Below are 72,089 nucleotides of genomic sequence, written 5' to 3'. Positions count from 1 at the left end.
CTTTGTGCCAAATTTCACTATAATATCTTTATTTATGGCTTAGTTATGACAATAATGGCCATGGGGGTTGCAGTGGGCCGATTTTGCCCATCTTCGAACTTAACCTTAGCCAAGGAATACGTGTACCAAGTTTCATCATGATACTCAAGTTACAGCCAGGTACGGACAGAAGACATCCGGATTTCGACTGATATCCCATAACTTTGGTATATTTGTTTTATTTAAAACTTTTGTACAAACAACCGTTATGTGAACTTATGAAAACTCCTTAACACTTTAAGAAAATAAATTTATAAAAAATCTAATTTTTTTATGTAACCCTTTAAAACCAATCGAAATAATTAATTTCAAAAAAATATTGATTACTCTCACTTTTCAATTTTGAGTATTTTTGATGGTATTTCATACAGCTTTGGCAATTATTGTGCTATTCTGAGTTCTCAGCTCTTCAATTGCGGTAATTATGCTTTTTCTTTAGTCTTACTTCGCACTGCCCACAAAAAGTACAATTATTATGATGAAAACGTGTAAGTTTCAACAAAATCAATAAATATAGTAGTAACTAAGTGTCTGTAAGGACATAGTATTATAAATATGTAAAAAAAATAACAAAAATATTTATTTTAATATCACAACCTAGCTAAACCTACTAACATGTATAAATTTAGCTCAGTTTTTCTGTGAAAAACAAAAAATTCAGTGTAACTCCCCTTAAGCGCTCTTAATTCAATTCGTTCAATGGAAAATATTTATTCCACACAATTTTCTAATTTAACGAAGTGCAAATTAATATTAGAACATTGCATGGCATTCTCTTCATAATTCCATTATCTAAAAATGAAAAATAATTTAAAAAAATTTAAAAACTTCAACCCTCAAGAGCATTTCAAAAATACATAGTTTATTTTTCTACCTGATACTCACATACAAAAAAATGTGGTAAAATATTCATCTCTCACTTTGAAGGGAGTAGACTTGGCGTATACGCAACATTTTCACTAAGCAACACTTACAATGGTTATATGTACTATATATCATCACCTAAAATGCAAAATAAAGTAACATTACTTTTCAGAAGGAAGGTGAAGGAAAAATCATGCAATATAAACCACTTAAATTTAAATAAAATTTGAGTTTTGGTTAGAAAATGGTTATATATTGGTTAATATACATATGTATATATATCTGACAGCGATTTTCGATTTACGCTGCTTTGAATTTTAGGTGACGATATGCTTACATGCTTGTAGCGTTGTTCGTTTAAAACTTTATATCAGCAAATATACCTTCCATAACGGTAAGCACATATATATACTAAAGCAACTACAATTTCAGCAGCTTACTTGTATCAACACCGCAGCGATGTCTTTAAGTGCATTCACAACAACATATTAGTTTGTTTGTCAGTAGGGTAGAGCAACGTGCATCAGATTTTCCCCTATGCTATTTACGTACTTCCCCTTGAGTCATTTTTCGTCGTGATTAGCAAATGAAACTTGTTGGTTTCTATGCTTTTAAGAAACTTTGTTCAGAAACTAAAGCTATTTTTGGTCATTTCCGAAATTATTCAAGTAAAATGCAACACAAAATTTTGCTTTCTACCACTTCTAATTTATTTGACGCAGCAGCAAGTTTTTCCAGCAAGAAAAGTTCACATGTCCACGGTATAATGGCAAAATAAAAACATTGCAGACGATGGTTTTGGCATTACCAACTAATTCATTTTAATTATTAATATAAATTTTAAAAAATTTAAAATTACTACGACAGCTGTCAGCACACAATGTAGAGCAGGTAGAGTTTTCTCAAACTAACAAGTCAATTGAAAAGTCCCCAACCTACCATAGTAAAACATATTTTTTTGGTAAAATTCGTTTTTTTTATTCAATATAAATCTCTTCAAGGCTGATACACGGATTGTAGCGACCCTCTAACTTATCGATGCCACTTTTGTAGTATGATTTGTCCTTTGCTTCAGTTTCGGCGATCACCTTTTCATTGGACGAAAATTTCTTCCCAGCGAGCATACTTTTGAGATCTGAGAACATTAAATAGTTACTGAAGATCAGGTCTGGAGAATACGTTGGAGGTGAAAGCAATTCGAAGCCAAGTTTATCGATTTTTTCATAGATTTCACTGACTTTTCACAAGGTGCAGTGCCTTGGTGAAACAGGACTTTCTCTTTCTTCAAAAGCAGTAATTTTTCGGCGATTTCGTCTTTCAAACGATCCATTAGCCGTTTGTTTTCAATTTATTTAATAAAAATTATTTCATGCGCATCCCAAAATACATACGCCATAATCTTGCCAGCCGACTATTGCGTTTTTTCACGCTTTGGAGCGGAATCATCGAGTACAGTCCACTCGAATGACTGTCGACTAGTCTTCGGAGCCAAATGTTAGAGCCACCATTGTCAAATGTCAATGCAAAAACTTGCGTTTACGCTCGAACATCTCTAAGCATTGCTACAATGCACCTCATCACATCGTCATTATTTTTGCCAAAAGTGAGCTCGCATGGCACTCACTTTACACAGAGTTGCTTCACTCTAAATGATATCATCCACCATCTAATATTCCCACAGATATCAACTTTAGTTCTAGTAGCGCCATCTATGCGTCAGATCGTGTCAATACCCTGGGATCAATGGACTTGTTAGATATGCTCCGCTGCTGAGAGTTGGAATGCTTAGACTGTGAAGACACCTCGGTGATATTTATAGTATTCTTAGTTTTACCTACAATACCGGAACTATAACATTAGATCAAATCTTACAGTACATTTCGTATGCGCATTTATTGCAAATATTGGAAAAGGCTTACGGTGACTCATTTTATAAAACACACACGCACGCCTCGTTCTGGACGATTTTCGACCTCTTTAACTAATGAAAATATTAAAAGAGTTAAGGATATGGTCCTTGAAAATCGTCAGGCAAATGTTAAAGAGATGGAAAGAGGGCTCGACATCTCTCACGAGTCCATTCGAGAGATTGTGGTCGATATTTTGGGTATAAAATGTGTTCTGGTCGACTCGTAGCGATAAAGCTGAGTTTTTTTCAAAAAAGGTACCGCAAAAAGGTCTCTTTGGAAATGCTTTATCTTGCGAATTCCAATTCCACATTCATGGAGAGAATTTAATTGTCGATAAGACATGGGTTTATGAGTTTGACACGCAAACAAGTCAACAATCATTGAAATGGAGGAAAAATCGAGACGAAACCAAAAAAACGACGCCAAACCCGCTCAAACATCAAGGTGATGTTCATTGTTTTATTCGATACTCGGGTTTGATGTATCATGAATTTGTTCCGGAAAGATAGATGGTCAATAAAGAGTTCTATATGGCCGTATTGAGGCGTTTGAGTGAAAACGTCAGTCAAAAATGGCCGGAATTGTGGAAGAACAATTCATGCATTTTTCACGATGTTAATGCACCATCGCATCAAGCCGCGATTGTGACCGAATTTAAAGTCAAAAACGCAATGAATACCATCGATCAACCAGCGTATTCACGACATTTGGCTCGATTTGATTTTTTTTGTTCACCAAACTGAAATTGCCGCTCCGTGGAACCAGTTTTCAGTCGATCAGAGAGATAAAACAAAATGTGCTTATGGAAAGTATTTCGAAGAATGGAAAAATCGTTGGCATTTTACATCTGGTGGAGATTACTTTGAAGGCGACTAAATAAATATTGATGATTAATTTGGATGATAAATATTTTGCGTTTTACTTACAATTTCCGTATACTTCTTTTATCAAAATTGAAATCATAAAAGGAGGCACTGAAGAAAAGGCGCAGTGAGTCAGACTTAATCGTGATAAAATTTTCGATTTTTTTATTTCAACGTGAAGCTAAAAATATTCTTTTCGAAGTATGAAACTTCTCCAGAAAGCGAAAACTTTTTTCTACCAAAGCCAACAAGTAATGACTTGGCAACGTTAGTGATGATTAGGAAAATATTTTCTGATTCAGCATAATTTCTTGAAGCCATTTTTAAATTTTTTTTCACAAAGAATTTCATACATATATTTACATAATTAATAGGTGGATTTTTGTCCAGAAAAATTTGAAATTAAAATCTTTTTGAAATCCGAGGTTTGAACATCAATACTGCCACTTTTTTTTGTAAAAGTAATCAGTTTTGTAAGGCAAAAATATCAAAAGCAAGCAAAACAATTATGCCACAAACCCCCAGAAGCCCATAAAAAATTCTTATAAATGTCAAAAATTTTAAGTGCAATTTAGAAAAAGTCCAAATTTCGCAAAATACTGATAACACATAGTAATATGTAGTAATAAGTGTAAGTGTGTGTTACAAGCATTAAGCAACTACACGTGCATAGCTTACATTTGCACATATTACAAGAAAAAAAGCAATTTTCGCCCACGCTTTATTCTTAAACTTATTTTTATCAGTACAACAATCAGATATATTTACATATACACACACACATATTTTAGCAACATGACTTTATGCAAAATTCAAGCATCCGATATACGCTCGTGTGTATACATAACTAAGTATGCAGATGAGATGACACCATCTTCTTTAACAAATGATGGAAATTTTTCGTTCTGAAAAAAGAGACGAATTATTTACTCCTAATTTGCAACTCATACGTTGAGAGGAGCGTGTAGAACAAGAGATAAGTAAGCTGTATACATTGCAGTAAACCAACCAAAAAACTGTTTTCAAGTGTACCTACTAAAATAACAAAAGCAACAATAAATTAGCTGGCGCTTGAAAGCTGCAAACATTCCCACTAGGAAATAATGAAGTAAAAATTAGCATTCTTTGACACTGTGTTAAGAAGTAAACTTTCCAAGAAATTCCACAAGACATAATAGATAGATAGTGAAGAGTAAGAAAAGTGACCAAAATATAGTATCTAATTGAGTACGGAAAACCGGTTGGATAAATTTCTGGCATACACCATACATATTAGTCACTTAACCTTAAGGGAGGGGGAAACTCTAACCCCCCCACAACACTGAGGCCTTCAGAAACACGCATTTAATAGAGTTCAGTAATCTTGAGTATCTTTTCAAAATTTTAAGTAAACCTTATCTTCACTTTAACGGTACATTTTCAAATATTTTTTTAAAATTCTGCATAAAAAAAGTACCCGGATTATAAATAAAACGCAAAATATTTAATTATTCATAAAAATTTATTTTGTCGTCTTCAAAGTAATCCACACCTCATTATACACTTATGCCAACCTCAAAACACTTCATAAGCAGTTTTGGGATGACTCCTTCAGCGAATTTTGTTTTATCTCTTCGATCGACTGAAAATCTGTATCATCATGTAAAATCCACGAATTGTTCTTCGACAATTCCGTCCGTTTTCAACGGATGTTCTCACGCAAACGCCTCAATACGGGCAAATAGAATCCCTTATTGGCCGTGTGTCCTTCCGGAACAAATTCATGTTGCACCAAACCACTAATATCAGAATCACCTTGATTTTTGAGCCGCCTTGGCGTTGTTTTTTTGGATTCAGCTTTTTTTCCTGCATTCCGATGACTGTTTACTTGTTTGCATCTCAAACTTATAAGCCCATGTCTCGTCGGCAGTTATAGTGCTCTTCATGAATGTGAGATCGGAATTCACACTACCAAAAACGTCCAAAGAGACCTGTTTACGATACGCTTTTTGAAAAAAATTCAAATTTTTCGGTACGAGACGCGCAAGAAAGCGTTCCATACCCAAAACATACTCCGAAGTCGTTCGAACGAACTCGCCGGAGATGTCAAAGTCTCTTCTCATCTCTCTTACACTTGCCGATTTTTAAGCTCCATATCCTTCACTTTATAAAATTTTCATCAGTTGAAGAAGTAGAAGATTGAGGCATGTCCTTACCGATCTTTGAAGGCTTCGTACTACTCATAGGCTTGTGTTTAATGATTTCGAGCACGAAATTTTGTTAGATATACAAAGAAGACAAATTTTGTGTTCGATATTTTTATCCATTGTAAAAATCGCAACGCACTGCTGAGTTGTACCGACTTAAGCAGCTGCTATAAACAATCTGGTTGACAAATCGCGTTCATATTTGCCATAGTAATTAAGAAGGGTCTCACCAACTTAGCAAAATAATTTTTTTATACTCTCGCAACAAAGTTGCTAAGGAGAGTATTATAGTTTTGTTCACATAACGGTTGTTTGTAAGTCCTAAAACTAAAAGAGTCAGATATAGGGTTATATATACCAAAGTGATCAGGGTGACGAGTAGAGTTGAAATCCGGATGTCTGTCTGTCCGTCCGTCCGTCTGTCCGTCCGTCCGTGCAAGCTGTAACTTGAGTAAAAATTGAGATATCATGATGAAACTTGGTACACGTATGCCACGCCCACAAAATGGCGAAAACCGAAAAGCTATAAAGTGTCATAACTAAGCCATAAATAAAGATATTAAAGTGAAATTTGGCACAAAGGATCGCATTAGGGAGGGGCATATTTGGACGTAATTTTTTTTGGAAAAGTGGGCGTGGCCCCGCCACCTACTAAGTTTTATGTACATATCTCGGAAACTACTATAGCTATGTCAACCAAACTCTATAGAGTCGTTTCCTTCAGGTATTTCCATATACAGTTCAAAAATGGAAGAAATCGGATAATAATCACGCCCACCTCCCATACAAAGGTTATGTTGAAAATCACTAAAAGTGCGTTAACCGATTAGCAAAAAACGTCAGAAACACTAAATTTTACGGAAGAAATAGCAGAAGGAAGCTGCACCCAGGCTTTTTTTAAAAATTGAAAATGGGCGTGGCCTCGCCCACTTATGGACCAAAAACCATATCTCAGGAACTACTCCACCGATTTCAATGAAATTCGGTATATAATATTTTCTTAACACCCTGATGACATGTACGAAATATGGCTGAAATCGGTTCACAACCACGCCTTCTTCCAATATAACGCTATTTTGAATTCCATCTGATGCCTTCTCTGTATAATATATATATACATTAGGAACCAATGATGATAGCGGAATAAAACTTTACACAAATACGGTATTTGAAAAATGTGTAAATGACGGATAATGAAATCTCGATTATCACTTTATCATGCGAGAGTATAAAATGTTCGGTGACCCCCGAACTTAGCCATTCCTTATTTGTTTTTAAATATCTTTCAGCCGAAAAATTTAATTACAGTTTCCGTGTTTTCAGCAGAAAAAGTTCATACAGCAAACGAAAACCCATAGCTTTTTTATATTTTCGGCTTTCTGGGATCTCGAAGGACTTTGCCTTTGCAACAAATAACGATGAGCGGTTCTTTAAAGAAATTACAATTTATTTCCTGACAATACAAACTGCCGTTGTTGTTGTACTGACAGACGATGTGGGTCCAAAGTAAATTGAACTTATCGAATAAAAACCGAATTCCGTTTCGCTTATGTGGGAACAGAAAATTAAAGCCATTTTCAACGCGGTAAAGACCTTATTACAAGACCTACATTAAAGGTCATTTAAGTACTTAAGGAAGTAAAGTCCAAGGAACTCTTTCGCTGAAAATCTTAACAGTTCCTTCTCAGGTATTATACTTTAATATGTCTGAATTAGTAGTTATCTACAAAGCACCTAGAGCCAGTCAAAAATTCACTGAGCTGGCTAATGTCTACCCCGGCCAACTCTCAGCGTTCGTAGAGAGTATGACAACCAAGACGCTTCAACCTTAGTTTGGCGAGAATTGAACAGTGAATCGGAAAATGTAGCGTCCTACACCAGACAAATTGAACATAGAAAAGTATTGACTTAACTACGGTTTCGGAAAGACAAATAAATGCTTTTGGTAAGAGTCCCCAGCGCTTCCCAATAGCTTCAATAGCAAGTACATCACCTTTTCGTCAGGGTGATGCCGAGAGCTTCAAAATGAGGGAATGGCTACATCCGGGATTTTATACCTTCTGTTAAATAATAACAGTTCACTTTTGTTTGGATTGACAGCTCGGTCGCTTCTTTCCTTGCGGCGTGCCTCTATTGACCTTTCGTGGCGCACACGCACTGTTCCACTCTGCCATGTTCTGTCGTACAGAAGAGAATATATGAGATGCTTGAGGTTCGATTCGACCTCAGACGCCTCCAGAGCACTAATGACCGCTTCCGGTCGCACAATAATTAGAAGTATTCCCACCGCATATTCTTATGCAAATGAAGGCTTCCGTCCGTGACACGTTACAACGGCGTGATGAGCAGTGTCCACCGGCCTTGCTTTACTCTATTCGTACCAAGCCTTTAATATCATGTCTCTGAGTGTACTGTCCCTGATGTGCATCTCCATAAGCCTCTTCAGCGTTTTTAATGAAAGCGAGCAGAGGCTGATAGACCTGATTTACTTAATATTAACATGAGAGCTATTTTCGGCCTTCGGGATAAACGCCAACCTTACCTAAACCTAATAAGAATTGGGAATGTGGCTTTATCTAACGTAGTTCACGTAGTTCGGGGCCGGTGTTCACACTGAAAATTTTCCATTAGCTAATTTTTCCCACCGAGTATTTCAGACTTGACTAAATACATCACAGCACACTGTTAAATGCAATCAACGCAAGTCAAGCCAAATGAACGCAACCGAACTTAACTCAACTCAACTTCACGCAACTCAGCGCCAACTAGTGAAACTTTTCTCATTTCCTTGCGGGTGCCATACGCAAAAGAAGCAGAGATGCGGAGAAGCATAAATGAATCTACCACGAAGTCATAAACGCACACACACACACACGCAGCAGCACATTAAATACTTGCAAGCAAACAATTTCGACTGTATGCCGACAATCATATCGTCGCTTTCTTTGCACACTTTGTTGTTGTTGTTTTTTCTGTCTTTACTTACTTGCTTGCTGCCTTGCTGCGTCTGACAAAAGAGGAGTTCGCCCGCAGACGGAAGCCGGCAATGGACACATTGGGAATTATTAATCACTTTGAATTTTGCAGAAGTTTTGCATTGTTGTTGCACTTGGGTTGAGGCATCAAAGCCATTCGAAATCTTTACTTAACATTTTACCTTGACAACAATAACAACAACACAAGCATAATGATAAAATTTGGAGCTACGCAATTAAAGTGCAGATTATTAGAGCTTGTTTTCCCAGTGGTTAACTGTCTGTTGCGGTGCGGTCCTCTCAGGTCCCTGCACACACATACACACAACTATAAGAATATTCATGTGTATGTGTGTAAGCTTACTAAGTTATTTATTTATGCGATAGTTTTGCGCTTCCTGCTTTGCATATATATTTTTTTATATAAGTATATCTATTTTACATTTTCCTGCCTTTTGTTGTTGCTTTTGTTTTTGTTTTTTATTGCGTAGAATTGTGCCAAGCAATCACGCCAAAACTTTTGTCATTTACTTTGTTGCGTTGCAAAATTTAAATTTTAATTGAGTTTTCGTTGTGCTCCCAACGCACACCGACACACTGAGCATGCAGCAAGCATACAACAACAACAAAAACACTTACACGTGTCGCTAAAAGTGTGTAACTGCGCACTATGTCAGCCTGCAAGTCATTACACATTTGCCTTTTTCGGTTTTTCCCCCAGAGTTTGCCACGCGCTCCCTCTTCTCCTTTACGCCTATGCCTCAACATTCATCTTGTTAATTTGTTGTTTTTTTGTAGGCGCTTACGCATTATTAACGCACTATTCGTTGCATACTTTTCAGCGCGCAGCTTAACTACCGTGCTGCCCATGACACCCACTCAGCACTAGCGTCGGCAATCTACATACAAGCAAATACACAGCGTAGTTACCACAATCGCTGCTTCTTCTTCACTTTTTCCTCGTCTACCACTCCGCCACTTCGTCTGCCTCTTCGGCATCTTCCACTCATCCGTTGCTTTCGCCTCTCCTAACGCTTCCGCATCGGCTACCTTTTAACCTTCATTTGTTGGCCTTTTCGTCGGCAAGTGTCGACTTTTACGCAGTTACCGTTATAACAACTTAGCTACAACGGTATCGGCTGTCACTTTTATGACACACCTTGTCAATTAGTGTTCAACGAATGGCACTTGTTTGTTTTATTGTTGTTGTTGTTCACGTGTAAATATTGTTATTTAGTTGTATTATTGTTTGTCGCGCTGATAACGGCATTTCAAGTGCCTTTGCGCCTTATGTAATTTGTAGTTTCGCCATGTAATTAATTGCAGTTCACGAGCAAAAGTTTCGAAAACATAAAGGACAAACGTAAAATTATCACAAAGCATAGATCTTTATGGACTCAGGCATGGTATTTATGTTTGCAACTTTGCGCATAAGTTCATCAGCTAGTACTCGTATGCGGGCGCAGTGTTGCTGAGATCAAGAAGCAAGTGGATGGGTGTGTGGTGACTAAGAAAAGTTCGTTTAATTGCGGATGGAATCTTAAACTCAAAAACAAAAAGATTAAATTTAAATATAAAGATATAAAATATCGAATAAAATTATTCGTGAAAGGCTACTGGGATATTTCCAAGCCCCGAACTCGAAGAAAGGAAAGTTCTAAGTATATGTTTTAAAAATAAATGTCGACACAATACAATTTGTTAGCCGATTCCCAGTGCAATGGTAGTATTTTAGCTGAAATCTATTATTAAAGAATCTTAATCTTATTAGAAACGTAAATATTTGTGTGCCTCGTTTTATCGGCTGTTGCTTTAGTAAGGTGAAATGCGGAAACCCAACTTATTACAGTATGTGCTGAATATTTGAGGATAGATAATTAAATCGGTAGGTTTATAATACCCTAGTGCAGAAGCCTTTGAAAATAGTAAAAAATTAAAGATATTTATAGTAATGAAATATCCAAGTTTACAACAAAAATATAAAAATTCAACCACTACCCTCGACTTCCTCTTCACACCCTCAGATTAATTTTATACTCTTGCAACCAGTTGCTACAGAGTACGAGTATTATAGTTTGCTTCACATAACGGTTGTTTGGTATGTATTACCTAAAACTAAGCGAGATAGATATAAAGTGAGATATAAAAAAGTTGAAATCTGGGTGAATGTCTGTGTGTCTGTCCATGCAAGCTGTAATTGCAGTAAAATTAAGATATCTTAATAAAACTTGGTATATGTACATGTTTCTTGACAAAAAAGTAAGACGAAGTTCTTAGATGGGCGCAATCGAACCAATGCCACGTCCCCAAAAATTGGACATGGGCGTAGCACCGCCCACTTTTAGGTAAAATCACATATCTCAAAACCTGCTCGAACGATTTCAACCAAATTCGGAACGTAACATTATTCTAACTTTCTTATCGCACAGTGAAATGAAATATGAGCGAAATCGGACTGAAAGAACACCTCGTTCCAATCTAAGACAATTTTAAAAGCCATCTGACTCTTTCATTTCCAGTGTACAAATCGAGAAGCAACTAATATAACAGGATAAAACTTTGCACGAATAGTGGGCTTAGCCCTTGCAACCTTATGACCATAAAATGTCCAAGTACAACAAAAACTGTTCAACCGAATATTTGGATCCCAGTACTTGTGATTGACTTTTTACGACAAATATTGGTCAATGTGTGAAATATACATTAAGATAAATAAGCACCCGGAAATTGTAATTATTTTCCACTGCTCAATAATATTTCAAAAAAAGTATTTTGCCAAGTTGGTAGCCAAATATGAGTGCGATCTGTGAACCAGTTTGCTTACAGCAGCTGCTTATGTTAATACACCTCAGTAGTGCGTTGCGATTTTTAGAATGAATAAAAACATCAAACAAATTATTTTATTTGTATTTCTAACCATCTTTCGTGATCGGAATCGTTGCGAATGTTGGAAAAGACCTACAGTGATTCAGTTTTATCAAAAACACAAGCCAAACGAGTGGTGCAAAGCCTGGAAAGACGGTCGAGAGATCGTTGAATACATGCCTCTGCCAGAAAGACCTCTTTATCTAATGAAAAAGTGAAGGATATGGTAGTTGAAAATCGTCAGGTAAGGGCTATATCTCTCACGAATCCGCTCGAAAGATTTTGGTGGATGTTTTGAGTATGAAACGTGTTCTTGCTTCACTCACTTCAATTCTTTTTCAAAAAGAGTACTGCAAACAGGTTTCTTGAGACGTGTTTGATCGTGCGAATTCTGATCCCACATTCATGGAGAGCATTGTAACTGCAAACAAATCAACAATCATCTTAATGGAAGCCGTTTTCAGTCGATCGAAGAGATAAAACAAAATTCGCTGAAAGAGCTGAAAGCCTTCTCAAAAAGTGCTTTTGAAAAGTGTCTCGAGAGCTGCAAAAAAAGGGCGTGGTTTTCTGATAACAGTGTATCTTTGTGCCTAAGATGAATAAAATTGGGCAAAATTTTGAATTAGCGTCTATGTAACAAATAGGTAACACTGGTGAGGTCACCACGATATTTCCCTGGCTTTGATTCATGCAAGTTGCAAGAGAATAAAATGTTCGGTTGTTTGTTATTTTATTTCTCGTTTTCATTGAATTTCCACCTTCTACAGGTATGATTGTTTTATTTTCAAAAATTATCTACACTGGTATATAGACTATTAACTTACCTCCAAAGTAACGTCAACAATTAATTCATAATATATATAATAATTACCTCTGATAACGTCAAAAACCCTTTAACCTAATAGGAGAATAGCGCTTCGATCTTAAACAACAATTCATTTCAATTCACTTTAATTGGAAAATATCTGGTGACTATACCAATATTGTCTGCATATTTTTGATTAAAAAAAAGTACAGAAAGGCTGAGTTCGGATATAACATTTTACTAGTGCGAGTTTTCACACGATTTCATCTTTTTAGGGAAAAAGATACACTGTTATTAGGAAAAACCGCTTACTCTCTTATATTAAAACAACTCACATATTAGCCCGCATATATTGGAAGTCTCCCAGAAGTTCGAAAATACAAGTATGTCTATTACGTATATGGGGCTAGGGAAAATATGGTATCATTTCAACTCATCTTCGACACCCAGACATACTTTTTCAGGAAAGGTTTCTCACCAAAATTCAATTAAATATCTTACGTATTGACCAATATTTTTGGAAAAAAGTCAGCCAAAGGCACTGGAGTATAGGGCATATCTCCATTAGGTTTTTTGGCGAAGATCAGAGTACACCTAACTCATCTAAGATTTCGAGATCTCCTCAACTACCAATGGGTTGTTAGCAATCACTAATCTTCTGTAGACAACCAAAAATTAAAGTCTTTTATGCTAGATGACTGAACGTTAAAATTTATGAAATTTTTCTTAAAGTACTGCTCACTCAATATTTGTGAAGTTGAGATTGATATAAATACTTTTATTAGCTAATAAAATGTATATATATAATACATATAATACATAATATATGTAATATAAAAGGTATTGTTAAGAGCATTGATACATTAGCAAGCACTTTAATCGGCTACCATCTACTACAACAGTCACGTTAGCTGGTTTCGCTAACACTGCAAGGTTGGCGCTCGTAGACAGTCACTCATATGTATATAAATAAATGAGGAATGCACCGCGACCTAAGGCCTATTGTGCCCATTACACATTAATGTTTATCGAAGAGGCCGACTCCGAGGGCTAAACGTTTTTTATTGTATCGCCCGTAAGAATATACGTAGGTACGTATGTAGTTATATTATAGTATATTTTAATTCCTAAAAAGTACGCTCTGGATCTGGAGTACATATCTTGATTTCAGAGTATACATATTATCGCATTGTGACTTAATATTTCAAAATCTTTCGAATGCTCCATGCTGAAAAAAATAGTATTTTCAAAGTCGCTCCTCTCAAACTTCATACCAAAGCCATATCTAGACGTAAAAATATATACAAAAACCTTAATACTAATAACAGTAGGTCTGAGTTTGCAAAAATATCATAAAACGTGCTGTTAAAAACTGTATAAAGATTATTTTGGAGACTTCTTCATAGGACTAACATTTTGTCAACAGAAAAGAGAATTGCGCTTCATATGTAAGAGTAATGTAGGCACAACAGCCAACAGATACAATTATAAAATCAGGAGAGAGTTTAGAAACAAATATCAAAATATGTAAACGTAGAACAAACCGTTATATTGAAATATACGAGTGAGAAAGAAATGCTATACTTGGAAATATTATTTTGAAATAGAACTCTAAGTCATTACCAGCTAAATTTATAACAATCAGATATTGATACTTTGAGGAATAATTTGTTATTATAAGAAGAGAGTAGCTAAAATTAATTATTAAAATTATTTTGAAGTAAATTTAATAGAATAACGGCGCACCTTGATATATTCCAATCAATGTCATCTACCTTAAAACAATAAGCTTACTTGGTGTACTACTTGAAGACCAGGAGAAATTCTGAACTGATTTTGTTCACTTTTTATTAGACTAGTTCATTGTCAGAAAAAGAATGTCCATTATTATACCCTGCACAGGGCATATTAAGTTTCTCACGAAGTTTGTAACACCCAGAAAGAAACGTCGGGGTCCCTTTAAATTATCTATATAAATGGTCAGTATATTCAGCTAAGTCGATTTAGCCAAGTCCGTCTGTCTGTCCGTCTGTATATATACGAACTAGTACAGTCTCAGTTTTTAAGATATCGTTTTGAAATTTTGTAAAAGTCATTTTCTCATCAAGAAGCTGCTCATTTGTCGGAACTGACGATATCGGACCACTATAACATATAGCTGCCATACAAACTGAACGCTCGGAAAAAAGTTCTTGTATGGAAAACTTTTGCATTTGACAATGTATCTTCACAAAAGTTGGTGATTTTTTAGGGCAGCAATGTAATCTCCGCAGAAATTGTTCAGATCGGCTCACTATAGCATATGTGTAGCTACCATACAAGCCGAACGATCGGAATCAAAGGCTCGTATGGAAAACTTTCGCATTTGACGTGATATCTTCACGAAATTTGACATGGATTACTGCTTTCCGAAAAAATTGTTCAGATTGGGTTACTTTAGCATATAGCTTCCATACAAACTGGACACATAGTTACTGAAATGCACCTGTGAAGGGTATATTAGCTTGGGTGCAGCCGAACTTAACGTTTTTTCTTGTTTTTGGTTTTCTAAATTTCGTCAAAAGTTAACGACATTTATGGATTAAAATCAACCACCAACAAAATGAGGAGTGAAGGTCCTTCTTCCGGTATCTGGAGTTCTACAAAAATTTAGTCCAATTTCGACAACTTGAAGATGAGAGTTCAAATATAATAGAAAGCTTTTCAAATACTCGAATTCTATGAAGTAAATGAATCTGAGAAAGGGAGAGAATCTGAGAAATAAGACCTAATATCAAGAGACCATTTTATCAAAACATTTGAATTTTTACTCAGATTATTGCTTACTTGGATAGACGGACGATTGGACGAGTGGTCACATGAACAGCTGGACAACAATTTAGCTCAAAACATTGCTAAAATGACTAATTCATTAAAAGATAATATTCGACCGAATGGACCACGTCCAGCCCGCAGTGAAGAAAATATAGCAGCCGTAGCCTTGGAGAGTCGTTCGGCGCTGTTCACAGCAACTCGGACTGACGTATAGAACGACTTAGCGCATTTTCCGGCGATATCTTAAATTGAAAGCGTAAAAATTACAGCTTGTGCAAGAACTGAAGTCGTGGCATCAATTCGCTCTATGGGCTCTTGAAAACTTCCAAGAAAATCCGAAGTTTTCGAGCCAAATCTTGTTTAGCCATTTTCTTTCTCAATAGGAATGCAAACAAGCAAAATTGCTGCATTTGGGACCCAGAGCAACCTGAAGAGATTATGACTATGTTTTTTCTTTAATCACCACAATTATTTAATCAAACCTCATATCACAAAGCTTAAAAAATCTTCACTCCAATCTTCCTCGAATTGCGCAGGCAAGCTCCGATTTCATTCAAAGCGCGCATGCACCAATACACCCGCAGCCACGAATGTTTGTCAACATAGCACACGATAGCAGCAGTTAGTAAACATTAGATACAGGAGACAATGTAAAGCGAAGCACGCCCTTAAAATATAATAAATTAACTACAACAAATTTGAAACTTAATACGTTGAGTATGAATAAGACTGGCTGTGATATTACTATGTGAAATCTACGCGCTCTCACGCTCTCAAGCGGTAAGAAGTTCCGCTCAGAGGAGAGCAAGATGGCTACGCGACGCCTTTGCAGCCTCCAACAGCTTCCACGCGTTTCTGAGCTGAGAATTTTGTTTTCGGTAAGCGAAGCGACAAATCACATCCCGCATTGTGGCACACAATATTCTAGCGGCAATGCCAGCGACGCTACAAAAACAATACTCAGCGCTTCAGTATGGTTTTTGATATTTTTGCGCAAGGAACTGTGATGACACGGCGCGCCTCAAGTGCACGAAAGTAGTTTAGATAGCCAGTGCAACGAGTAATGTTACAAAATGTGTTGAATGTAAATATAATTTTATTTCTAACGGTGTTAGACAAACAAAGTCGTATAATTCAAGAATAAGTTTAAGTTCCCGAAATAAAATAAAGTTCTTCAGAGTAACATATTTACCAAGAAAACATTTTTCCATAACTTATTGTCAAAAGCACTGAAATTGAGAACAAAAACATTCTAAAAAACACACAAAGCATATTTTTAGGCGCGTTGCCGCCGTCATCACCAACATTCAAGTCAATGACACAGGGTAAAATCGTAAAAAAATATAGAAAATAACATAATGACACACAAAAGCGCCGCAGCAAGCGCTCAGCAAAGCAACAACAAATTCAGCAACAAAACGTGCGCATCACAACAATAGCAACAACACTGCATACCGCTCACGCCGAGCACGCCCAATCGTGCGCTGCACACTAGACACGAGCACACGCTCTCAGCGCGACAAACTCTCAGCAACAGTTAAGCGCTGTCATTTCACGAGCCGCTTGTATTCATCCAGCTGTTCGATTTGCTGACGTTTCTACACCCAGCTTGTGTCAAAAGCGACTTTTAGTACTTGTCTGTTTGGACGTCACAGCAAAGTGTACTAAAAGCACACACAAAAACCAAAGTAGCAAAATAAATAAAAAGTAACGAAAGCAGAAATCGTAAAAAACAAAAAACACGAAGAAAAGCATAAGGCGGGTGTAGTAAAAAAAACGGTAACCGCCAACACAACCGGCTGCATAGCAAATCTAATATGCCTGTGCACTCAGCAATATCCGATAAGCGCCCGTAAATATGCACTGAATTTCGTTTTGTGTAACAATCAATCGTTGCCTACATTTAAGCGCGCAAAAGTTTTTTTTAATCTTTCAAGATATGCAAATAAACGAGTATAGGCATAAACTAAGCAAATTGTAAAAATGTCCTCATTACGCAATTTAGCCACTTTTTGGCTAAATTGCAAATTTATTTGCCTTTTAATTGTGTTGCTATTGCTCTGCGAAAGCGTTGTCCAAGTGCACGCGAATCCAGATGCCAAACGGCTCTACGATGACTTGCTCAGCAACTATAATCGGCTCATACGACCTGTTAGCAATAATACGGACACGGTATTGGTAAAACTTGGTCTACGCTTATCACAGCTGATCGATTTGGTAAGTATGACTAGAATGTGGGAGGCGCAAGTTTGTTACATTGATGTATATAAATAATTTTAAAATCGGCAGGAGATGTATTTTCATATGTATTTAAGACAGTTTCGTTAATCAGAAAAGCAAGCAAGTTTCATTTTTAATCGTTTAGACAATTCGGTAAATAATAAAGATGCCTTAAATATGTATATATATCCCTACCTAAGAAAGTAAGCAATCGTTCTAGAAGTAAAACCTCATTTAATTAGTATACATCGTGTGCCGAAGCCAGGTTTATAAGTTTCCTCTCGAGTAATTCTAAATATCATAATATTTAGTTGGAGCACCACCGATAAAGAGATACATTCTCTCATAGACAAGAATTCCTGCAAGATATTTAAACTACCTGTTGTCTAGTCTAGGAATAATAGATGATGAGTAGGTATTGGACAGAAGAACCATTGCATGATAAAGTGCTATTTTGTTAAGCGCTGGATATAAACAATAAAAATTTTATACATAAGAAAATAAAACTGAACCATAAGTCTAAGTTCCAAGTTCTCAATTGTAACACTCACATAACGTTCTAACTATATACAAACTATTTTTAAAACTCATTTTATCTCTATGGTTTGTAGACTTTCGTCCAACCCAAAAATTATTGGTTCATAACAATTTGAGAACAGTGTTGGTAGAGTCAGAATTTTGCTACTGTTAATCGAATATATTCGATATCCTACACTAATTTTCTTCAATATAGATGTATATACTTGTATATGTAGTCCGAATTGTTTCCAATTCCAAAATATTGATCTGAAAGCTATAGAAATCGATTCTACTTGTATAATGTATCCATTTTACAGGACAATGGATGGTGCTTTCCAAGTCTATCTCTCTTTCATCCGTTAATGCGGTTACTACATAGATTTCATTAGTAGTTGAGAGAGAAGTAAATCATACCGCTTCGTCCTTCTCCACAATTTCAAAAATTATTTGATAAAATTTTATAAAAATATAAAGGATTTAAAAATATTTAACGCGAAATTTCCGACGGCTAACATACGAATGTCTACTTTATTAAGCAATTGAATGAATGTTACTCGCATTAAGTTATTTGCTCTGAGCTAATCCTAATGGAAACCCTTTCTCATGATGTTAAAACCTCCCTTTATTTTTCTTCACACTTATTTGATTGATACTCGAGTCAGCTTACTTAATTTTAGCAATGCTTTGGCCTATCCACCATCAAGACACCTTTTTTAATCCGATGTTTCTTAATCCTTTATTTTTTTCTGGTGTTCTTGTACATATTGTGTACATTTAGAGAAGCTAGGGTAGCTGTGCAGAGCCGGTATATTATTTTATATAATACTATTGTGAGCAAAAAATAGTAAGACCTTTTAATTTCGCGCGAAAACCCATTCGTCTGAATATTTTTCTTCTAGGTTTGTATGACTGTCAGTGACATCTGTACGTCCAAATAATCATAAGGGTTTACTTGTAGTATACGCTTGTTTTTCTGAAGCACATAAAGTGCATTCGGCAATCTTTACGCTAAATGAAATTATTCAACAAAGAAGTTCCATTAAATTTGATGTGAGGAATACAATTTTTGGTGCGGAAATCTTCGCTGTGCTGGAAAAGGCCTTCGGTGATAATTGTTTGTCGCGAGCAGGTGTTTTTGATTGGGGCACGTCAATGCAATAAAGACAGAGATCATACTGACATCGTTAGAGTATCGGAAGGATTACCAAAAATCATTTTGAGAGATTATTTCCAGAATCAATTTTTTGAAAAAAGTACGATGTTGGTGAAAAATCCTCTGACTTTTTCGAAAAAATTAGCGTGCGTTAATGTTTGAGAGACGATCAATGCCTTCTGGTCTGAGCCGAAAACGAAAAACCTTGTCAAGGCAGGCCAGAAATCAAGATTATGTTGACAGTTTTCTTCGATTTTTCTTCCATGACACGGGCTGGCGGACCACTAATCTGCTCTAGATATCTTAGTTTGTCATGATTGAATCTGGAATCTCTACTGGTAGCTTCTAAAGCACCCATGTCCAACACCATCCAGGTCCCAATGTCGTCCTTTGAGTGAGGTTTGCCACCGCTGCTGCCATATTGTTAAGCATTTGACTCTGTCTTCTCTTTTGGCTGCTATGGACGGCTCTAATAACTTGAATGCCCGCTCGTATTCACCACCCGGGATGTCAATAGACATTGTTCTGACTATTATTTCAGCAGCGTTGCTTGATCTTGTTCGGGAAAGCACTGATAATTCTTAATGCCGACAGCCTGTGCACTGTGCTTATTTGTCTGGCATATGATTTAATGCCTATATAACATAACCGATCTCATTATCTTTGCGAGGTAAAATCGCCGTCTAGAACACACGCAGCTTTTAGTTCAGATCAGACAGTTCTAAAGTCATGTAGGAGAATCATTGGCGCAAAACGTTTATGTACTCATTGCATTTGCTCCGGAGGTTAATTAGGTTTTTAGCTACTACCACAATAGGGTCGTCTGCGTATGTAATTAAGTTAACGGCTTTTGGTTGTTGTCTCCTTAGCATCCCATCATATCAGATTTAGAAAGGACCTAGAACCGAGCCTTCTTCACTCCAGATAATTCATCTTCTTCTTTATGGCGAACTTAGCTAGTTTCGCCCCAGTCGTTCTTCCTTTTTGATAAATGGGCAATGGAACATCTGCTTCCATCATCTATTCCCGGGGATACTGCGTGTTTCGTCCATTAACCTGCCGCTGTCTTTATTCGCTGAACTATGTTAATGTCGTCGTTCATTCGAATGCGATAGCCGTGGCCAATGTGCAAAGGATGTAAATCTGCCGCAGAATTTTCCAAAACTGGTAATCGACTCATCAGATCTGGGCATCTTTGCACCATATTCACTGGATGTTGAGTGATCACCTCGTTTTCGAGAAGGATTTACTTTCAATCTGGGCTGTATAGCTGGCAAGGGACATTGTTATTGGTGTTAATAATGGTTCCAAGATAGAGCGTTCTACGACGATGCCGGCGTTGATTATAACAGAAGATACCTGTTCACAAGAAAAGCGGTGTAAGCCGGGGCATTGTCGTGGTGCAACTTCCAATCGGCTGCGATGTCTTGTCGGACCCGATTGACCCTTCGTTTGATTCTCTTGAGGACTTCCACGGAAAACTTGGCATTGACGGTTTGTTCAGGAGGAACAAATTCATGGTGAACGATAACTTTGATGTCAAAAAAAAACAATGAGCATCGTTTTCACTTTGAATTTGCTCATTCTTCTGGGCTTTATCAGTGAACTCTTCCCAGTTCACCAAAAAGGCTTGTTGCCACCGAAACACACCACTTCTTGCTAAAGCAACATCTGGGTAAGCCTGCTTGATCATATCAAACGTCTCTGTCACAGATTTACCGAGTTTCACACAGAATTTAATCACGTACCTCTGCTGTAATGAACGCTGCATTTTCGGCTTTAAAACATCGAATCCAGTCGCGCGCACGCTCCGAAGTACAGTCGCTGAAGAAAATCAGAAAATGTTGTTTTCGATCTTCAAATGTTACCAAGCTCCTGTTCTCACCCCTTTACGCTATAAAATTACACAGATTTCGGAACTACTGCCAGTGCGTGTCTACTGTTTTGCTTTGAACATCATAATTTTTGCCTCCAGATGTCGCTATATCAGCGCATATGTTAATGCAATTGACACATTAAAATATTTCCAATAACATTTGAACAATTTCATTTTAATATATACAGTTTTTAACATATTCAAGCCACTATTATTTGGCACGCATACATAGGCACACTGGCGCCTTTAATTGTATTCAAAGTCTAAGTAACTGGTGTGCTTCGGCTGCCTGCTCCTCTGCCTATCTGGTTATCAGTAATTTCAAAATTAAATTGGGTACATTTCTCTGCTGACACCAATTTCAACGCGCCCAGCTGCAACCCCAACCATATCGCTGGGCAATCACAAAGGTGCGCTAAAAACTTGCCTTACACCTTTAAGTCAATCAGCTCATTCAGCACTAGCGCCGAAATAATATCAACGTCTGACCCTTTTATTGCCAACAAAGGACACGAAAAAGTGCCAATTTAACAGCAATTTGATGGTGTCAAATAGACCCGCACACATACACTCACACACACTCACACACTTACACACCGGTACAAACAATCAACTCAACTAGCCGACAGACACAGTCACAAATACACACACAAGCACTGCAAATCTAAAAGGCAAGGCAATTACTATGCAAAAGTGTTGGCTGGAAGGGAATTGTAAAAAATGGTTGGTACACATTTCTCTTCAGTTGCATGAGGAAATAAATTTAATAGTCAAGAAATTAGACTTTTCATTTGCACAATAATGAATGGAAAAGGACATGCGGGCGAAATTAAAAGCGCGCACTTTGAAACAAAAGGTCAGCAATTATAGCGAAAGAAAATCAGCACACACACTCACACATATACACATATATATACTATGAAGCACATCAAAATAGAAATAGCAATGAAATGGTGAATGCAAAATGAAGCAAAGCAAAAAATGTGCAAAAATCAAAGCATACAATCAGGCGCTCGCAGGCGTTCAACAGCACAGTTGGCAATTCAGTGAGATTGCCATCGGGTTTCTTGGAATGCCTGCAGCCATTTTGCCATTTTACACAATGTTCAAGTGTTTGCAGCCTTTTCAATCAACTTTAGTTTTTCATGCTGTTCCCGCCGCCACCGCTCACCTTGCTTTGGCGTGCAGTAATTTTATGCAATCACTGTGTCGATATTTAACTTGCAATATAAAAAAAATAAAATTAATTTTTGTTTCCTTGCAGAATTTGAAAGACCAAATCTTAACGACGAACGTTTGGCTCGAACACGAATGGCAGGATCACAAATTCAAATGGGATCCCTCGGAGTATGGCGGTGTTACCGAGTTGTATGTGCCATCCGAGCATATTTGGCTGCCCGATATAGTGCTCTATAATAAGTGAGTATTGAATAGAGTAGAAATGATTTAAGAGTGTGCAAATGTTAATTTTTGAATAAAAGGCTGAAATATGTTAATATGTTGGCTCGGCCCAAAATGACCGAAAGCAGCATTAAGTTAGATTTTCGTAATCCATCGTTGCGGATGAAGTCAAATTTATCACATTTAAATTTTGATTATCTCTGAAGATGATTCAGAGGAACAATTGGTTAAAGAATATGAACCAATTTTTATTACCAAAAAAATAATTATCGTACAACATTTTCTACAAATGATGGTGTAGCTACTGTTATACTAACCGGACACTGCATTATACCGAGTCTTGTTAAAAAAACTTGAGCTTAATTGCCCGTAACACCGTGAAAAATACATCGCTAAGAATACAAAAAAAAAATAACCCCTCGTCTGCCATAGATAGGGAAAGATACAGTTATCAACAGTAATGACGAAGAAATTTAAAATCTCTCAAAAAGTAATATCTCCGACCTTTCTCGCTTCCTCGCTGCACGGAACTTAACACGCCCATCCAATACCCCCCCTCCACTAAATGCACACCGATAGACACAAACTGGAGTACAGACTTGACCAGCCGATGGCGTTAAGATTCCGACTGACAATAATCACCGATTGGTGACCACCACGAGAAACGAAAATGACCCTTGCGCAGCTTCGCTCTGGACACTGTAGCGGGTCAAACTCCTACTTATCCAGAACAGACTCCGACATATATAGTATATGCCCAGCGTACAATGAGTCCTCGCATGGCCTAACCCTACTCATCTGACACCATTCTTCCTTTGGTCGGACCCTGTCGAAACACCATGTTTACTGGGCCTGCCGTTGGAGACGTCGGCGACAATTTATCTAATCCTTATTATCTTAACTGGGAGCCAAAATGTAAAGTGGGCTCAAGATCAAGCGATCCGACAGATGATCACTGATTTTTAATCTGGCAATCTGTAAACCTTTAGCTTAGTAAGCTTGCTTTTAGACCCAGTTATATAGGAGGCAGAAAGAAACGCATTGTACAATCTCGTCGCAGTCCCAAAAAGCTGCCGTTAACCGCACAGCTCCTTCAAAGGCTCCCTAAGCAATGGATGTTAGCAGAAAATCACAGGTCTTGCAACAGCACTAAGTCAAAGTTATTTTTGTATAGGTTGGTTGGTAGACAGTCCACTTTAAAAACAGAATTGGTTATTATGGTTCGAAAGGCGAATTGCAGAACTATATCTTTTTCGAATTCTTTTGGGAAAATGGCTAAAATATGGCCGCTTACGATCAAGTGTTCTTTCAAAGTCAACATCAACCTTTGACTAATCGGCTAATATTAACCGAAATAACGGAAGTACTCAACGACATCAAATCAAATTAATCCAATTTTGTTAGCAAATCTTCTTTGAAAGTAGCTTGCTTACCTAGTTCACCTATGACATCATCTTATTATCCTAAATAGATATCAAAAGTCCACTTTAACCTGTTTTTTAGTCTAAATCCCAAAACCAAGGGAAGGCCAAGAGAGAAAGACGTTGGAAATCCTTGTACCCAGCATTTTTTATTATTTGATTACTCTTGAAGAAGAAAACATGCTTTAGTAATCAAAGAATCAACGGTTTGAGTCGTTATACTCTTTGCAGAATTTTACTACTAAGCAAACGACATATAACACTCAAATAGTATTCCTTGTTGACAGTTTGGTCTATCGGAAGGAATTCAAAGAAAACTGTCAAAAAAACCTTGACTTTTGATCTGCTTTGACGTGGTTTTTTGGCTTCAACTCACCTTTGCCACGATATTCAGCCGATTGATCGTCTGTTTCCGTGTCGTAAGTATAGATCCGAGACTTATCGCTGGTAATAATAGGTTTAATGACATCATGGTAGTCGGAAATCATTATTTCACAGAGGTTAACCCGGCGCTATTTTTCAAAAAAATTTATGATTTTAGAACCAGTCTTTTCTCAAGCCCAAATGTTCTTTCAAAATGGTTTCACTAATTCTTCCGATACCCCAATGATGCCAGTAAGATCTCTAACTGTTAATCGTCGATTCTAAAGCACCAATTTGACGTGTTGATCATCAGTTGATGGCCGTCCTGGACGTGGTTCGTCGTCTACGCGTTTTCGATCCTCTTTGAATAATTCGTACAAAACAAAACCCCTGCCTCGCGACAAATAATTATGACGAAAGGCCTATTCCAACATTCTGATTGGTTCGGCACCAGAAATTTGATTTCGCACACAAAATTTAATGGAACTTCTTTGTTAAATAATTTCACTTAGCGAAAAACTCGCCGAATGCACTTTATGTACTTCAGAATTCAACGAATGGATTTTCGTACGAAATTGAAATTAAACAATCTTACTGTTTACTGCCTACAGTAGTAAAAGCTCTCTTCTTTTCCTTGGTAGTGTTTTTTCCATGGCGGGTTCCAAACCCAGCGCACAACCCTATGCAGCGAATGTTTCGCCTACTTACTTTAGCTCGCCTTCAAACGAGTGTTTTCTGGCTAACCAGAGGATACTTGGTCAACGACCGGAAGTCGTGAGCTGCTTGAGCCATATGTAACAGAATCGTTTCTGGCCACTCCCAAGTGAATGGCAATCAAAGAACTTTTCTCACTTGCGTGATTTTTTCCTTATTAATAGCAATTTTATCTCAAACATTTTATTAAATATGTTTTCATATTGAAAATATTTATTGACTCTGATTTCGTACCACCCTGTTAGGTAATGCAATCACAAATAGCAATTACGACTTTTCATTTTTTAATTATTCCACTTGAATACACTTTTCGCTTTCATATTCAAAAGGAATTTCAAACCAACCGAAAAGGAAATGGAATAGTTCAAATTTCTAAACTTCACAAAGTCAAATTTAATGATTATTTTGAATAATTGTATATTATAACTAGTATAATTCCAATCCTATTAGATATGTCAGCAATTATTAAATTACTTTAATTTCAAATATCCCAACCATTACTGGATTTACGAAGCAAACGGATTGAATTTTATAAAGAAATAGATCTATCGATTTTCCCCGAAGTGCATGTGAATAATAACCAGAGCACGTTGATCAACTATTACTGCATTATATCATAAGCTCTCCGGTCGAACATGGAGTCTGAGCTTGAAGACTATAGAATAATTTCATTACTGACTAACTGATTGTTCGCACATAAACTTCTAAGGTGATTGGGTCCATCCTGAAATTGCTATAAAATCTAGGCCCAAAAAAGGAGTTGTAATTTTGAAATCATTTGAAATAAATATTTTGTTAATTTTGTGTTGAAAAGTCTTATTTCCAAATACAAATTCGATCCCTTATTTATTAATGTCAGGATTTTTTCAAACATCTACCTTTGATTTTTTCAACAGCGCTGATGGCGAATATGTCGTCACAACCATGACAAAAGCTATTCTCCATTACACCGGCAAAGTTGTTTGGACGCCGCCGGCTATTTTCAAATCATCGTGCGAAATCGATGTTCGCTATTTTCCGTTCGATCAGCAAACATGCTTCATGAAGTTCGGTTCGTGGACCTATGATGGTGATCAGGTAAGATGTGAATAGTATATTGCTATAATTTTACAAGACTCTCAAATAAAAATAGTTTATAAAAATATTTTTTACAAATAAAGATTATAACTGCCTAAGCCTTTTTCTCCAACTATTTTTATAGAAAATAAATATTTTATTATATTTTCTCCACTACACTCTTCTTCAGATTGATTTAAAGCACATCAATCAGCGAAACGATAAAGACAATAAAGTCGAAATCGGCATAGATTTGCGTGAGTACTATCCCAGCGTGGAGTGGGATATTTTAGGTGTACCAGCAGAGCGGCATGAGAAATACTATCCATGCTGTGCTGAACCATATCCAGGTAATTTAGAAAACTATAATTATGTTTAACGTTCTTGGAATGTCAGTTGTTAAATCATAGATCATAACTTTGCTGTAGAGACTTTACAGACTTTTGAACATCTGATGAGGTATCGGGTATGCACTGAAAGTTTCAAGAGCTCCTTCAAAGAGACTACAGAGCAAAACAATTACATTTTGTAGTTTTAGAGATTTTCCTCAATTCAACTTGGAACTAACAACACTTTAACAAAATTTAGTGTACTTTGCTAATCGATAATTCATTCTTAAAACTTTTGAATTCTCCAGATCTAGTAGCTAATCTCGAAGAGGACCTCTCAAAAAATATGTTTGTCTGTGAGGAAGATTTTCCTGCTTAAAATTATTTCAAATTAAAAAACCCCAAAAAATATACAAAGATGAATGCGGGTGTTGATCGAAGGATTAAGCAAAATTTAGTTCTTTGGCAAAATGGCGGCTTCGATATTTGTGAAAAAACTTTGCTTCAGAGAAGGTCGTAAGAAAACATCGATCGATGTTGTTGTTGTTGTAGCGGCAGAAAAAATTCTCGAATTAATTTCGAGGAATGGTGCCTATTTGACAGTCCCTGGCTGGATAAAAATCCACGTCCGTTCCGGTTACTTAGACCCGACAGTCATGGGAACGACTTCGATCGATCGATTCAGCCGTTTCGGAGAAAATTTTCTGACCAACTCTAAAATCAGCATTGCGAAAAAAACGCGTTTTGGAATCCAATTACACAATTCTTCCAAAACTTAACGCCCCCAGTTTATAAAAAGCCAAGCTCGACAATATTCCTAAAAATTGTTTGAGGAATGTTCTAAGCTTTAGCAACAACAAAAACAGGACAGAGAAGGAAAGAGAAAGGACAAGGGAAAAGTTACAGAGAGCTCTGCTTTTTTCAAAGGACTGACACGAGATCACGCCAATACGCCAATATCTTCAAATAAAAGGACTCAAAAGGTATCCGTTAAAATGCGTTTTATTTAGCTGTATTTTAGATAGTACCTCAATGTGTCGGGCGGGTAACTATGGTTCAAAATGATCAACTAAAAGCACAAGAGTAACCGAACAGATAATGCGCATAGAGGATTTTCTTAGCTTTTTATAACAGGAAATTTCAAATGACCGCAGCAAAAATATTTTTTTGCAAAATTCTTTCCTTTCAAGAGTGATACACTGTTTATAGCGACCCTCAAACTTTTCAATACCATTTTTGTAGTTCGATTTGCACTTTACTACAAAATAGACCCCAGTTTCGGCGAGCATTTCTTCAATTGATAAAAATTGCTTGCCATCGAGCATTTTTTGGAGATCTGAGAACAGCAAATAGTCGCTGAGACCAGATCTGGAGACTACGAAGGATTTGGAAGCAATTCAATTTTCATTTTACTACAAAATAGGCCTCAGTTTGGGCGAACATTTCTTCAATTTTCTTCCCAGCGAACATTTTTTGGAGATCTGAGAACAGCAAATAGTCGCTGGGACCAGATCTGGAGACTACGAAGGATGTGAAAGCAATTTAAAGCTTAATTCATGACAACATTGCCATCTTTTTTACTGACATGTGACACGGTGCATTATCTTGGTGAAACAGCACTTTTTTTCTTCAAATGCGGCCGTTTTGCGACGCTTTTGTCCTTCACTCAAAATGATATAGTTCACACACTAATTATCCGACTGTCGAATTTACTTCCGTAGCGGACAGGGGTAGAATTTTCCCGCCGTAAGGTATACGTTTCGTAAGTGGCGTCTAAAATCTAATATGCATTATATCTGTTTTTTTTTTTTTTTGCTTGCCTCGAAATTTCAGCATAGACTTGTCAGAAATAGTGCTAAAAAACTCAGCTTGAACTGATATTGCAGACTTTGAATGAGATTTCTTCTAATGAAAAGACAATTGAAGTTCAAGCGACAAATGTCAGCAGTCGTTTAGTTTTATGGGTGCTCAACTGGACGTAGCAAAAGCTAGAATGTCTGAGCGAAGACTTAAATCTGGTACCACGGAGAGCAGTTAGCCCTCGAAGCTTGCTCCAATCTGCTCTTTGGTTTTGATTCCTTGAGAAGATTCGTGGTGGCTGTGGTGTAAGCCCAAAAACAGGTGGAATTGAAAATTCAATTCAGTGTGGAGTCGCACTGTGGACGGGTGCCGGGCCCCCAACACAGCAGAGGTTTTAGATCGGCCTCGAACCAAGCAAGGCGGAAAAGGTGTCCTACCAATTGGAACCAAATAATACTTGCAAAAAACAGTTATTTGTTGGGGCGCTGAGCAACGCATTGTTTTGATCTATAATACTGGCATAGTCCTTTTTCTGAAGTACCGCCAATCAATTTTCGGGTATATCCTCATATTTCTGTATATTACTTGTAATAACCAACTGTCCACGGCACAAGAAGTATCTAAATGTTGTAATATTGCTGTCATAAAATTCAATATTCAACTGCAGTTCCTTTTTCTTCCTTTTCTTACACACATTGAGTGCAATAATAATGTAATCATTACTCTAACCAATTCTTTATCAAATAGTCGGACTGTAGCCATTTAATTTCCACACATTTATCTTCTAACCGAGGCATGGTTATTTTGCCTTAATCCCGAGAATAATTCATTTTTCAGTATTTAACTTAATTTATTGTGCTTTTGTTGGCTTGAGAGTATACTCGGCAACGTGTTCGATCTTCCAAGTCCCAAACCAACACAAAGCCTACAACGGCACTGCGCTATGAATTGAAATCGAGTAAGATACTATAGGGAATTTTCGATTCTGCAGACAAATAAATATCAGCAAATATGTGTGTGTGCGTGTGTGTGCAATTGTATACTTACATATATGCAGATATTTGAATTGGATTATATGGAAATATGCGCATGTACATGCGTGTGTGTGCTGATAAATGCGGAGTCCTGTAGGAATTTTGCGAAGCATTTTCCATTTCAAAGAACCGAAATATTAAATTAACAGTAAAATTCTACAACAATGTGCTAAAACATTTATGAAACTTTTAAATATTTCTCTACTGTTGAACACACACATGTAAACATAACCACACGCACATATGCAGCACGTCTGTGACAGCTTTTAGAGCACAAATGAGAGGATATATGCATTTATTTCATATAACTGTGTCTGTGTATGTGTGTCTTTATATGTGTGTCGTTATATGTGCATGTATGTGTATTTATGTGATTGTGTGTCTGCTGACAAATACTCCCAGTACGCTACAACGCATGGCTGTCTAAGACTTTATTATTTTGCATGCAAAGTGTAATCAAACTGTCAACATGACCAAAACGCGCCCAGCACGCACACCAGCTAAGGCACACACTCCCCACTAATACTACATACATATGTACATATGTATGTATATTTAACATATATGTATGCTCCCGACAAAAGCAGCATAGCGCATGGCAAGCGCTTGCAATTTATAAGCCTCAAAAGTCTAACACATCATAAATCAGAAATAAGGATAATAACAAATACAACAAAAATAAGCAAGAAGCGAGTAACAAAAACCAAAACCAAAGCAAAAAAAATACAAATATGTGCAGAAATTACAGTACAAAGGCAGCAATCACAGGCGGCAAAGGCGGCAGCCAAGATTTATGAGTCTCTCGTTGATTATTTCATTTCATTTCAAAATTCAATTCGGCTAAAGCTAAACCGATTAACGGTAGCGTACATTTCGTATACCTATTGTTTTATTTCTTAAAATTTTTTCTTTGTACTTTCACCTTTTTCGTTTTTTATTTGCGTCGCTTGCTCCCTTCGCTTCGGTTTTCAATAATACACGCCTGTCAAACTGACTGCCTTTGGAACTTAATTTCCAGCGGTAAGGTATAAATTGTTTATGAGTCTCTAGTTGGTTATTTCAATGCCTAGATTTTGTAATCGTTGTTGAGATCTGGTAATTTTTCATGTACTACACTGAGAGAAAAGCATCTTTTTGCGCGATTATTAGAGAAATCTTATTTGCAATAGGAGACAAGACAATGTGAAATTCAAACTATTTACCGGTGCGACAGGAACAGGAGCAGGCTTCTTTTGTAGTAACCCATTCCAAGAAGACGGCTTCAAACTAAATGACTACAATTCAGTCTTTCAGCCCGAACTTGTGGGTACAACAGTAGGTGCCAAGTGGCCTGCTGCTCTAACCAGCAAATTCATAAACCTTCTAGTGGATAAGCTATTAAGGCTATCCAGAACGGTAATACTAAGAATCATTGCGTTAATTTATGCAAGCAGGTTATAACCACATAAGCGGTGTCTGCACCAATAAATAATAAGAGACTATAACTTGACTCAGTAGGTAACTCGCTTAATATCATCTGTGTACCCGGTCATATAGAAGGAAAGGAAAAGGCAGACGAGCTGGCCCGCTCGAGAGCAGCAGAAGACACAATTCCACTAAGCTGTATCAGGCCTTTCAACACCTTCAAGGTTTGTTTAAAACAATGGAGCCTATCATAGAGGAACACAAGCAACAAAGGGTATACCGTAAAGTTGCTGCTGGGCAAAAGGAAGCTTAGTAACATCGTATTGGTCATTAGAGAACACCTAACCTTAAGATCCCAACTTCAGAAAGTAAGAAAAATGGATTCGGCGGAATGCAGGTATGCGCGCAGAATAATGATTTTATTATCTATGCGAATGCCCAGCCTTCACTTGGATGAGCTCCACTGAGTTGCTGGACCACCCGGGACCAAAATGGGTTTATGATGGCTTAATTGCTGCCGCCAGTAGTCCGACACTAATGCCCCTTCCTTTTCAATCAACCATTTACCGTTGCACATTATAAAATTTTTTTAACGATCACGTAGCGAGTCCAACCTGGCTCGCATTTAAATACTATATCCGAACTTTTTTGAGTTTTATCCCGTTATTTTGTTCGATTAACAGGGCTTTGTCAGCTTTTCTAGATTTCATTCTTTGACTTATGTCCCTATTCATTAAACAAAAATATTATATTGGAGATTCACAAAAATTTGAAAATTTTCCTCCCGAATGTCCAACTTTGGATGTTGTCTACGCCTTTGCTTACCTTAGAAAGAGAGTGCCATACTCCGTTTAAATAAGAAGAGGCACCCATCAACCTCTCTAGCTCAGGCTCAGCAAATCATTTGCCATAGATAAGTACGGACTAATCACTTCGCGTCAGAATGAAATATAAGCTGAGTTCATATGTAACATCGTAACCAAGCTCTGGAAGCTTCTGGTGAGTCACTATCGATGTGTGCGGTCTTGCGTTGGCCTAATGTAATATAATTTCTCTTCTAAGCTGGCCGCACCATAAGCAATCCAAGCAATTGCTTAATTCAAACGGTCAATATTGGAAATTATAGGTCCGAAATAAGTGTTTGGACGTGGCAGAGCAGGTGATTGTAGTAGATGGTCATTGACTGGAGCCAATCTCACCAAATACATAACAACCTGGACCTTCAGCCAGACCGTCAATCCTAGTTTGGCCATTTTCGGGACTCACCTCAAGTAGAACGTACTCGCTTAACATGCTCGTAAGTGACCATCCAGTATCCATCCGCTTTAAGAATTCATTTCATTGCGATTCAGTAGCGACTCACAAATGGATATTCGGTTCATGAAGTCTTTATGCCTAAACTCGTATCGCATATACGAACCTTTGCAGTATCCAGCCTTAAGTGGTTCTAAACGAGCTTTGTTCAATTTGCTTACATAACGGTCTGACTTCGACAACTGCCCTGCTAGAGCATTGAGGAACTTTTACATCAAAATTAACGGAATTGAATTATTAAAACCGCCAATTTTTCTTATTTTTCCAACTTCATAACTTACGTGTATGTACTGTGTATTCGATAACCCTTCAAATGAGTTTCATCCCGGATTTCTTTTGAGAACCTTCCATTTTATTCTTAGCAGAGTTACATTTCCTAGACATCGAAAAGATTGAGTATTTTATTTACCTTCATTATTTCTATGTTGAGATTTTTGATGATCTCAAACACTTCCAACGCCTCTCTTAAAGCTACCCGCTTGCTTTCCCAACCCAAGTAATGGGTTTTTCTAAGGCTCCAAAATTGAAAATTTTCCTCGGAGATAACCACCTTCCGAAATCACTACATTAACGCGATTATAAAGTTCTTTGAACTGTATTTCTATATGTCTAAGCTCATAGTGTCCCCTAAGTGATCCAATTCTTTTGGAAGACACCCGCTCCCGCTGTTTTGTTTTTTGTTGATCGCTACTCACCTGTTCAACGATATACGAGATTGGTGTCTCTAACGTAACGTGCAACTGTGCGCTTACATGAATCAAGTTGTTTGCGTCATCTAGTGCACCCTGTTTACGGCGCTAATGGTCGCCGAAGGGTGACGCGTATGAATGCAAAGTGATTTTCAGACGATTGTAAGTGTTTTATAGCGCTAATGGAAGCCTGTAACATCCACTAAACGCTACAATTTTGTTCGAAACATCTAGCTTACATACTCCAGCCTTTGGATGTCACAAAAAGGTGTAAAAAAACCGCGTGCAGGGCAAAATCGACCATGGTAAAGTCTAGAGGCTTGCCACGCCCCTGGTGGTGGTAAACGAGTGATTGGGTGAAAAAACCCATAGTGTCCTCTATGTGATCCAATAATTCACCACTATTTCTTAAGACCATTTAAGCGCACTTTTAAGCCTAACCTGTACCTTTACTGCTCACTCAAATTTTAGGTTAGTTAAGTTAAATTTTGGATTCGCACTTTTGTCTCTATTAGTATTATCTCTCATCATTTTATAAACCCAACTTGTAAAATACTTGCAGATATTTTCTTCAACATAACACTGCGTCGTAAGACACTCTTCTATACCGTCAATCTCATCATACCCTGCGTCGGTATCTCCTACTTATCCGTGCTCGTATTCTACTTACCCGCCGATTCTGGTGAGAAAATCGCGCTCTGCATAAGCATTCTACTCTCCCAGACTATGTTCTTCTTGCTAATTTCGGAAATTATACCGTCTACATCGCTAGCCTTACCGCTGCTTGGCAAATATCTACTCTTCACTATGCTTTTGGTGGGGCTGAGTGTCGTCATCACGATTATCATACTCAATATACATTACCGCAAGCCGAGCACACATAAGATGGCACCGTGGGTGCGTGCCTTCTTCATCAAACGGCTGCCGAAATTACTGCTGATGCGTGTGCCAAAAGATTTGCTACGCGATTTAGCGGCTAGTAAAATTAATTACGGCACCAAATTTAGTAAGACCAAATTCGGCAAGGCGCTCATGGATGAGATGCAAATGAACTCGGGCAGTTCCAGTCCGGATTCATTGCGCCGCATGCAGGGGCGCATGGGCGGCTTAGGCGGTGGCGGTTGCAATGGACTGCATGCCACCAGCGCAACCAATCGGTAATTGATTTTATTGATAGTGTTTGTTTGTAGTTTACTTATTTATTTCTACTTTACATACATATAAGGATTTCACTTATTATTCGGTTTGTTTCTGTGTTCTTTTCTGCTTTCCTTCTTTTTGATTTCGCGGAAACAGCTTCAGCGGTCTGGTAGGCGCTTTGGGTGGCGGCTTAAGCACTCTCAGCGGTTACAATGGCTTACCGTCGGTACTCTCCGGCCTGGACGACTCACTCAGCGATGTGGCGCAGCGTAAAAAATATCCATTCGAGCTGGAAAAGGCAATTCACAATGTAATGTTCATACAGCACCACATGCAGCGACAGGATGAATTCAATGCGGTAAGTGAATACATATAGGCTCTATATATATACTCGCAATGCTATTAAAAGTGTATGTATTATATCCGTATACAAATATATATTTTAAATATATGTAATTTTCTCATATAGGCTTTAAGATTCCTTTTGAATGATTTCTTATTTATATCTGGAGTGATGAATGCCGTAGACTATTGAAAACGTCCGTTCAAATAAAATTTACGTACACACAGATATAAGCGATTTCTATCATAAAGAGCTTTTGGCTTACAGATTCGAAAACTTTTGAAAATGTTCGCTTTGGACGGCTCACTTCCTCTTTTGTGATAATATCAGCTCTGCTTAATTTACACAAGCAAATCAATTAGTTCTTCATATTTCTCCATTTGTTATTTTCAACCCGCTGAATATCCACGATACGACTTCGTAAGGCGTTATAATAGATATACTTCTATAACTATAACACCTATGATATTCCTTTATTATGTGTTCTCATACAAACCCTGGTGATTTCTTCTTTAACACATATCGTGCTCCCTTAGAGATTCAAAGGTAAAATATTTACCTCTAATGCGACCCAAATTAGTAGCTTCTAAAACAAGTTAAACTCCGTTTTAACCCAACAATATCTGTGCTACTACCCTCCTGCTCTAGTCAATCACATATTTTCTTCGTGGGTCTCTCTTTTATTTGTCAATATTATATACCAAGCAAAATGGCACATGAAGTGCTAATTGAGCCCGATAGGGCTGCACTCATACCTACCTATATACCAAGCATGAATGCATGGTGAATTCAAGACCTTTAAAGCTCTTTGTGTTTCAAGTTCCTGGTGCGTAGACCATTGCGATAGGAGAACAAAGCAGGAATCAAGGAATCTGGAAGTGATTTCACGCATCTGGTAGACAAATATTCAAATAAAGCCTAGTCTAGAAAAATAAAAATACAAAAAAAAAAACAAAAACAAGTAAGGAAGACATAATTTCGAGTATAACAAGGATTGAAGCCGGGAAAGTACCTTCAGCTACATAAGACTTGTTACTTATAAGGGGTCTAAGGCTTGTTTTCATCCGATTTTATTCGTTCTAGGCATAAATATGCATCGTTATTGAGAAAACACGCACTCTCAATTTTAACATGATAACTCTCACATTGACCGATATTGCGTGTTTTTGTCATCCGGAAGTTCGAAAATTTTTATATCAGGTATATGGGGCTAAGGCAAGTATTGACTCGATTCAACCCATTTTTGACACACAGATATACATACTACTATCAGAAAGGGATTATCTCTAAGTTTCAATGTTATATCTCACGCATTGACCGATATTTTTAATAAAAAGTTAACTATAAGCACTGGGTCCACATATTCAGAACATAGAGGCTTGAACAGTTCGATTTGGACAAATTTTAGTCATAAGATGGCAAATCTCAAAGACACTATTTGAACAAAGTTTTACCCTAATAATTGGTTCTGGATTTGTATAGTGAAAAGTGAAAGTTTCAAATAGAATTTAAAATTGTGTTATTTGGGAAGTAGGCGTGGCTGTAGACCGATTTCGTGACACTGTATTATGTAAAAGCTATGAAGGTGAATGTCACGTGCCAAATGTGGTTGAAATCGGTCGAGCGGGTCTCGAGAAATGTTATTTCACCTATGGATAATATGGTTATTATGGACATCGCGCTCATCGTTCAGTTTTGACCCCGGCTCCTTTAAAGCCCTCTCAGACTATTTGGAGGTGAATTTAATATTTCTGGCTTATTTAGTTAATGATTTAATTTTAAGTAGATTTTAAAGCACCGTTATATCACACCATCGGTATGAAATCTTATAGTATTTGTGTTAGGAGATTTTGGTTGGTTTGCTTAGGAGATACTTATTAGAGGACGGAGTCACGCGCTTTTGAAATTTTCGGCAGTTACACCGAGGGCCGTATCCCTATATTTTCAGTCGAAAGGCTACAGTCAAATTCTTCTACCTTTTGGAACCTAACAAAGCAGTGGACAGCTCTGCTTTAATTGAGATTACAGTCCTTACATTTTCTTTTACGAGAAACAGTACCGTCCGGCTGGGTATTGAGTATTACCATATAGACTTTGATTTTAAAATCGGTACCGACTTTTCTTTGCCTTCATCTTCTTACCCACTCAAATCCACAATGCACTCATACAAAGCTATCTCAGTAACGAGGCCAAGGCAACGGTTCCACATGCCCTTTTTTTCCTCTCATCTTCACATCCACGCAAATTCACTACCGGAAGGGAGTCACAATCAAGGTATCAAGGTTACGCAGTAAAAAGTCCAAAACAATGGTTATCACATGCACTTTTGAAATATCTAGTGCTTTTAGAATCGCTCAGAATAAAGTGCGACTCATTTCAACGTACATCTGCAGAACTTAATTATGACGCTAGAAGAATGTACTTTAAGGCGGGCCAGAGTCTTAATATATGGAGGTTTCCAACGCAGTCACAGAGTTCAGAAAGTTTAACGGAAGTCCGTGTCTAAACGAGTTAATAGTCTGTTAATTTAGCTTTACCAAAGACACATCGGAATGACACATCATAATAATAATAATAATGATTTTTTAGATCTTACCAAAATTCAGAATATGTAATGTCTAAGTATTCACTTCGTATAGCATATGTATAAGTTTTCTATATTTTTAAACTTTCACTATATAAGTCAATGCATATAGTGATGTACATATATGCACAGAATACTTCAGTTGCGGTTTTCGGTAATTTTCGCTATTATTTAAAAAATTTTAATTTCACGCTCGATTGTGTCCAGTCATTACTCACAGTAATCAATACAGCGCTGTGCTGCAAATATTGATACAAGTTTGTTTTTGTTTTTGTCCATTGTGTATTTACGATTATTTTCTGGTATCGCTTTTGTTGTAATTGCTTAACTTTTCCGTTTTTCAACTTTTGTTAAAAACTCAAAATTTTGCTTCCGCTTTAACTCATAGCTAACCATGACATACTTCAATACCGCCATTACTCGGTTCATTGCGCTCGCCTTTTGCTCTTTGCCCGGTGATTCACATATTTAGAGGCACAAATATGCCTACATAATCGAATTTCCTTTCCAACTTCTTGTCTGCCGGCGATAAACAGTTTAGCTTCCTAAAAGCTTGAAAGCTTACATTAATAATTATGTTGAGGCTTGGTGACCACCATCATTATGGGTATCATTATAGCTTTGAACATTTTGTGGATTATGAATTTATCATTACTGAACTACTTAAACGAGTTTTTGTGATTCCCTGCGCATATCGATGAGGTAATAGTAGAATCGAGAAGTACTTTAAAAATTAAACTCAAGTTGCTGCGAAAGAAAAACTACAAGAAAGCCTACAAAAGAAACTAATAAAGCACAAAAATTTGCTGTTTTCAAGAAGCATTCAAGATAATTCGAAAACACGGAACCTGAAGATTTTCATAAGTCTATTATATAAACGGATCTACAACCGAAACCTGCTTTTCTCATTAAAGTTTTCGAAATTTTAAAGAACCAACTCTATCAGACGTCTTTATGTGATGGAGAGCTCTAGAAAAGACCACACTTGCAAAGAACTTCGAGAGCGTTATACGTGCGGCGCTCATCAGCATGTGTGGTGTACTAAGATCCACTCCAACCATGGCACTTAACGCCATCTTTCACATATCAAATATTGCCCGTAGACATCGTCGGAAGCTGAACACTCGTAAATCCTTACTCCCTTTAACTTCATACCGTTCATTTGGATCTTGGAGTTGCCAAAACGAACTTTGGGGAGGTAGTTGTGGGTGGGAAGAAGCCGTTGGAGGAGAGGGGCAGTGAGCTTCCTTACAAATGGGTCAAAGCTTGCGAGGAAAGTTGGTGGAGGAGTTTACTGTCAGGAGCTCTCTATCAACTCCAACTTCAGACTTCCTGACTATTGCAGTGTCTTCCAGGCAGAGATTGCGGCCATTAAGGTAGCAATATATTTACTGCTCCGAAGTGCAGCCTCCTTCAGAGAAATGACCACCCACTCAGATAACAGAGCGCCGATCTAGCCTTAAACTCATTAACAGTGCGTTTAGGGCTGGTCAAAAAGTGCTTAACCTCACTATCAATAGCATCGAGTGTCTTTGTGATAAGACTGGTATGGGCGGCAGGCCATAGCGGAATCACAGTAAACTGTAAAGCTGCTGAGCTAGTAAGAAAAGGAACTCTAGAACCGCTACAAGTAGAATGGGAGCGGATCGGTACTTCCGGATCCACTTGTGTCCTACTATTACATAACTGAGCTTCGCGGAAACTTGGCCAGCGCTGGACTATCATCGGTACATGCGCTGTCGCAAAATCTTTTTGGCCCAAAAATCATCCCAAGAGATCTAGTGATCTCCTTGCCTTCAGTGAGGCTAGCCTCTCCCTGGTTTGGGGCTTTTAATTGCCCTATTGGCGTTAGTGAAGCTGGGAATCCTACCAGATGCCATCTGCAAAAGCTGTATTGAAGTAGGGGAAAACAACTCAACACTTCCTTCTGGACTGTCCCGCGTTCGGAAGGTCAAGACTTAAACACTTGGGAGCGCATACATTCAGACAAATTTATATTGGCTACTAAGTGTTTGGCTAATTTATAAGTTCGAACACAAAAGTTCTTCTTTCGGTGGTCTCACAAGGGACTACATATAGTAGCCCAGGTGCGATCTTTGATCAGCCATCTAACCTAACCTAACTCTATCAAATGTAAAGAAATTGAGCCCATTATTAGCCTACACTCTAGCTGGAGAGAGCTTAAAAGAAAGGTGAGAAAATAGCTACTAAATCCTTTGACGAGATTGATTTATTCCAAGTCAAAATAACTATAACTTTTACTAGAAAATCGTTGTACAACAATACATGTATAACTCTCTACTTAAATTACGTATACTTGTTGCATTCCATACTGGCCATTGTAAGCTCAAGAAGCACTTATTTAACAAGGAGACTATAACTTGTGCTAACTCCCGATTCTGCAACATGGAGCCGGAAACTTCCGACACCGATTAAACAAAAATTTGAGATTTATTTCATCGTCTTCTTTTTATTTAACTTGATACACTCGATCCCGAGAAGCTCCAAATTTTTCAACCCTTCAACAAAATAAATTTTGTAGCAAAGTAGGCCTCCAAGAAGGTCATAAACATCTCATTCGACTGAAATTTGCCAAGAAGAACTAGACGAAGAGTCATTTTTTTTTTTTTGAAATTTAAAAACGAAAAGACTAAAATAATCTATAAGATAGTGAAAAGACAAAGACTTTGCTTGAAATTTTGGGTTTCCAACTAAATCATGCCAACAGAACCCTCGGAAATATTGCAGAACTGATTACTGTACCTCGACGGCCTACTCTATGACGAACTCAAGTGTATGAAGAGCACAAAGCATTCAATAAATACTGTGAAGTTACGGACAACTTTTCACAAGGGTCGTTCTTCATCTACCCCTGTTAATGACGGTAACATTGAAAAGGTTAAAGGAAGCAGTGAATCTATACACCTCTTATGGATCGACTCAATACATTTTGGTTAATGTTTTGGATCTAAAGCGTGTCATTGCTAGAACCGTACCAAATCACCTGAATTTATTGCAACAACGACATCAAGAAGAGGTCGCTAAAGAGATATTTCAGAACTACAAATTCATCAAAACAGCATTACTGGGGACAAGACGTGGGTTTATGAATTTATATTTTTCTCAATAACTCAATTATTACAAAGCTCTCACTTAAAATCCATTCGTCAATTGACTGAGTAGAAGAGCGGAACGGTTTAGTCGCAAGTCGTCAATAACTTTCATTCAGCGAACTGTCAGCAATCCTTCAAATAAGCGTGGATTTATCTCATCTAAAACACATCGACGCATAAGGTTACAAGTCAAAGCCACACACACACTCACACGGACACACATACATACGCTGAGCCGCCAACAAGCGAAAAGGCAACAAAGTTAAGCGTTACTGCTCCGCGACCGTTTGATGTTGATTGAACTTCTGCACATGTCAGTCAGATATGCAACAACAAATCGCAACAACAATAAATAAATATGTTGGCCGGCTGCAGCAACAGCGACAGTGAATAACCGCCAAATCACCAATAAAAATAAAAACAAAACAAACAAAAAATCCGAGCCACCGATTGTAGCGGTTTCTTTGGTCAGAGTGGACTTGTTGTTTTTGTAGCTGTTCGCTTGGTCGCTGGCAGTCAATTGCACAAAAGTAATTAAAAGTGGATTTCGGCAATGTTGTGCTGTTACAATCAAGAGAATAAATATTCGCTAAACACGGATGTATTCGTATATGTGTGTGCGTGTGTGTATGTGTGTGTGAGCACACAGCAACCGACAGAAGTATGCACTTATGAGGGCCATCAACCCACAATGCTTTAGCTGTGGCGCTTCTTTTGCAGCAACAACAACAACAAATGACTACTTCAGTGACTTTTTCCCTCGCAAAAGCAATAAAGCGGGTCAATCGCTACCATGCAACAATAACAACAAGCGATAACCAACTTTTGCGGTTTACATCGATCATTTGGCAATTGATTTCGATGATTGAAAGATGAACGGCCGCTAGCATTCTGCTGATAACTTCGGCAAATCCAAGGATTATGAGAAGACGCAATTCAATCGCAGACTTCGCGCGAAAAGACAGTGAAAAGTTTGCCATGAGTAGTCTAAAAAGTTTGCGCGATAAAGCAAATGTGTTTTTGTAACCAATTCTCTTTTGAGTGGGTTATTGAGTAGGGTTTGAAAGAGATGGCAGTAGAAGAATATGTTTTTCAAATGAATGGAAAATCATTGTGGTTAACTCAGTGTTTGCCCAGCGGATAATTAAGAAAGTGTAGTGTAGTAAAGAGGACTGTGCTTAGGATAATGTTCTTTGTTCCCGATTCTGCTGTTTGTTAATTTGGTGCATGTGTTCTAGTCAATAATGTTGGTTGTGTCATTCTGCGTTCTTCTCTTTCTTCTTGTTTGTTCACAAAATTGGAATAAAATAACTCTAAGCATGATTTAAACAGACAAACCAAGAGTTGTCGGCCCATAATTATTTCTTGTCGACAGTTTGGCCGGTAGGAAGGTATTCGGAGTGCACCACACCTCGATAATCGAAGAAAACTGTCAACATAACCTTGACTTTTCACCTGCTTTGACGTTTTTTTTTCGGCTCGGCTCAACTTTTTCACGATATTCGGCCAACTGATCTTCTGTTTCCGGGTCTAAGCATAGATTCTATCTTAATTGCCAGTAGTAATACAGTTCATGACATCCTGGTAGTCGAAAACATTGTTTCACAGACGTTGACAAGACGCTGTTTTTTTGAAAAAAACTTAGTGATTTTGCAATCAATCCTGCTTTCACTTTTCTCAGGCACAAATGATCTTTCAAAATTGTTTCACTGTTTCTTAAAATATTCCAACGATACCATCTAGATCTCTGTCTGTTAATCGTCGATTCTCAAACACCAATTCTTTTATTTCATTTTCACGACAATTTTATCTTCCAAAAAGTATGTTTTAAGCCGATATAACATTATAGGATTTACTGTGCTCCTGTATATAGTAGTTTTGTGGTATAAAGTCCATCATGAAGCAAACCAAAAATTTTAAAAGAATGGTTGCTAGACTTCATAAAATCTTCAACCTAAGTTCTTAGTTCTCTATACATTTGGTATGTGGATAGATACACTTCTATACTCACAATCACTCAATACCTTTGCTGAATAAAGTGAAAAGACTTATCGCCATATATCCCTTTTTATCCAGTAATGAAGCCACTTGCGACTTTTTTACTCATTAACCGAGTCCAACTTTTCAGTAACACTGACACCCACACAGATACTGTAGAAAGCTTTCAATATGGTCAACTGTTCAACCAGTTGAACTTAGAAACAACGGGAAATCAGGCTATACGACGGTTCACGGCGCACAACTTCTTATTTACTTATTATATATATTTTGGATGACATTACGCTATTAAATATTTTCTCTATCATTTCGATTTTTCATGCCTAATATCTTTCACAAAATCTAAATCCGCGAAGACTCTTTTGAACCATTGAATCAAGAATATATAGATATGATGACGTCTAAAGTCTATAGCTAATAATCCGGTACTGCTTACTTTAAATAGTTTAACCTCCTTCACTCCATATGCTGGTCATGAAGGAAGAAGAAATCACCACCCCAAAGTTTTACAACCCATTAAAATATAAGTTCGGTCAATTGATCCAAAAAGTCCATACGATTTGGGTAAGTGGGTCAAGGTAGATCAATAAAATTTTCTACTAACTCGACTTCTGGGAATGAATAGCATACTTTAATCACAGCAACCCAAGTTGGAAATTGGTTCCTAAAATTATTATAAAAGAAAAGATACAATATTTCCTTGATATATAAAACATGATAAATACCAAATCAACTATGGAACCTCCTTTGCAACAGACATTTAAGCGAGTAGCTAAAATCAAATGTCTTCATTCGTTGAGAAAATCAAGCTTACGGAGAGCTTTGAAGTCCATTGAACAAAAACTCGCGAAATTTATAGCAAGATTTTTGGAAGTATGAAGCACACAACACTCTGAGAATGATACAGTTGTTTTGTACTTGCTAACAGTCTAGAAAGTTCTCCGTAGAGAATCTGGCGCCACTTAGGAAGTATAATTTTTCCACTACCATTGGAATCCTAAGCTTCTCTATCTACTAATTATATACTTTCACTTAATACACATAACAATCAAAAAGTATAAGCACCTTTCCAAAACCAATTTCAAGCCCTCAATACTATAATACCAAAATAAAATTTCACCCCTAAAACTTCTATCGTAATAACACCTATCACTTCCGTTTTCTTTACAGGAAGATCAAGATTGGGGTTTTGTTGCCATGGTACTGGATCGTCTCTTTTTATGGCTCTTCATGATCGCATCACTGGTTGGTACATTCATGATTCTATGCGAGGCACCTTCGTTGTACGACGACACGAAGCCGATCGATGTGGAGTTGTCGGTGATTGCCAAGCAACTTTATAACTTAACCGAAAAGAAGTCATAAGCGTCGAAGCAGAAAGCAAAGATAAAGGCGTAAATCATTAAATAAAAAAATAAGAAAAAAATATAATGAAAGTAAAAGACTTCTTAAAAGAAGCTGAGCTTAATAAAATTAACGCTTACTTAGAAATATGGTAAGCAAGAAGCACACAACGTGCGCGCACTGAAGGTTTTCTCGCAAGACTTGACTCTTCCAGAAACAAAATTTTAATAAAAATTAATTAAAAAGAAAGTTAAATACGAACATGGCAAGCTATACTGCGTGTTTGCCGGGTAAAAAATAATGTTAAATTAAACAAATCACATAAATGAGAAATATTTGTAGTTAGTAAGCACTTCGAAGCACATAAACCCCTAAGAAATATGGAGCATTTAAATAAAAATTAATTAAAGAGAAAAATGTGTTGAGTTTTTTTCTTATTATCAAAGGTAAGTCATACTTTGAATCTTTATTTCTTGGTTCGTTGAGCGTGGTCGCAGGAACGACTGATCTCAAGCGAATGCACCTAAGCCATCACTTCACTCATTGTGTGCCGAAGTGAGTCCCAACTCAAACAATCAACAACTCAAAAGATTTTTTGTTTTAAAAGGTATACAGACTCAACCAGCTGAAGACTTGCCATGGGTGAATTATATAACAGTTATTCATCCTAAGTAAAGTATATACGAAGTTTTTCTTTGTAGCCAGTGATCACATAAAGTGATGATCTCTAATGTATTTTCCAGTTCCATCGTTCCCAAAGTCCACACTATCTTAAAGTAATTTTGTGGTCAGAACTGTATTACTGGGAACTGGAAATAAAATATTCATAGAACAAAACGATTTTTTCCTTTAGAAATCACTTAGTAAGACTATACCCGGTATTACATTTTTAAACTTCGGAAATTGTTTGTATGGATGCTTACGGCGGTAAGTATGGATTCAAAACAGACTAGAATTTTATTTAATTATAATTTCGTCTATCTTCGAACCAATATTAACACCTTGTAATCCAATATAGAATAACTCTTGCCAATAGGTGTTACTTTGGGCTGAGAAGACGTTTGAGAAGTTCTCTCTCGACGAACAAAAACAAAACTCTATAAGTCACTCATTATTTTCGCCCGCATATATGGTGCAGAGGCATGGACGATCACAACATCTGATGAGTCGGCGTTTCGAGCTTTCGAAAAAAAATTCTTCCTGGCAACGGCGAATATCGCATTCGATGGAACAATGAACTGTGCAAATTATACGACGGCATTGATATAGTTCAGCGAATTAAGAGACAGCGGCTGTTGGAAAGACCAGGTGGAGAAGGACCTGGCTACACTTGGAATCTCCAATTGATGGCAAACAGCGATATGGATGCTTACGGCAGTTAGCAAGCCAATTTTAAGCGCAGTTATTAGAAGAGATCGTAGTCCACAGAGACGGTCTATTTAATTTAGAAGCAATTGTCTACTTATGTTATATCGGTTTACAGAATCTGTTGCTGTTTAGAGGATTTAAGAGAATACAGAGTCTGTTAGAAGTATTAAGTCTGAAAAAAATATCATGTACAAGATGATCAATACTTTTGTGTATGGATTCAAAGCGGACTTTGACTTCTCTGGAAAGTGTTCTTTGAGCAACTTAATATCTCTTGATATTAATTCTTTCCAGCTCGTTACATATAGAAGTTAATAAGGATCTACAGAACATTACCATACAATGACAATATACCTGTATTGTATAGGTTACTTTAGGCTCCGCTTATGTCAATGTATGGATTAAGAGAAAAAATATAGGGAAAGTATTTTTTTCAGAAGATATTCAGGCGCGGATAATGCCAGTGACTAATACAATCAAACCACGACGGCACTGGAAATTACACAGGAGGTAAAGGGAACTGAATCGGTTTCATATCCGGCCAAGTACTCTCACATCGATGGAACTGAGACTTTATTATTTCATGCCAACAACAACAGCAATTTTATCTTAAAGACCTATAACAGTAATTTTCTTACAAAACTGAACTTTGTTTTAATTTTAAGGTACTTTATTCCAAACAACCTATAGCTCAGTTGCACTGAACTATAAGATACATACAAACACAGCTCTAATAGTACAGTTACATGCTTCGCTTTTCTCCCATTAATTGAGCAGCTCATTAATTTTTCAACGTAACACAATCGCCTTCAGTCTTGATGAATTAACAAGAACTTTCACGCAAAGCTCCAGAAACGCATTGAGATACCACCAAAGGCTGGTAAGCGATTTTTCTTATTCTTCTACCTACATTTACACACACACACACTCCACTTCACTTTCAACTTTGCTCAATTCATGCTATTTCGTTTTTAATTGTTCATTACGCCAGTCTGACATTTACATATATCTATATGTGTGTGAGTTATAATAATGACTTGTATATGCAATTTGCCACAATTTGTTGTTATAATAGTGCAACAAAAAGCAATGAATTGCATAAATGTCCTTGCTACACCTGTAAAATGTCATCAACGCGTGAAAATGAAATACGTGAAGTGAATTTACGCAAATTTAAACACACACACATACCCATATTTATGATTGTGTAAATGTGTATGTGTGTGTTTATATAAATATATATATTAACAAACGAGCAGCAATTTGTTCGGTCACTGTGACAATCAAACAGTCAGTCAGCTGAGCAATTCCGTTAATCAACAGCATCAGTTCTATATGTATGTAGGTCATTGTAGATAAATTCATATATAATAATATTGCACAATATTTACGGTGTTAATATGTACAATAATTACATGTGAAGAAGTAGATGTGTTTGCATTAAGCAGGGTCGGCTTCATTAAAAAATTAAAATTGATTTCAAAAAGTCCACTAAAATGAAGAAAGAACTGAAAATTCGTACGTGCGCCGAAGCTCTAATCCGAAGTCTAATTCTACCAAATCGGCAAAAGCGAGGTGCGAACCGTTGTAATGACGGAAGGCCACATTTATCACTGGTATCGCTGTTTCATCTGGAGTGAGGAAAATGACAGCGTTCATATCACCGATACAATACACGATAGCTTCCATGGGGTCTTTTGTGCTGGTTACTGTCTCTGGTAAAGGCGCCTAGCCAATATTCATTAAAAACCCTCAGACTCCTCTAAACCAAAATTTGGTTCACTCTTTTACGATTTCCCTTTCAAAATCAATAACCAAGCCACAGAATTTCTAAAGGGTAATCCATTTCGAGATTTCTGCTATTTTAAAGAAAAAACACAGCAACTTCAATTTTAATGGAGAAGGTTTATTACCATTCGAAAGCACAATTTTTGGCATTAATTTTTTGAATTTTATCTCTTTCAAATGTTGGGCCCAACTACGTCTCAGATGGTCTATCCTTTGAGTCCAATTTTCGATGACTCGTTCGAGCATTTCGACTGGTAACTGGCGAATAACACACGTGATGTTTTGCTCCAAGACCTGAATCGCAGAGCGATTACCCGTATAGACCTGAAACTTTACATATCCTCACAGAAAAAAAGTATAACAGTGTGTTATCACATGATCTTTGTGGCCAATTGACCTGCCCTAAAGGTGAAATTATCCGCTCACCGAAGTATTCTCTCAATAAATCCATTGATTGATGCAATGTGTGAGAAATGGCGCCGTCTTATTGAATCCAAATGTCGCCGAGATCACGAGCTTCAATTTAAAACATCAAATAGTCAGTTGTCATGGCGCGTTAATGGTCGCCAATGACGATTATGTTTTTACCGCCATATTTTGAGGAAATTTGGACCGATGATTCCACCGGCCGACAAACCACACCAAACCGTTATTTTTCTGGATGAAATGGCAGCTCTTGAATCTCTCCAGGTTGCTCTTCATCCCAAACGCGGTTATTTTGCTTGTTTACATACCCATTGTACCAGAAATTGGCCTCATCGCTCAACAAAATTTAGCTCGAAAACATCGGAACTTTTCAAAAGCTCATAAATACTTATCGACTTTTAAAACACACATGCTTCACTTTTTTGAATACAGATTTTTTTTTTTAATGTAGAAGAGGAAGAGAAAATTCTCTTTTTCGATTCCGAGTCTAAAACGATCTCGAAGAATTTTGCCTGCTACATAACGCTTAAAGCCTTCGTCCAAATTCCAACTCGGTTAGAAGAGACACAAACAATGGAGCGAACCATCATAAGTCCTGTTCCGACCAAGTTAACTCCTAGCGGATACTGCCGAAACTACAATCAGCATAATCGCCGAATTGAGGTCTAGACATTGTAGCAAGCTAAACTTTAGCATATTTATAATTGGCACAACATATATCCCGACCGATACTAACCCGTCTTTTGTATACCCACTCGTTCTCTCAAACCAACTCATGTAACTTCCTCCTTCCTATCGAAACGGTTCGTTTACTGAGGTTATCTTTTGGTCGCGACAATAGCAAATAAGGTTAGCATAACAATTAAGCAGTGGTAAGCAACGCCTGGTGCTGACGATCATGTTTTGACAAGCAGATAGGTGGCCAAGCTTCATTATGTCCTCAAGTCGTAGATATAGGTTCTGTTAGATTAATGCTCATCATTCATTCGTACCGGCACGCAAATCAGCAAGTTGTTAAATAAATTTGCTTGTTGCCGATATTTTGTGTAACCTTCATTTACCGTGCGAAACTCTCAGACGATCTCGCTCTCTTTCATCATGTTTAAAAGTTCATCTGTTCATCTCTTGGTATTCATCTTTATACAAATTTTTAGGTAAATATTACTTCGTTCCACCCTAATACTCCCTGGTTACAAAGAAACACATATAAATAACATAAATTATTAAATTTACAATTAAACCGTGAAAGCACTTTCCTCTGTCACTTTCACGCTCATTATTGCTGATTTACATTCGCACAGAGTGTGTTCTCATCATTTGGCCAAAGGGAATACACACATGTTTAAGTAGATAACTGTATATATATGTGCTTATAACAATGTAATTCATGAACATTATCTTATAAATTTTACCTGAGTACCTGCTACTCGCACATGATAGCTACATACTTCTACTAGGTCTATATGGATTCACTTATTATCAACTTGTTTGTTGTCATTGGCAAATTTGCAATTAAAGTGCTCATAATAATGCGATCATCGCAATTCGAGTTACATTCTTGTGCTATTATGTAGCATAATTATATTACATCATTAATAATGAGTACAAAATCTCACTTTTAACGAGTAAAAGTTCACTTCGTAGTTAATAACGAGTAAGTTTGAAAACTGGATGTACTACGATATGAGTTACCAAGAAAAAAGTTATCCAGGGACTATGTGGTGATCTACTGAGGTGGTGTAATCTCTTTCTTATCTTCCTATATAACTAATACGATCATTTATTCGATTTATGTCAGTTGTTTGTTCTATTCACCACTTTCCAAGTTTTGATGAATTGTGAAATGGAACCGATTGTTTTGTTTTGAAAGCAATGGAGCTTCAAAATTGGAACATATCCTGTACCTAGCTACCTAAATGGTATTCCCCGATACTGCTTTGAAAATGTTATAATCTACTTACAACACCGGACATTTCACCCGGAAATTATAAATAAAACGCAAAACATTTAATTATTCACCAACGATTTTTCTAGTCCTCGAAACACTTTTCATAAGTACTTTTTGCGATGGCCTTCAGCTCGTTCAGCGAATTTTGCTTTATCCCTTTGATCGACTGAAAACGGATTCCACGAAGCGTCAATTTCAGTTTGGGAAACAAGAAGTAATCGCACGGAGCCAAATCTGGTGTATACGGTGCTTGATCGATAGTATTCATTGCCTTTTTGGCTTTAAATGCGGTCACAATTGTGGCTCGATGCGTTGGTGTATTAACATCGTGTAAAGTCCATGAATTTTTCTTGCACAATTAAGGCCGTTTTTGATGGATGTTCTCACGCAAACGCCTTAATTCGGACAAATAGAACTTCATATTGGCCGTCTGTTCCTTTAAGTATCGAAAAAAACAATGAACATCGAATTGATTTTTGAGCGCCTTTGAAGTCGATTTTTTGGTATCGGATCATTTTTTTCCCTCCATTCCGATGATTGCTGACTTGTTTGCATGTCTCATCGGCAATTATAATGCTCTCATGAATGTGGGATCGGAATTCGCACGATCAAGCATGTCCAAAGAGACCTGTTAATGGTTCTCTTTCTGAAAAAAAATCATCTTTATGGGTACGAGTCGTGCAAGAACGCGTTTCATACCCAAAATATCCTCCAAAACCATTCGAACGGACTCACGAGAGACGTGGCTCTCTTGCCATCTCTTTTACACTTGCCTGACGATTTTCAAGCACCATATCCTTCACTTTTTTAATATTTTCATCAGTAGAAGAGGTCGAAGGTCGGCCACAACGAGACACGTCCCGACATTTGACCGATATTTTCGGAAAAAGTCAACTAAAGGCACTGGGGTCCACACATTCGATACCTAGGGGCTAGAACACTTTTGTTTCGCTTAAGGTCCCAGATATGGTTTTTCACCTAAATGTGGGAAGTGCCAAATTTTGACAGTGGCTCTAATAGAACCTTCTATGATCGCGAATGTAAAATTTTATCTTTCTGCGGTATTTATTTATTGATTTTTGTAGTTTTTAATATAACTTTTGTATGGGGAGCGGGCGATGCCATATTTATATATATTTTTTCTAAACATTTCTTTTCGAGTCATGTCGGCATGATAAACGAAAACTAAGAGTCCTAAAAGGTAGTGACTAAAACGTTTTCAGTCTTGTAATGAAATAAATGTTGTGAATGCAAATATGGCTTAATTGTTCGATATATTTTCCGTCCAGGTAGCAATGAACCTCAAAATTTAGATAACGATTTGATAGTGTGAAGTTTTAAGCTCAGGCCTTCAAATCGGAGTCCGTTCTCATCCCCATCTTTTCATTTAAATGAAATATATTTCGAACTACATTTTAAACCTAGGAAAAAGACATTATCCCTTGAGGTCGCTTCAGTGCCTTTGACATAACAAACTGCAATGAAAGTTCCAAATTAATTCCACAATCACACAACAAATTACGAAAAAGAAATTGCCAGAAAATCTGCCCGACAACAACAACAACGATAAACACATTTTTTCTAAACAAGACTCAAACTAACTGACCAGAGAAAAAATTTACATATACATAAACACCGCAAGCACATATTTACATATATAACCGAATATGGATGAGTGTGTGATCTGAAACAACTAATATTCTGCAGAAGCCATAGCCTACAAACCATTTCATATGCATACATATAGGAAAAGTTTTGCACACCAATCTTGTATCCATTCAGAAGCGAGGCTGTGGAGATTTTTCCAGCTAACACACATTGCACGCGAAGTGATTAGTGAGTTTTGTATAAATTATGGCCAGGTTTGATGCTAAAGTAAGCCAGCTTATTTTGTTTCTATGTTTGTACACATGTATACATTTAAGATTATAGATGGTACGTAAGTATTTATGCCCTAAACAGGGTATATTAAGTTTGACACATTATTTGTAACACTCACCACGAAACGTCAGAGGCTCTATAAAGTATATAAATCGCTTATGTCTGTATCCGTCTGTATATGTATATACTAAATTGTCTAACGGTTTTTGAGATATGGAACTGAAATTCGGCATCCGTCCTTTTCTTTCTAAGAAAGTGCTAACTTGTGGGAACAAACTGAACGATCGCATCAAGTGCTTGTATGGAAAACCTTTTCATTTTACGCGATATCTTCAAGAAATTTTGTAAAAATTATTCCCTAAAACCATGGTCGTATCTCCGAGGAAATCCTTTAGATCGGATTAATCTAGCATATAGCTGTCATACAAACTGAACGATCGGAATCAGGTACTAGTATGAAAAGCTTTTTAGTTCGACGAGATATTTTCACCAAATTTGGTTCATTGTCCAAGACAACAATGTAATCTGCAAAGAAATTGCTTCTTCAGAGAAATCAGAGCCGAGACAAAGGAAAGAAATAGTTAGGAATATCCAAAATTTATAAGTAGCGCCTATGCACATTCTTCTTCTTCTTTACTGGTGCGGTTAACAATAGCGCCATGACCTAGCCAGTGTAGCCGCTGTCTTTTAATTCGCTGAACTGTGTAAATGTGTTCGTATATCTCGTACAGCTCATCGTTCCATCGAATGCGATATTCGCCGTGGCCAACGCGCAAAGGACCACAAATCTTGCGCAGAACTCGCAACATCGACTCATCAGATGTTGTCATCGTCCATACCTCTGCACCATATAGCAGGTCGGAAATAATGAGTGACTTATAGAGTTTTGTTTTGTTCATCGAGAGAGGACTTTACTTCTCAATTGCCTACTTAGTCCGAAAGAGATATTCTGCGTTGGATTTCGAGGTTAACGTTGTTGTTGGTGTTGATGCTGGTTCCAAGATAGACGAAATTATCTACAACTTCGAAGTTAGTATGACTGTCAACAGTGACGTGGATGCCTATATTTCGTCTTGCCTTAACGGCGCGGTTGTTCAGGCCAATGATATCAATACCATCAATATACGCCAGCAGCTGTACACTCTTATAGAAGATTGTACCTTCTCGGTTTAGTTCTGCAGCCCGAGTTATTTTCTCGAGAAGAAGATTATAGAAGTCACACGAAAGAGAGTCGCCTTGTTTGAAGCCTCGTTTGGTATCGAACGGCTCGGAGAGGTCCTTCCCGATCCTGACGGAGCTTTTGGTGTTGCTCAACATCAGCTTACACAGCCGTATTCGTGCTGTCGAAAGCAACTTAGAAATCGACGAAGAGGTAGTGAGTGTCGATTTGGCGCATGGTGAATATCTGGTGAGTTGTTGATTTGTCAAGTCTAAAGCCACACTGATAAGGTCCAATCAGTTTGTTGACACAATAGTCGGGCAATGGAACGTCTGCTCCATCATCATCGATTGGGGAGACGGGTTCACCGTCTCCTGGCGTTATGCATTCACTGCCAATCAGCAGGCTGTCGATGTTGGGACCTCGGAACGTACGCACGTCTATCTTTACCGACTGTTGCGCTAAAGATACCTTCTTTTCCTACCCTGCCGTTAAGGTCGCCAAGCCCGATTTTAACATCGTGGCGGGGGCAGCTCTCATAGGTGAGCTCCAAGCGCTCATAGAAGGCATCTTTGGTCACATCGTCCTTCTCTTTCGTCGGGGCGTGGGCGCAAATCAGCGATATGTTGAAGAACCTCGCTTTGATGCGGATTGTGGCGAGACGTTCATCCACCGGAGTGAATGATAGTACTCGGCGACGGCGGTTATCTCCCACGAATCCCACACCAAAGTTGCGCTCCTTTATATGGCCACTGTAGTAAAGGCCACAAGAACCTACTCTCCTCAGTCCTTCTCCCGTTCATCACATTTCTTGGACGGCGGTAATGTCAGCCTCTATTTTCACGAGGACACTAACCAGCTGGGCAGCGGCACCTTCCCAATTAAGGGACCGGACATCTCATCCGCGGCTGTTTTTGACTGTTTATTGGGGGCGTTTGTTACTTGGCGGGTCCCAAACCCAGCGCACAACCCTATGTAGAGGATGTTTCGCCATCTCACTTTAGCTCGCTTTCAAATGGATGTTCTTAGGCTACCCGATACTTGGTCAAAGACCAAGAACTTTCCTCACTTGCGTGAACTTCTACACATGACTCCATCCTCCAAAAAGCCTATACACTATAGCTTCATTAATTAATCATTGTATAGTTTTAGGTATTCAAGCTTGAAATCTTCGGAAAATTCAGCGCTCACTTGTAACACTCATGCTTTGCACTGCATACCCGTCAACCTGCAGCCCGCAGTTTTCCGCTATGAAACCACTTGCGAAATCCTTTGAGATTGCCTTTGTTTTGTTGGTTTTGTGCATTCTTAAACAGGTGGTCGGCTACACAAACTGCACTACAGCGCGGCAAGCAAACAATAAAAGCCTAACACAAACACAAAGTGCCCTCCTTCACTCTTCTTTACACTTTCTCTTGCGTCCTCCTTTATCATTTCATCGCAATGCATCTCTCGTTGCATAACCGAAATATACGAGACCCTAGTGTCTATTAGTGCCTTGTCATTGGCTGCACTGTGTCACCATTGATGGTATTCCACCTTCGCTCCATTATGCATTCAGCTGTGAACTTTTTTCTCGACACTCTCAAACTTTACCCTCGCACTTGCAGCGCAACATCATCGAAATGAGCTTATATAAGTTATGTAATGCAACGTAGTGGCCTCGCCAGCATATCCTGTAGATTACTTTGCAGTCGCTTTGTATTTTATTCTCGCTTCTTAGCTTTTCTTTGCATGGCTTTGGTAATTTAAAATTTATTTAATTTAATATGCTAATTGGTTGTGATGATGATTGAAAGCCAAGTAACAAAAATTGCTGCCATCGAATGGCTTGGCGAGCAGCGCTATGCCGTTAACTTGCTTGCAGTTGTATTAGTTTTCCGCTAGAGAAAGTGGATGGTGTGCCATTTTTCTGCACACTCTAAATAATTTATATTGATGTGAAGTATGTTAATATGATCAATGTTTAAAACAAGCTAATAGAGAGAATAATAAATGAAATTGCAACGCTGGTGTCCTCGACCCAACTAAAGTTAAGTTAGGTGAAAATTATAATTGGAAGACAAGTGAAATATAATTTAACTTATGACCCAGATTGCCGCTATTGCCGATCTATTATCTCGAAAGTCGCCATTCGCGAAGCAGAGAAAAGCACTTAATATTCGGCAGAAAATTAAACTAGTGGATAAAATTATGTTGATCAATCAGAAATTCTTTAAATTTTAAAGAGTCTTGTAGTATGATGTCTTTGGAACTGTAAGCCAGGAATCATCAAGTGAAGTGTATTGAACAACTGAATAGCTTATCAGTCTGTAACCGAGATCACCGCATCTAGGTCCAGAGAGGCAAAGGTGTATCCGTAAGACTGCAACACGGTGGCGTATAGTCGGCAGCAGTCTAAAGACATGCGCTGGGTTACACTTATAATGAGAGGTTTCGACCTCACAAGTTTTAAACAGATTGAAAATTATCCTACCACACACACACCACATGTTCGTCGATTTCAAAGCTGCTCCTGACAGCACGGAAAGGAGCTGCGTTTATGTCGTTATGTCTGAAATTGGTATCCCCGGAAAACTAATACGGCTGTGTAAACTAACGTTGAGCAATACCAAAACCTCCGTCAGGATCGGGAAGGACTCTCCGAGCCGTTCGATACCAAACAAGGTTTCAGATAAGGCGACTCCCTATCATGCAACTTCTTCAATCTACTGCTGGAGAAAAAAATTCGAGCTGCAGCTATTTATAGAGTGTGCAGTTGCTGGCGTACTTCGATGATATTGATATCATTGACCTCAACATCTGCGTTGTTAGTTCTGCTTTCTCCAGACTGGATAAGGAAGGGAAGCAAATCGATCTGGTAGTGAACGAAGGCAAGACGAATTCTGTCATCTAACAAACAGTCGTCGCACTCGCGACTTGGGTCCCACGCCACTGTTGACAGTGCAAACTTCTAAGTTGTAGATAACATCATTTATCTTGGAACCAGTATTAACACCAACAACAATGTCAGCCTCGAAATCTATTGCAGAATAACTCTTTCCTAAAGGTGCTACTTCGGAAAGACCGCACTCTGTAAGTCACTCATTACTCCCGTCCTGCTTTATGGTGCAGAGGCATGGACAATGACAAAAAAAAACACTCCAGCTCTGAAAGTATTCGACGGAGTATACGCCGGGGGAAGCAGAGGAAGAGGAAAAGCTCTACTCCTTTGGAGAGATCTGGTGAAGAAGGACCTGGCAGCACTTGTTATCTCGAATTGACGCCAAGCAGCGAAAAGGAAGAACAACTGGCGCGCTGTTGTTAACTCGGCCATAACCGCTTAAACGGTGTCTACGCCAGTAAAGAAGAAAAGAAATTGTCCCTACATATAAATAGGAATAGCGTATTGTGCCAGCTGTCGGTTCCGTCGGAGCTGGAAATTTCGAAACACCTGCTTTTGGATTTCCCAGCTAACTGCAGGCACAGCAATTATTTAATGAATGAATGAATATACAAGTATGAGAGCAGGGAGCACATTGCCTCAATAGCGCATAGCTAGTTCAACAGAGTGATGGACCTATGTGAGCCCGTATAAAAAAGTGAACTACTGAGGTTTACAATTTTTAGAGGAGGATAAAATAGCTTTCGTTTACTAACATACAATCAGTTTACACATCCGTACTGTTAGTTTAGCTATCAACCGAAGAGTTAGGAGAGAGAATTGTTAGAAACTGTCAGCAAATCATACCAATTTTCTGCGGGTTTCTGCATTACCAATGGAAGTTATAACAACATTGGCTCCAAAAACAATGTCTGCCTTGATGTTTAGTCAACGAAAAGCAGTTATCTAACGGTTTTCGAAGATGAGAATTGAACATAAAATCATCGAAGTCTACTCAGCCATATTACTACAACTAACTTGGTGGAACTCAACTGACGTACTTTGGAGAAATTATAAAGGTTGTATTCGAACCAGCCATTATCACAAGCCAGTGATGCTTCAGTGAAACACTCAATAAAAACGTGGCCCCTAAAGTAATATACAGGTTTTAAAGTGTGCTGCTCGAGCCTCACTTTAAATTATTAAAAAGAACAATGCAAAATCACGCTTGTATCAATACTTAAGTGGTTCCCCATTTCGTTATACACCACTTTGAAAAATATGTAAGATTTATAACGAATTCCTAAGTGAAATGCATCTGTACATAAGTAAATATGTTACAAATATATATACTTGTACATAACTCACTGATGTATTTAGATTAGGTATGTTCTTAAATTTAAGAAGAACCAATACTTAAATATCAACCAGGAGATGGGTGCTAATTTACTAAACGATATCATATACCAAACATATCAGTTACTAGACACCGTTCTAGATTCCAATAGGACACATATTGTTCAAAATTTCTCAATTCGGTAAATATTTCCAAATATTAGTTTTATATTTATGATACTGTTCTTAAAGTATTTCGTTGCTCTGCTCAAATGATCTCTTTAAAGTGATACAAGTGCGTGAGATTAAGGAATTTTGTTTATTATTCCTGAAGTACCACCCTAATTTACACACTAAACCAGAAACACAAAACTTTGCAAACATGAAAACATGCTTTTTTTCTTCAAAACTTCCTCTCTGCTCTCAAGTGCATGCACATGTCGCTCTTTATGCGTGTATATGCGGCTAATCTCGGGGGATTTCGGCGATTATCATTATTTTCAATTGAAATGCACTTTTGCTTAAATGAAAAAAATACAAATAAGTTGCGACTGGGGGAATTGTTTTACAACAATAACAACTACTCATACTTATGCGGCATGTGATACACGACTATTGCGAGTACTCACTTAACGAAGCGCTTAGCAGCGGAACATAACCAATCTTGATGACACTGACAGCGAACATAACATAAACATTACAGCTTAACTTACACTTGTATGCAACTTGTTATTCCCTAAATAGGGTATATTTGTACTATTTTTGCTACGAAGCTTGTAACACCCAGACGGAAACGTCGGAGACCCTATAAAATGTATAAATGATCAGCGTCAATAGCTGAGTTGATTTAGCAATGTCCGTTTGCTCTTCCGCCTGCCTGTGTATACGGAAACTAGTTCCTCAGTTTTCGAGATTTTGCACACGTCCTTTTCACCCCAAGAAGCCGCTCATTTGTCGGAGCCGCTGATATTGGACTACTACAGCATTTGGCTGTTATAAAAACTGAACAATCAAAATTAAGTTTTTGTATAGAAGATTTTTTCATTTGACGAGATAACTTAACGAATTTCGACATTTTGGAAGAAATTTTCCCGATCATAATACTATGTGATACAAGTATATCTGCCATACAAAGTGAACGATGAAAATCAAGTTCTTGAATGACGACTTATTTATTTGTTAAGGTTATTCCAGCTACGTTGCAACCTAAATTAACGTTTTTTCTTGTTTTTGCTATTTACTTTGTCTTTTGTGAGCAACATCCAGAGTAGTGTAAATATATTTGTAGCGCGCATTCACATTACTGATAACAAATTTGTAGTACAAGCGAGGTACTAATATGTAAATGCGTTATAGCAAGAGACAACTGAGATAAGGTAAATACAGAATAATGATATTTAAAATTCCTATATATTTATAGCCACTGGCATAATATAGGATTTCCAAAGTGGTTAGTTCTGCTGAGTTCTAAACCGAAATAGCTCAATTTGGCGTAACTCATTAAAGTACTATATAACATAATACACTAAAGTATTTATTTGTGGACTAAAATAGTTAAAAAAAATCTCAATCTCACTTCAAACCAAAAAAAAACAAGTAAGGAAGGGCTAAGTTCGGGTGTCACCGAACATTTTATACTCTCGCATGATAAAGTGATAATCGAGATACCGTTATTAGCAACTTTATTGCGAGAATATAAAAATGATGCCCTCTGAATTACATGAAAATATCTGAGAGATTTACCGATATTTTCGGTGAAAAATTAGGTTAGGTTAGGTTAAGCACTGAATTCTTCGTGTTCGATATCAGGGACCTTGAAAAGTTATAGTCCGATCACGACAATTTTTCCACAAGGGATACCTCAGCTCAAATACCGTATTTGTGTAAAGTTTTATTCCGCTATCATCATTGGCTCCTAATGTACTATATATTATACATAGAAGGCATCAGATGGAATTCAAAATAGCGTTATATTGGAAGAAGGCGTGGTTGTGAACCGATTTCACCCATATTTCGTACATGTCATCAGGGTGTTAAGAAAATATTATGTACCAAATTTCATTGAAATCGGTCTTGTAGTTCCTGAGATATGGTTTTTGGTCCATAAGTGGGCGACGCCACACCCATTTTCAATTTTAAAAAAAGCCTGGGTGCAGCTTCCTTCTGCCATTTCTTCCGTAAAATTTAATGTTTCTGACGTTTTTTGTTAGTCGGTTAACGCACTTTTAGTGATTTTCAACCTAACCTTTGTATGGGAGGTGGGCGTGGTTATTATCCGATTTCTTCCATTTTTGAACTGTATATGGAAATGCTTGAAGGAAACGACTCTATAGAGTTTTGATGACATAGCTATAGTAGTTTCCGAGATATGTACAAAAAACTTAGTAGGGGGCGGGGCCACGCCCACTTTTCCAAAAAAATTACGTCCAAATATGCCCCTCCCTAATGCGATTCTTTGTGCCAAATTTAACCTTAATATCTTTATTTATGGCTTAGTTATGACACTTTATAGGTTTTCGGTTTCCGCCATTTTTTGGGCGTGGCAGTGGGCCGATTTTGCCCATCTTCGAACTTAACCTTCTTATGAAGCCAAGGAATACGTTTACCAAGTTTCATCATGATATCTCAATTTTTACTCAAGTTACAGCTTGCACGGACAGACGGACGGACGGACAGACAGACATCCGGATTTCGACTCTACTCGTCACCCTGATCACTTTGGTATATGTAACCCTATATCTGACTCTTATAGTTTTAGGACTTACAAACAACCGTTATGTGAACAAAACTATAATACTCTCCTTATCAACTTTGTTGCGAGCGTATAAAAATGGCGTAGATTACTACATTTAATGCAATTCAGTGTCTATTTGTGCTTTTGCATTAAAGCGCAAAGATAAGCTTTGTGGTCAGTTGCTAAACTTTGTAGATACAAGTGAGCGATTAAAACGCCAAAACTATTCCAATCGTATTATAGACTGCCTTATCTGAACGAAGACGGTATTACTGAAACTGTCTCTGAGACCATTAAGTAATATTTATATACCCAAATTGTGATAGGTAGTAATATTAGCAAACTCACACTAACCTGGGAATGTTACGCTTCTGTAATTTGTCAATACTATGTCCAATTTTGTCTTTACGAGCACACTCCAGAGCGGTCTCCGAAGAACGAAATACTATATATCACTTCCGCTCAGCTAGAGGGCATACCTGCGAATCACACTGGAAGACTTCGGGCTCGCGGACAACAATCGACTAACTGCCTGCCTGAAAGGGTTCATTTTATATTCGTGACCCAAGAAGCTTCTAGAAAATTCCATTCCAGAAATATCTAGAAGGAATCTATTGAATTTCTCATGGCGTGGAAATAAATATTCAGTCGATTTTTTCATTTTCTGATACGTAATCACGAAAAACTATATGCACTGTAAGGCGACTTCTTGTCCCGTATGTTTTTGATTGTGACACTTTCTGCTAGTACAACTGAATGTACAATAACTCAGTAATCAATAAAGTCAGCAAAGAAGTTTTCTGTTAAATTGAAAGCATATTAGTGGCCATCATTCATTTGGAACATTGAAGTTCACACGGAACAAAGGTAATGAAATGGAAAAATTAGTCGTATCGTTTTCGGCTGGTGGTCGATTTATCAACTAGTTAATTTCACACATTCGTCATCATTCTATACACAAAAAATACATTTTACGTAAAATATGCAACAAACATTACAATAAATCGAAAGATTTATTTTTTCCATTTTTTTCTATTTCTTCCAAATTTATATAAAAAATGTAGAAAAAAAGGTTTTCCGATATTCAGATAAATATTTATTTCACGACATATCTCGTTCATTTTCGATTTGGTGAAATCGACCAACTGTAAATGGGTTAATTCGATCTCACTTGGTCAGCTTAAAACGCCGGTGAATCTAAAGCTTTCAAAAAAAACCCTTTTTAGTTTACATATCGCTACCACATCCGCAACATGACATTTTCACTTACCATATATTCAACACGCTCTTCGCTATCATCACACATGGGTTGCTCATCACCAACAACCACTTGCGGATCCGTTCCCACAACAGTCGGATCTACGTAACCAGAGCGGACCCGGATTTTTATCCGGCCGAGGACTGTCAACTAGGCAGATTTCTGCCGCTACAACAACAACAACCACTTGCGAATTGATAGCCGTTATATTAATACCACCGGCAGAGAATTAGGTGCTGATAACAAGTAAGCTGACACAAACAACAAGAAAAATCACGCCGTCCATTTGAGGATTGTGAGGTGGCGACCGATATGTTAACGCCACCGGCAGAAAACTGTGCATTTACGGTCGGGAAAAGTATAGAAACAATGTATGTGTATATAGTATATGCTGAAGATTTTGATTCACCACTACCACGCATATCAATCCAAAGCTGATTGGACTTTTGTTTTGTCACTGTAAGTCAATCTGCAGGCTGACATAAGTAGACGAATATTATTGGTTATGAATTTAAAACAACGACAGCCAAAGCAGAACTTCACAAAGGCTACTCACCTCAAATTGTATGACTTCATCAGGAGAAAAATATTCTTGTGATGTGCAACCTGTTGCGCCGCATTCCGCAGTTGCATATCAGCGCAAAGTGGCGTGAAGGTCTTCAGAAGATCAAATAAAGAAAACACCAAAAAGTATTATAAATACTGACTGTGTTCACGTCGCTACAAAAACGCCGGTTCATTGTTTATGCTATAAAGCATTATTCGTATCAGTTGAGAACTGCTGTTCAAAACTGGTTGTAAGTTCACTTGACGGCTGTGTCAATATTGCTAATTTAATGATCAAAAGCAGCAACGTTGACAAGAAAGCTCTGCTGTTATGACGTCTATGCGGAAGGTGTATACGCTTTGTTGTTGCTTGGCTTGGCTAGAAGATGCTGTTTCACCGCTGGTTCACATGCGAATGCCGGTTGTCATAAGTGAAGAGTCATACTTCAGAATCTGGCAATTATTCAGTTACATGTTTTGTTTTTATTTTTAATAAGCTTTCGTTATTTATATTCTTTTGGAGCAGAACTTTGTCTTCAATAAACCTAAACCGGCTTGCAAAAACTAACTATAAATGAAAGTGAGATTTCCTGGACCGCGCACCGACTGGATTCGGTAGAGGGCGTTCCCAGCTAACGAACGAGCTGGTCAAAAGAGGTACGCGATTAAATTCTGTGTAAAATTCTGCGACAAAGACGTTTGATATGATCAAGCAGGCTCACCCAGATGTTACTTTAGCAAGAAGTGGTATGTTTCGGTGACACCAGAATTTTTTGGAGGGCCAGGAAGAGGTCGCTGATGAATGAACAAATCCAAAGTGAAAACGAAGCTCATTGTCTTTTTTGACATCAAAGGTATCGTCCACCATGAATTTGTCCCTGCAGAACAAACCGTCAACGTCAAGTTTTACGTGGTAGTCCCCAAGAGACTCAAACGAAAGGTCAGTCGGGTCTGATAAGACATCGCATCCGATTGGAAATAGCACCACGACATCGCCGCGGATCACACCGCCTTTATTGTGAACAGCTGTCTAATCGAGGCCGATGAAGGGCAAACATTTGAGACGATAGAGGGGATCCAAGTAACATGCACCTCGGCTTTCAAGGCTATTCCGGAGAATGTCTTCCGTGACGCCTTCAATGCTTGAAAATCGCGCTGGCAGCGCTGCATCGACACAGAAGGAGCATATTTTGAAAGTTTTTAAATAATTGTAACGATTGCTTCACTAAATTTTTTTGAATCGACTCAGTCCTCTTACTTTCCGGCCAAACACAGTAGATTTCATAAATTAGCTAAATGACTCAATGAACCATTAGCATCTTTTCAAAAAGTGATTAACTTCGAGGTGCCCTACTTTTTTAAAGAAACAACACAGAAACTTCAAATTTAATGGTAAATGTTTATTATTATTCGAAATATCATTCGTCTGACTTTATTTTTTGAAGATTATCTCTTTGAAATGTTGGCCGCGGTTACGTCTCAGATAAACCATCCATTGAGTTCAATTTTCGATTACTCGTTCGAGCATTTCAACCAGTAACTGGCGAATGACACGAGTTATGTCTGCTTCAAGGCCTGAATCGGAGCGGGATTGACCGCATAGACTTTAGACTTTACCTAGTCTTTAAAAAGTCTAACGGTGTGATATCACACGATCTTGGTGGCATATCGACCGGCCCAAAACGTGAAATTATTTGCTCACCGAAGTGATCTCTCAATAAATTCATTGATTGATGCGATCTGTGGGACGTGGCGCCCTCTTGTTGAAACCAGAGCACGAGCTTCAATTTCAGGTATCAAATAGTCAGTTATCATCGCGCGATTACGGTCTCCATAGACGGTTACGTTCTCACCGTCATCAATTTTTAGAGAAATATGGACCGGTGATTCCACAGGCCTACAAAAAACACCAAATCTTTGTTTTATCTGTATGAAATGGCAGCTCTTGAATCTCTTTAGGTTGCTCATCGTTCCAAATGCGAGAATTTGGTTTTTTTTATATACCCATCGAAAACGTGGCATCTTCTTGAAACTTTTCAAGAGCCAATAGAGCGAAACGATATCGCTTGGGAAGGTCGAGCGGCTCAAGTTCTTTCCCGAGCTGTATTTTGTAGGGTATCAATTTAAGATCTCGAAGTAAAATGCGCCAAGTGGTTCCATACGTTAGTTCGAGTTGCTGCGAATGGCGCCGAATCGACTCTCTACGATCTTCGTGCGCACTCTTAGCTACGGCTGCTATATTTTCTTCACTGTGGACAAATCATTTACTACCGGATTTTATTAAATCAGTTCAAAATTGAGTATTTCACTTTATTCACTTATTGCAATTAAAAATGTATGTGTGTAAATATATATATGTATATGATAATGGAGTAACATAATGCTAATTTTGATCCATTTTCAGACTTCATTTTTTCATTGCACAGGTCTGACAGCCATATGCACATATTTTAGAGAGTATTCATGGCCATGCCAGTGTGTCCAATCGATACCTTTGCCATACTTATCCTTACTGTATTTGCCACGTAAGTACTGCCCATTCAAATTACTGCAAACGTGAGAAAAAATTTAATTAAATTGAAAGTTAGATATACATGTATTTATGCTTCGAATATATTATTGGCACTCACCTATCATGACACGCATTATACCACCACGCGCCCGTATATACTTCTGCGCAATTACGATCCCACATATCATGATCGGCATCTTTCGTGCTGAACTTTTGACCTTGACTCGTGCGCAAAGAATCCCCTGCATTTCCCTCAAATTTGCCGAGCATATTCAATGCATATGCTTCATGCTCATCGCCAATAGCGAAATTGTCATAACGGGCATAACGCGTTACGTTATCGAAGTCCTCCATTTGCACCCACAACTCGTTGAGCGTTGCATGTGTTATGCCATGTAAACGTTCCAAGCCGATAAAGTATTCACCATTCCAATTACCGAAACCCGCTTGATATTCATTCCAATGGCGATGGAATGAAATCGAACCATCTTGACGCCGCTGCACCACCGTCCAGGCTGGTCCGCCATTGGTATCAAGCAGACAGTAGGCATAGAAAGGTTTTAAACCCGAATCAGGCAAATAGAGGTGATAGATACCGCTCTTAGCATTAGCACCTGCGCGTTTCACGGCCTCTGCGCAGGTGGGCGCCAATACGGGATTGCTGTAAGGACAAAGGGCACCATATAAACCTGACTTGAATGAAGTTTGTGCATCAGTGGTGGGCGGAGCAATGTCTGATCCACCTGTTGCTGATTGTGAATCAGTAGCAGGCACGTTGGCGCCACCAGCAGATGATTGCGAATCAGTAGCCGGTATATTAGCACCACCGGCAGAGGACTGTGTACTAATAACAGGCAAGTCGACGCCACCCGCTGAAGATTGTGAACTGGCAGCCGGTATGTTTGCACCACTGGCGGAAGATTGTGTACTTATGGTCGGGAAAACTACACCACCAGTTGATGTATGTGTTGAGGATATAGATTCGCCACCACCACGCACATCAATCCAATGCGGATTGGACTTTACCTCTGGTAAACGTTCATCCAACAACGTTTTAATGTAATCCAATCTAAAAACAAGTAAGTGCATACATAAATATTTGTAAATGAAAGCGAAACCTATTCGAAAAGTTCGTAAAGGCTGCTCACCTTAAATTGTATGAGTCCAGCAGTAGGAAAATATTCTCACTAGAAATCTTGAGCTGTGCAACCTGTTGTGCCACATTCCGCAATTGCGCATCATCGCAAAGTGGAGTGAAGGTCTATAAATAGTTAAAAATAAAATAAACAACATTAAAAAGAGTAGTAATAAATCCCGACGGTGTTCTTCCAACGACGCTATAAAAACGCCGATTCATTGTTTATGCTATCAGTCTTCGCTTACCGCATTATTCGGATCAGTTGAGAAGAGCTGCTCAAAACTGGTTGTATGTCCACCCGGCGACGGTGACGACGTCACGCCGTTGAATGTCAAAAGCAACAACGCTGATAAGAAAGCTCCGCTGTTATGACGTCTACACTGAAGGTGTGTCCGCATTTTTGCTTTCCCGATTTGACTATGGGTTGAAGATGCTACTACAACAGTGGTTGTCACACGACTGCCGCTTGCGCTTAGCGTTGAGTCACTCTTTATATGCGTCAAACAAATCAAGTGAGTAAGAGAGAGCAACGAAACTGTAGCCGCCGGTGATTTTTTAGTCAAATGTTTTGTTTTTATTTTGGGCAAACCCACATCACAATATTTTCATTTGTGTAGAACAAAAGTTGTGGCGAAGATTAAAAGTACGCCTACTTATGTATTTGAAGATCGCAATCTTTTACACATGAGTATCGGTTTCTGAGGTGTTTTTGGTTCTGTCTCTTTTTTAATGTTAGTAGTAGTCATAAACCTTTAAGTCGAAAGATCTTTTACCAAAACTTTTATCAATACTGAATTATCTCCTAAATTTCGGCAGAACTCTAGTTAGTTAGTTTAGATCCAATAGCAATAACCGTACGCCCGTTAAATAGTCACATCTTTATAATATAAGTTTTCAAGGATGTGATTCAGAATATTGCTCGTTAGACAGTAATCTCAATCGCTTTGAAAATGTGTATGGTACCAACTTCTTAATGGATCTCTAATTCTGACATTACGACTGAATTAGATCCCATTTTATGCTATAGATCATATTTTTAAAATTAATTCGAGTTACGAATATGAAATTGACTTGCAAAATATTGAAATAATTTCCGATCAGATATATTTATTACATTTAGTATTATTTGGCAAATTTAGTAATGTATCGAAATATCATTAAAGCCAGCAAAGGCACAAGAAAGAAGTTAGGGACGAGGGCTGAAAATATTCACTCGATATTGAAGCAAGCAGAAATTGCTACTGCAGATAAGGCGAATAGTCTACCAAGAAGCGTTGTTTTTTTAAGAGGTCTGTCGCAAGAGAAACAGGACTGTTAAAAAAACCAACAAAAAACTAATGTTTTTCAAAAGTTATATTTTTTTATTCAAAGTAGTTTCCTTGTGCTTCGATACAGCGTTTAGCCCGGTCAATTAGCATTTCAAATGAGTGTTTAAGGTCATTTTTCGGAATGCTCTTGAGAATATCGGTCGTCGCCTTTTGGATAGCTGAAATGTCCTGAAACCAGTGTCCTTTCATGGGCAAATGAAGTTTTTCAAATAGGTAAAAATCACAGGTGCCAGATCAGATGAGTAGGGTGAGTGATTAATGGTTAATATCGAGTTTTTTGTCAAAAAATCAGTGAGAAGCGTCGACCGATGACACGGCGCATTATCGTGCAACAGGCGCCAGGACCCTGCCTCACGGTATTGTGGTCGAGCACGACGAATGCGTGACAAAAGACGCTTCATAACACCAAGGTAAAACACAGCATTAATCGTTTGGCCTGGTGGGACGAACTCTCGGTGTACAATACCCTCGGAATCGTAAAAACAAATCAGCATTGTCTTTATTTTTGACTTCTGAAGACGACCGACTTCTGATCGTCACAGAGGTCCTCACGACCTTCTTGGAATCGCTTAAACCACTCATGCACATTACTACGGGATAGGCACTGATCACCATAAACCTTTTTCATCATTTGAAATGTTTCAGTAAACGTTTTCCCGAGTTTAAAACAAAATTTAATATTTCCTCTTTGCATTTTACGACCGATGACCAAAAGCTGCTGTCACTTTTTGATCGATAACATCGATTGTAGTTATCCAATTGTCTTAAAATTTTTACGAAATGTCAACAAGAAAGAGATCAAACTTTTTATTTCATATACCCACCAATAGGTGGCGCCACCAGAAATAGTTATATTTAAAAAGTTCTGTTTCTTTTGCGACAGACCTTTTAGATTTACTGAGATGTTTGGTGACTTTTGGTACTTTTAAGATTCCATTGTATTAGTTTCATTTAAAACGCTTTTGTCTAAACAACCAAACTGTCACGCATTCTGCGAATTCGGATTTAACATAAGGTAGAAAACCTATATGTGTATAAGTATATGTATACCCCCAATGAAAACTTTAAAACAGCTTCGGATGAAGTTCGAATAACAATTATCCGTCTGTAGAACAACAAAGCTGCGAAGGCCGATAGATTGCCTGTCGAACTATTCAACTATGGCGGTGAAGAACTGATAAGGAGCATGCATCGGCTTCTCTGTAGAACATGGATGCCCGACGATTGGAATTTAAGTGTGCCCATTCCACAAAAAGGGATAACCCACAATCTGTGCCAACTACCGTATCGAGCGTATTGTATGAAAGATTAAAGCCCATCGTCAACAAACTGATTGGACCTCATCAATGTGGATTCAGGCCTGGAAAACCAACAACCAGATACTCACCATGCGCCAAATCTTGAAAAGCACCGTAAAAAGAAGATCGACACAAAACCCCTCTTCATCGATTTCAAAGCTACTTTTGACTTTTAACAGCACGAAAAGGAGCTGCCTTCATGCCGCTAAGTTTGAATTTGGTATCCCCGCAAAACTAATACGGCTGACGTGGAGCAATACCAAAAGCTCCGTCAGCATCGGTAAGGATCTCTCCGAGCCGTTCGATACCAAACGAGGTTTTTGACAAGACGACTCGTGCGACTTCTTTAATATACTCCTGAAGAAAATTATTCGAGCTGCTGATCTGAATAGAGAAAATACAATATTTTATAAGAGTGTACTACTGCTAGTGTACGTCGATAACATCGTAACAACCACGCTGTTAGTTCTGATTTGCACAAAGAAGCGAAGAAGGGTCTGGTGGTGAACGAGTGCAAGACGAAATATCTCCTTTCATCAAACAAACAGTCATCACACTCGCGACATGGCTTTCACGTCACTGTTGACTGTCATAATTTCGAAGTCGTAGATAATTTCGGCTATCTTGGAACCAGCATTAACACCAACAACATTGTCAGCCTCGAAAACTAACGCAAAATAACTCTTGCCAACAAGTGCTACGTCGAACTAAATAGGCATTTGAGAAATAAAGTCGTCTCGGGGGACAAAGACCAAATTCTACAAGTCACTCATCATCTCGTCCTGCTATGTGGTGCAGAGGCACGGACGATGACAACATCTGATAAGTCGGCGTTACGTCTAGGAGGAAGATGGTCCTTTGCGCATTAGCAACGGCGAATATCGCATTCGATGGAACGATGAGCTGTACGAGATATACGACGACATTGACATAGTTCAGCGAATTAAAAGACAACGGCTACGCCGGCTAGGTCATGTCGGATGAAATCCTCCAGCTCTGAGATTATTCGGCGCTGTAACCGCCGGGAAAGGCAGAGGAAAAAGAAGACTTCCACTCCATTGGAAAGAAAGGTAGAAAACGCCTGGCTATTCTTGGAATCTCCATGGGAATTTTTTTTTAGATTGGTACAACCATTTTTTATGTTCGTGTGAAGTTTTATCTTCATACCTTTGTCAATTAGTATGTGTTGGACAGCTGATTGTTTACAGCGCGAAATGTTTGTGTATCAATAGGTCTGTTCAAAATTTTGTATTCTAGTGAAATCACAGCTACGAAGTCATTGGGAGTCTTGTACAAGGGTTTTTGAGCAACTACTTTATCATGAACAAAAGTATAGTAGTAGCAGAATGCATTCAGTTAAGGTTGTAAAATCACGGAAAACTTACCTCAAGCGAGTCGTTCATTCACCTCTGTTAATGACGATAAAATCGAAACATCAATAAAGCGTGCTTGAAAATCGTCGTTTTGGCATCAGAGAGATAGCAGAGGATCTCAATATCTCTTATGAATTAACTCAACACATTTTGGTTAATGCTTTGGATAAGAAACGTGTCAATAATAGACTCGGACCAAAATACAGGGTGGGCCATCTAACATTTTAAATTTGAATTATCTTTATTTCGACATTGGAAACGTCAAATACCATTCGGAAAGTGACAGATATTCGGTAAAAAGTCTAAAATTTACGAAAAGAAAACTGGGAAATATCGAGGATGGTCAATTTTACCGTAAAATCATCAATTCGGACGAGGCTCATTTCCACCTCGATGGTTACGTTAACAAGCAGAATTGTCGCATTTGGGGCACAGAAAACCCGTACGTAATCGTCGAGAAGCCAGAGCACACAGCACGAATCACTGTATGGTGCGGATTTTGGTCTGATGGAATCATCGGCCCATTTTTCTTCGAAAGCTTCAATGGTGAGCGATATCGCGCAATGTTAACCGAATTTTTCTTCAAGCAAATTGAAGAGGAAGACTTGAACAACATTTGGTTCCAGCACGGCGCTACGTGCTATACAGCAAACGCTACTCTCAATCTTTTACGCCCTATCTTCGAAAATCGCACAATCAACAAAAGAGGTGATGTGAATTGGCCTTCCAGAAGCTGCGATTTAACTCCGTTGGACTATTTTCTGTGGGGAGCTGTTAAAGATAAATGTTACGCCAACCATCCAGAAACAATTCAAGATCTAAAGTACGAGATTCAAGCTGCTGTAGCTGCCATAAGGCCTGAAACCATCGAGAAAGTACTCCAAAATTGGGTGGATCGGATAAGCTACTGTAAACTCAGCCGTGGTGGTCATTTGTCCGAAATTGTTTTCCACAAATAAATTTCATAAAACAACCTTTTAAATAAATGTTAGACCTTTGAAAAATATCAAGCCGTTTTTTTTTTATTGACTTTTTAAATTTAAAATTTTATATGGCCCACCTGTTATCTGATTCTTTTGCAAAAACTGCGTCGAGTGGAGGTCGCAAAAGAGATACCCTACGTTCTAAAAGTACCATTACTGGTGTCGAGACATATTATATGTTTATGAATATAATGTCGAAACTATACAAAATCTAGCTCCAAAAATGAGGGGAATCCGAAAAAACAAAATTTACTGACCGTACCGTCATCAAGCCAAGACAAATAACTAGTTTTTGGAATATTGAATTATTCATGAAAAATATAAAGGTTAGGTTCAATCATGAATATGAGACATGTGAAGATCGATAAGAGCCTAACATTCGGAGAGTTTTTTCCCATAGTTGTTACCTCTGAAGTCAGATTGTTGTCACAAAATTCAATAAAAACTGCCGTAAAATGTAGGAAAATACATAGGAACATTGAAAAACTGTTCCAGTGTGAAGTGTTGGATCTCTCTGACTCATAATTATTAAGAAGCTTTTTTAACTTTTATCGGAAATTATACCAGATTTTTTATCCTATAATTGAAATTATTATTATTTCTGAATTATCTTTAACGATGTTAAAATATCTAAAAAGGGTTCTCTCTTTGACAATCGTTTCCAAATTGAATTAAACTACTCGATACAGAAGGCCATTCTGCAGTTGATAACTACTTATCAAAACCATCATCGGAAACATCGATATATTCTGCAGGTGACCCAAACCCATAATATTTTTAATGTTGTCAAGACGACAACAAATGATTCAATTCGATAAAGAATGTTTGAGCGGAAAACTTTTATTGATACAATCAAAATATAACCGAATTAGCCATAATAGTAACCATAAGGCGCATAATAGTTTTGTCCGCCATAATAATAAGGATAATTTGGAGTGCTATAAAAATTATTGGTTGTATTATTTACTGGCGTTGTTCCTGTTGCTGCAGCTGTAGTTGCTGCTGTTGTTGTCACCCTATCGCGTAAAGCACTTATTAAACCCGCCGCAATTACACCAACATTATCGTTAGATAGTAAATTGGTCAAGAGCAGAGGCAGCAATCCATTGTCGCCGAAGAGACCCGGTGCAGCTGTGGCATTACGTAAAAGTGGAAATAACCGGCGCAAAGTACGCGCTTCGCGGGTCAATGAGCTTAGCGCGATTTCAGCAGCTTGTTTTTGTACAAGGGTGCTGGGGTTGGAGGTGGTTGCTTTGGCTACTTTGCGCGCCGAAGTTTCTGTGGTTGACGGCTTTTGCCCTTTTATTATGCTTAACACATTTTCCATCGCTGTTTCTGCCTTTAATATTGTTGTTGGTGTATCATAATTTGTTGTTTCGTAGGTTGTATGTGACTTCACCGGTCCTATGGCTATATCAGCGTCATTTTTTGTTGTTGTTATGTTTATTATGCCCGCAGCATAGCTGCCATAATTCACAATTAAAAATTCTGTCGCACAAATAATTAAAAAATATAACAGCATTGTTTTGTATTTCATTTTCCCGTTATTGCACACGTTTTGGACCTATTTTATGAAAACAATAAAGTCTAATTAATTATGTATACTAATAATTAATTTCACATTCAAAGCTTACACACAGCACGCATTTGGATAAATTCGCGAACATATATTTTTTGTTTAATTGTGCATATTTATATTATATATGCCCAGGCAAGTGTGACGTCAAATACTTACCACTCTTTCACCTAATGGTAATATAAATTTTTGTTGGGATTTTTCTTTATTTGAACGTATTCAGAGTCAAGTGCTTTAATGCTGGCAAAGAAAAATATATAATTTTATATAAAAATGTGCTAAATGCACGCAAATTTTAACAGATGTGCTCTGTCGCGTATCTAACCTCAATTTTTGAGTCTCTAACGCTACCGTTACTTTTGAATATCGAATATCTACTAAGCTGAGCATATGCTTAGTGCAATATTCATATGTAATTAGTAAAATCTGCAACGAGAAATGTTTGAGAAATCAGTGAATGCAATTTTTAGTTCAGCTATGAGCCACGTTCATGGAAAGAGACTGGGGTTGTTTTCATACCGCAAGCACGTAGAAATAACCCAACCTACTCAAAAGAGTTTAGCCATATAAGGTTAACTTCATTCCTGCTGAAAACATTACAAACACACATTAGAGACGCACATTAGCGCCTCCTAGAAGCTTGACCAAGGCGCAGCACGCATAAATGAAGGGCAGATCAGTAGAGACTGCACTCCACTCTGCATACGTTCCTGAAGCATTCCTGAACATTTCTGGAGCGTTCAACAACGTCTCTACGGAATCTTTTCTGAGTAGTACCCAGTCAATGGGCGTTGATCCTGCTATAAAACGCTGGATCAAAAGCCATTTGACCTCTAGACGGATAAGAGCAGAATATAACGACGCTAAAATGACCAAGGAAGTCTGTAGAGTTACTCTCCAAAGTGGAGTGCTATCTCCGCTTTTATGGGCATTAGAAGGTGAAACTTGGAAGGAAAATAGTGGCATATGCGGACGACATTGCCATCATAATAACGGGTAGGTTGCAGTATTATGACCACAACTCTCAATACAGTTCAAAACTGGGCATCGCAAGCGGGTCTGGGGTTGAACCCAGAGAAAACGGATATGCTGGTGTTCACAAGAAAGCACAAAATTCCTCTACAGGTATAGAGGTTTTCATCTATAAATGGGACACAACTCTCCCTCAAGGACCGGACCAAGTACCTTGGGATATTCTTGGACAGCAAACTGCTGTGGAAGCACAATGTGGAAGAAAGAGTGAGGAAAGCCAGCAATGCTTTATATGCGTGTAGGCAGATGCTCGATACAACCTAGGGGTTCTCTCCCTCTCTCATGTACTAGTGCTACATAGCTACTGTTGGACCAATTCTGCTCTACGATGCAGTAGTATGGTGTACAGCCGGAAGCCAATGGTTCAGGGAGAGAAGATTACATGATCAACTGGGAAAGAAGGTTTA

At 38.0% G+C, this 72,089-nt stretch overlaps 3 protein-coding genes across 3 annotated transcripts; 1 reads left to right on the top strand and 2 right to left on the bottom strand.

The window, feature by feature from the left end:
- Positions 1-16,288: 16,288 nt before the first annotated feature.
- Positions 16,289-43,553, top strand: LOC126750747 (acetylcholine receptor subunit alpha-like 2). The gene is made up of 7 exons (XM_050460461.1): positions 16,289-17,538; positions 22,354-22,508; positions 25,885-26,065; positions 26,235-26,394; positions 33,177-33,771; positions 33,911-34,112; positions 42,963-43,553. Exons 1-7 carry the CDS (start codon positions 17,305-17,307, stop codon positions 43,155-43,157), a joined length of 1,722 nt encoding a protein of 573 aa, XP_050316418.1. The 5' UTR covers positions 16,289-17,304; the 3' UTR covers positions 43,158-43,553.
- Positions 43,554-62,717: 19,164 nt separating this feature from the next.
- LOC126750760 (ficolin-1-like) lies at positions 62,718-64,570 on the bottom strand. The gene is made up of 4 exons (XM_050460487.1): positions 64,338-64,570; positions 64,103-64,215; positions 63,073-64,023; positions 62,718-62,990 (listed from the first exon to the last, which is right to left on the bottom strand). The coding sequence occupies exons 1-4, from the start codon at positions 64,488-64,490 to the stop codon at positions 62,858-62,860; spliced, it is 1,350 nt and encodes a 449-aa protein (XP_050316444.1). The 5' UTR covers positions 64,491-64,570; the 3' UTR covers positions 62,718-62,857.
- Positions 64,571-69,891: 5,321 nt separating this feature from the next.
- LOC126750772 (uncharacterized) lies at positions 69,892-71,013 on the bottom strand. Its single transcript, XM_050460502.1, has 2 exons — positions 70,810-71,013; positions 69,892-70,638 (listed from the first exon to the last, which is right to left on the bottom strand). The coding sequence occupies exon 2, from the start codon at positions 70,609-70,611 to the stop codon at positions 69,943-69,945; it is 669 nt and encodes a 222-aa protein (XP_050316459.1). The 5' UTR covers positions 70,612-70,638; positions 70,810-71,013; the 3' UTR covers positions 69,892-69,942.
- Positions 71,014-72,089: the final 1,076 nt, after the last annotated feature.

This window comes from Bactrocera neohumeralis, chromosome 2 (assembly GCF_024586455.1).
Source record: "Bactrocera neohumeralis isolate Rockhampton chromosome 2, APGP_CSIRO_Bneo_wtdbg2-racon-allhic-juicebox.fasta_v2, whole genome shotgun sequence".
NCBI classification, from domain to species: domain Eukaryota; kingdom Metazoa; phylum Arthropoda; class Insecta; order Diptera; family Tephritidae; genus Bactrocera; species Bactrocera neohumeralis.
The sequence above is the reverse complement of the archived record's forward strand: the minus strand, read 5'-3'. Positions and strand labels throughout refer to the sequence as shown.

Coding starts and splice junctions, on each gene's coding strand:
- LOC126750747 (XM_050460461.1), top strand. CDS start 17,305: ATGTCCTCATTACGCAATTTAGCCACTTTTTGGCTAAATTGCAAATTT. Junction 26,395..33,176: donor CTGTGCTGAACCATATCCAG/GTAATTTAGAAA, acceptor AAATACTTGCAG/ATATTTTCTTCAACATAACA. Junction 33,772..33,910: donor GCCACCAGCGCAACCAATCG/GTAATTGATTTT, acceptor TCGCGGAAACAG/CTTCAGCGGTCTGGTAGGCG.
- LOC126750760 (XM_050460487.1), bottom strand. CDS start 64,490: ATGCGGACACACCTTCAGTGTAGACGTCATAACAGCGGAGCTTTCTTA. Junction 64,024..64,102: donor CTGGACTCATACAATTTAAG/GTGAGCAGCCTT, acceptor ACTTGTTTTTAG/ATTGGATTACATTAAAACGT. Junction 62,991..63,072: donor TATAATGCGTGTCATGATAG/GTGAGTGCCAAT, acceptor TCACGTTTGCAG/TAATTTGAATGGGCAGTACT.
- LOC126750772 (XM_050460502.1), bottom strand. CDS start 70,611: ATGAAATACAAAACAATGCTGTTATATTTTTTAATTATTTGTGCGACA.